The sequence below is a fragment of the Brassica napus genome, chromosome C3 (genome assembly GCF_020379485.1).
Source record: "Brassica napus cultivar Da-Ae chromosome C3, Da-Ae, whole genome shotgun sequence".
In the NCBI taxonomy this organism is placed as follows: domain Eukaryota; kingdom Viridiplantae; phylum Streptophyta; class Magnoliopsida; order Brassicales; family Brassicaceae; genus Brassica; species Brassica napus.
Window position 1 is genome coordinate 43,863,219 of NC_063446.1, and position 71,940 is coordinate 43,935,158.

At 38.2% G+C, this 71,940-nt stretch overlaps 6 protein-coding genes across 9 annotated transcripts in view; 2 read left to right on the forward strand and 4 right to left on the reverse strand.

Moving 5' to 3' along the window:
• The first annotated feature begins 3,816 nt into the window (after positions 1-3,816).
• On the forward strand, positions 3,817-6,055 carry LOC106376603 (pentatricopeptide repeat-containing protein At3g48250, chloroplastic). The gene has a single exon (XM_013816694.3). The coding sequence runs from the start codon at positions 3,957-3,959 to the stop codon at positions 5,778-5,780; it is 1,824 nt and encodes a 607-aa protein (XP_013672148.1). The 5' UTR covers positions 3,817-3,956; the 3' UTR covers positions 5,781-6,055.
• Positions 6,056-11,960: 5,905 nt separating this feature from the next.
• On the reverse strand, positions 11,961-14,351 carry LOC125584413. Its single transcript, XM_048752866.1, has 2 exons — positions 14,111-14,351; positions 11,961-13,823 (listed from the first exon to the last, which is right to left on the reverse strand). Exon 2 carries the CDS (start codon positions 13,689-13,691, stop codon positions 12,153-12,155), a length of 1,539 nt encoding a protein of 512 aa, XP_048608823.1. The 5' UTR covers positions 13,692-13,823; positions 14,111-14,351; the 3' UTR covers positions 11,961-12,152.
• Positions 14,352-24,827: 10,476 nt separating this feature from the next.
• LOC106373596 lies at positions 24,828-30,977 on the reverse strand. 2 transcript variants are annotated; one of them, XM_048752867.1, is made up of 4 exons: positions 26,150-30,977; positions 25,715-25,770; positions 25,585-25,641; positions 24,828-24,908 (listed from the first exon to the last, which is right to left on the reverse strand). In XM_048752867.1, exon 1 carries the CDS (start codon positions 30,405-30,407, stop codon positions 29,097-29,099), a length of 1,311 nt encoding a protein of 436 aa, XP_048608824.1. In that variant the 5' UTR covers positions 30,408-30,977; the 3' UTR covers positions 24,828-24,908; positions 25,585-25,641; positions 25,715-25,770; positions 26,150-29,096. The 2 variants fall into 2 exon arrangements, with proteins under 2 accessions (XP_048608824.1, XP_048608825.1); XM_048752868.1 differs by having other exon boundaries at positions 24,828-25,641.
• Positions 30,978-34,901: 3,924 nt separating this feature from the next.
• LOC111203702 (B3 domain-containing protein REM9-like) lies at positions 34,902-43,548 on the reverse strand. Of its 3 annotated transcripts, XR_007321358.1 has the most exons (6): positions 41,395-43,548; positions 40,885-40,947; positions 40,489-40,798; positions 37,455-40,414; positions 35,689-37,356; positions 34,902-35,621 (listed from the first exon to the last, which is right to left on the reverse strand). XR_007321358.1 is itself a non-coding variant. In XM_022697688.2 (4 exons), the coding sequence occupies exons 2-4, from the start codon at positions 40,945-40,947 to the stop codon at positions 40,383-40,385; spliced, it is 405 nt and encodes a 134-aa protein (XP_022553409.2). In that variant the 5' UTR covers positions 41,395-43,548; the 3' UTR covers positions 40,165-40,382. The 3 variants fall into 3 exon arrangements, 1 of the variants encoding a protein (XP_022553409.2); XR_007321359.1 differs by lacking the exons at positions 40,489-40,798; positions 40,885-40,947; positions 41,395-43,548 and having other exon boundaries at positions 37,455-38,374; positions 38,478-40,481; XM_022697688.2 differs by lacking the exons at positions 34,902-35,621; positions 35,689-37,356 and having other exon boundaries at positions 40,165-40,414.
• A 23,823-nt stretch (positions 43,549-67,371) lies between these two features.
• Positions 67,372-69,427, forward strand: LOC106373594 (uncharacterized abhydrolase domain-containing protein DDB_G0269086-like). The gene is made up of 2 exons (XM_013813746.1): positions 67,372-68,205; positions 68,294-69,427. Exons 1-2 carry the CDS (start codon positions 67,372-67,374, stop codon positions 69,425-69,427), a joined length of 1,968 nt encoding a protein of 655 aa, XP_013669200.1.
• Positions 69,428-71,309: 1,882 nt separating this feature from the next.
• LOC106373592 overlaps positions 71,310-71,940 on the reverse strand; it is a 2,815-nt gene continuing 2,184 nt past the window's right edge. The window contains exon 4 of the mRNA XM_048749664.1: positions 71,310-71,878. Within this exon, the coding sequence (XP_048605621.1) occupies positions 71,310-71,878 (569 nt within the window). The remainder of the gene's footprint in view (positions 71,879-71,940) is intronic.

Genomic DNA, 71,940 nt, shown 5'->3' on the forward strand with positions numbered 1-71,940 from the left:
GATTAATAATACTTCAGATTGGATTTTTCTAGATATTGTATTAAAGTGAACATGATATATAGGTAGTTATCTAGGTTTTAAATATATGTTTTGGATGCTAATTGGCTCTTTGGATAAGGTTTTGGGGATTGTTCGGGGTTTTTTTTCGAATTTTGTAGACAGTTTCAAATTTGGTTTATAATATTTTGGGTCCATACATTTTTATACCACTCTACAAATTCCATTCAGATTTTCTTATTGTCTGAACCGAGTATGCAATTCAGGTTTCTCGGTTAAGATACGGAGGCTGAAAATTCGCAAAAGTGTCGAATCTTGCAAATGAGATTGATATCATCGTATCAAGGTTATATCCATGATGCTTTACATATCCAGTGGTGAAGAATAACGACGACGGGTCGTAAAAATGTCTCCGTGTCGGAAAAGAGAGAGAGGAGATGAAGACGATCTCTATCTAGTGGTGAAAAATAATGACAGTGATTCAAGTGAAGTTGTATCAGCATGTCTAAAAAAAGATTTGAATAAGATGAACTCGCCGTCTATACTATATTCGATGAAAGGAATAATATAATATATATTCTTTAGTGTAGCTTTATAGAAGGGTACCATACTATTTGAGATTTATTTTTATACTATTCCTTAAAAATGTAATATTTTGTCATGGCTTCAATTTTGATAGTTTTCTTCTCTGTCATTTTGTGTGATTGATGTAATATAAAATTTATACTATATTGGTTTATGTGTAATGATTAAAACCAAATTTGGTTAGATAGAAAATAAGCCTTTATATTAGTGTACTATACTATATTTTTATACTGTATTGGTTTATGCGCAATGACCAAAACTAAGCATTTACAAAGTTAATTTGAGACAATAGTTCTATATTATCTGAGACAATAGTTCTATACTATTTCTTAAATATGTAATAATCTGTCATGTTTTTAAATATCATAGTTCTCTTCTCTGTCATTTTGTGTGATTGATTGTAATATGAAATTCATTTTTTGAGTGTTTGACAAATTTGATTATTTGGGACATTCATTATTACCATTTTTTAGTTTATAAATTTAAGTCTATACTGTAAATAATATTTATGTAGTATAGTTTAATATTACGTAATATTATGTATTATTTTTAGATTCTGATATTTGGATTTAAAGTTTATATTTGGGTTTATGATTTAGTTATTAGTGATTTGGATTTATTATTTAAAGTAATAGGGGTGAATTTGAGGTCAACATTAGATTTTGAGATTTGGATTAGAGTTTAGGATTTATATTTGGGTTTAGGGTTTAGTCATTAGGGTTTAGTATCTATAAGTTGGGAGTTGTGGTTAGGATCAATATTAATTTATTCCATGTAATTTTATATATTTTATATTTTCACCAATATGTACTATGCTATTTACTTTGCTCCATTCTGTTTAGATTTAAGATTCATATATTTTTAGATTTAGAGTTTAATGGCTAGGGTTTATGGTTTAGTATTTAGAAGTTGTACAAGTAAATGTGCCTTCAAGTGTCTAATACTGGAAAACAACTTATAGATTGTATTTGAGTTTATAAATTTCTGCTTAGAGTTTAGATTTACTAAGTAAGGGTTTAGATATAGTAGTCAGTGATTTTGGGTGGATTTATTATGTATAGTTCCTACCGCATTTTAGGTGTTGTACTGTCACTGAGATAGAATAGTACACTCGCAACCTATGGTACTATCTCACTTTGGCATTTATTACACTGGCAACCATATGTAGGAATGTCAAACAGGTTGATCCGTCTCGTCTCATCCTGTACCGCAGCGTGTCTTCGAGAGGGTCACGGCGGTCAGGTCCGCGTGGGTTGCGGTCCTTAAAATGGCTGACCAAACCCGTACCACAAAACATGTAGGCCTTTGCGGATCGGCCCGCGGGACATAAAATTACAAACATACATATGGCTCCTGGACGCTTCAAGACATGATTCATGACGCTTTATCAGCTTCATGATGCTTTATCAGCTTCATGACGCTTCAAGACATGATTCATGACGCTTTATCAGCTTCATGGCGCATCAGTAAGTGAGTCTAGTCGAGGATTGAACTGGATAAGACAATACATTTGTTAGTTGAAGATTTTAGTTGGATCAAAACACTAGTTTAGTTACTTTTGTTACACTCCAAACATATTAAAAATAAACAATGCTTTAGTTGTTTAATCCAAATATTATAACTCATAAATTCATAACAAATGCTTTAGTTTTCTGAATCCAAAATTAAATAAAACCAAACACCAAATCAAAGATGCTAATCCCAAAAATAAATAAAAAGAAAATACCAAATCACACTTCTTGTTCTTCAACTTTATCACCAACAAGCGACAAAAAGATGGGGATTTCTCTTTTCCAACATCAATTTCATCTTCTGCAAATAAGAATAATAGAAGTTAGTTAAATATATATTGAAACCTAAAACTCCAAAATGTATGATAATGTGAACAAATACATATAGGCAAAACTATGAAGAACCCATGGCGGAAAATAGATCTTCTTCTTCGGTGGAAAGTGAGTTTTCAAACTTCTTATGATGGCTCGAAGAAGCTCCACCGGTGTAGATCGAAGGCGCTTAGGAGACCGGAAGCATCATCGACCCTGAAACCACCATCATCGGAGCTACGTAACGTCAAATAGCCTTCTCTCTCTCACACTCTCTCTCTATCTCAATATTTTAGGTGAAAACAGAAATGGGGACTTAGGGTTGCGGGTCTTTAAAATTCCGCTGGTTAACCTGTAGCCCATCCCGCTTTCGGCCCGTCCCGCTTTGAGCCCGTCCCGCTTTGAGCCCGTCCCGCGAGGCCCGCAATTTTGCGGGCTTACCAAATGGTGGCCCAATCTCACCCCGCAGCAAGTATTTACGGGTCACGCCCGCGGTCCAGGTCCTTAATTGCCATCCCTAACCATATGCAATAAAAAAGAAAACTACATGGATGTTTTATCAAACTCTAATTCTGCATACTAACCTTATAAAGGTGTCCACTTCATAAACCATCGATGTCACATTTTCCTTCTTTTGGTACCCCTGCAACTTGCAATTACTAAGAGTATAACCAGATGACATAAGACTTAAATTATAACTTTTTAATTCTGTCAAACATTAGTGTCATACACTTAGTTTCACTTATGATTTTGGTTACAGTAAAACTTTTATAAATTAATAATGCTCGAACTTTGAAATTTTATTAATTTATAGAAATATTAATTTACAAAAGTTTTTTTATTTAAATTTTTTATTTTTGGATATATTTATTGTAAGATAAGAAAAATATTTGATTTTCGTATATAGACATTAATTGTTATTTTTTTTGAAATTTGACATTTATATTAATTTTATTATATTATTTGGTGTATATAATATATATTGCATAGAAAATAAATGTGGTTTTAGATATAATTTTACTAAATCTCATCAAAAATATATTAAGTGTTAGTAAAGTATAAAGATAATTCCATTGTGAATATAAAATCAAACAATATAACATTAGGTTTTTACTTATATAAAATATGTATACATAGAAATTATTAATTTATAATTTTAATGGGACCATATATTTACATAAAATTTTCTAAAAAATTATTATCTTATTATTTTATCGATTTGTATCAAATATTGAACCGACTCAAATTGGGACCGATAAAATTTATTAATTTATAAAGATTATTAATTTATCGAGTATTAATTTATAGAAATTCTACTGAGAAAATGTTCTCATAAATAAATAGTTTCTTGCCATACATTTTTATACCACTGTACAAACTACAAAGTCCATTGGGATATTTTGAGTGTCTGAACCGAGTATGCAATTGGGGTTTAAAATTCAACATATCTTCTGAAAAAGGCAAGCGTTTATGAGGCAGTTAAACCCCCAATTGGCAAGAAGGTGCATTTTCGCTTAAACCCTAGTATCACAATTTCTTGACACAGCAGCCATGTACAGGTCAAAAGCAGTTCTGTCTTCTCTCCGAAACGCTTACTCAAAGATCTCCACTCGGTCGTATCTAAGCCGAGCTCAGGTAGGTTTCCCCTCAAACTCGTCTTCCATTCAACTCCCATGGCAAGTCCGCTCCTTTTCTTCGAAACCAGAGTGTATGCTTCAGTTAGTACTCGAAAACGCTTGGTCTAAGAAAGTAGAGGAAGAATTGAAGAATCCAGATACGTCTTTAACCCACGAGACTGCAATCTACCTTCTTAGGAAACTAGATAAGCACCCAGAGAAAGCTTACTCCTTTCTCGATTGGGTCATCAGAGAATCAGGTCTTACTCCAAGCTCTCCCCTTTACAGCACGATGCTGAGGATCTTGGTGCTGCAGCAGAGATCCATGAAACGGTTTTGGATGACTCTTACTGATATGAAGCAAGGAGGGTTTTATATGGACGAGGAAACTTACAAGACTCTTTATAGTTTGCTTACCAAGGCCGACGCTGCTGCTTTGGCTCATTTCTATGAGAGGATGCTTAAGGACAACGCAGTTTCTGATGTTGCGGGTAGTGTTTCCGCTGCTGTTTCGAAAGCTGATTGGAGTTGTGAGGTTGAGAGGGAGCTGCAGGAGATGAAACTCCCTTTCTCGGATAATTTTGTTATCAGGGTGTTGAAGGAGCTGAGGGAACATCCCTTGAAAGCTTTGGCGTTTTTTCATTGGGTTGGTGGTGGTACTTCTTCTGGTTATAGGCACGGTACTGTTACGTATAACGCAGCCTTGAGGGTTTTGGCTAGGCCTAGTTCGGTCGCGGAGTTTTGGAGTGTTGTCCATGAGATGAAGACCGCAGGGCATGAGGTTGATCTTGACACTTATATAAAGGTTTCAAGACAGTTTCAGAAGTCTAGAATGATGGTGGAGGCTGTTCAGCTTTACGAGTTTATGATGGACGGTCCTTTCAAGCCATCTGTTCAAGATTGTAGTCTTCTTTTGAGGTCCTTATCGGCTGGTCCCAGTCCAGATTTGGATTTGGTGTTTCGGGTTTCCAGGAAGTATGAATCAACTGGGAAGTCTCTCTCGAAGGCTGTGTACGATGGAATCCACAGGTCGTTAACTAGCGTAGCGAGGTTTGAAGAAGCTGAAGAAATCATGAAGGCTATGAGAGATGCGGGTTATGAGCCGGATAACATCACTTACAGCCAGCTCGTGTTTGGTCTTTGTAAAGCTAACAGGTTAGAAGAAGCGCGTGGAGTTGTAGATCAAATGGAAGCGCAAGGATGCTTTCCGGACATAAAAACATGGACTATTCTCATCCAAGGGCACTGCAAGAACAACGAAGTTGATAAGGCCTTTGCCTGTTTTGCGAATATGCTAGAGAAAGGGTTTGATATCGACTCTGATCTGCTTGATGTCTTGGTAGGTGGGTTTCTCAGCCAAAACAGGATCGAGGGAGCTTGCAAATTCCTAATGGAGATGGTGAGAAATGCCAATGTAAAGCCTTGGCAAACCACTTACAAGGGTCTTATAGACAAGCTGCTCGAAATCAAGAAGGGCGATGAGGCGCTGGATCTTCTAGAGATGATGAAGAAGCAAAATTACCCTGCGTATGCAGAGCCTTTTGATGGATACCTTGCAAAGTTTGGGACTTTGGAAGATGCTAAGAAGTTCTTGGATGTGCTAAGCTCGAAGGATTCGCCTTCCTTTGCAGCCTATTTTCATGTTGTTGAAGCTTTCTACCGAGGAGGAAGACTCGCTGATGCGAAAAACCTTGTCTTCATATCTCCCCATCACTTTAAAACACACCCTAAAATCACTGCACTCTTTGGCGCAGCTTGAAGTAAAACCTCAAGATGTAGGCTTTGTGATGGAATTGAAGGATGTCTTCGCCCATTCACGAATGGAAAATTCGATTTTTCATTCAGATAATGCAGTTATGGAACTATTTTTTTCACCTTAAATGCGGTTATTTTCATAATTCATTTCACCAATTGTAATAGAAGTGCTGAATATGAATTTATAGACTTTTGAGTGATTGTTATTTTTTTCGTTCCATCATCGATGTGTTTTTGGCAAAACATTTCGAAGATGTGTGAATTTATTGAATCCCCGTAGATTATCCTTCGATTGATTTGATTTTGCCTTGCTGAAATCTAAAATTAAGACTCAGGACAACGGTTAAGGTATCTCTAACTCCATTCTATTTTTTATTCTAAAATGTAACGAAATGAAATATGGAATAAGATATAGTTTAACCCAATTTTATATCTGATTCTATAATGGTGTTTACTCCATAAATAGAGTATTCTATTTTTTTTTTTGTTCATTACTCCATTATAGAGTCAGATATGAAGTTGTGTTGAAGTAATTTTACTCTATTTTCTTTTTTTATTCCTTTTTGGAAAAAAAAATGAAAAATGAAGTTTTACATTGAAGATGCTCTAAGGACTAGAGAGCAATTGATCGTCACTCTCTTTTCTTGAAGATAATAAATAACGTCTAAATATAGGAATTTTGATAGTAGAAATGTGTTTCTCTGATGTATTCTCTTACTTTTTATTCTAAAAAAACTGTTTTAAATTTATTTATTTATTTTGTAATTAACACTTTTTACTTACAAATGATGATAATTAACTTCATACATTTTATTTTTGGAAAATTTTCATAAAACTGCATTATTATTTAAATAAACTTTTTACTAGAAAAAGTTATTATACAAAATAATAAAAAAAAAGACATTATTTAATCAACAAAATTACTATAAGTTTCTCATAAATGATTAATTAATGTATTATAGAGTGAAAGATAAGTTTTTTTTTACTTTACTTTTCTAAATCTACTTAAACATTTTTGAAAGCGGCTATCTTCATCATCAGGTATTTGGAGTTTAGAGGTATTTGGAGTTTAGGAGATGGAGCTTCTCTTCCAAATCTTTCGAACTCTAATTGGTACGTCGAGATCATGTTCATCTTAAATGATCAGTATTATGTAAAATTATTTTTTTTTTTTTTTTTTTTTGACAGCAAAGAATTTACAGACTCATGATGACTCTGTAAACCAAATCGGTAACTCCGCATCCATGTGAACGACAAAGGACGATTGTTTCCTAGCACTGCGTGCTAGACTATCTGCCCGAAGATTCGCTGTCCGAGGTACATGAACTATATCAGAGTTGAGGAAACTTCCTTTGAGAAGCTTTATGTCCTCCAAATAGCTTTCGAATGCTGGCCATTCTTCTGGTTCCGAAACCATCTTCACCAATTGAGAACAATCCGTTGCAAACGTTACCTGAAACTGTCTTAAATTCTTCATACATTCCATTGCCCAAATCAACGCCTCTATCTCCGAATGAAGGGGTGAAAGACATGCCCTTACATTCCTTGCCCCTAGCAGCCCATCAAACCCTGGTAAAGTACTATACCAGCCTTGTCCTGAGAACGTATCCTTATCCTTCCATGAACCATCCATAAAACACCATCGACCTTGTGTCACTAGGGGAACATTGATCGGTACCGAAAGCCCTCTCGTTGGGTCATTTCCCACCTGTGCTTCTGCCCAAAGTGATGATTCTATTTCAGCTAATTGAAGAGTATCCCTCGGATCCATATCCAAATTACTGAAAACTTTGTTATTTCGAGCTTTCCAAATATACCATAGAATCCATGCAAACTGATGATCATCCATCTTTGGCCGGACTCTCCAAAATAGATGATCCATATTAGCAAACAATGAAGAAGTAGGAAAAAAATTCGGAGCTGACGGAATCTTGGATAATGCCCACACTTGGCGTGCCGGTGGACATTCAAAAAATACATGGTTAATTGATTCTTCAGGCTCTCCGCATCGAGCACAAAATGTATCTCCATTTATCCCTCTTGCCTTGAGGTTTTTCATTACCGATATACATCCTGAGAGAAGTTGCCATAAAAAATGCCTTATTTTTGGGGGACACCGAACTTTCCAACAGAAAGCTTTAAGTATATCCACTGTAGGGCCATAAAAAACTGGTGGTTTTTCCTTATCCGGATAAATCCGTTCCACTTGATAGCCTGATTGGACTGAATATTTTCCAGTTTTAGTAAAATGCCATCCATTCCTATCCTCAAACTGATTCCTACTTAAAGGAATACTTTCAATTATTTTCGCATCCGCAGGATCCACAAGAGTCCTAATTACCTGTAAATTCCATGAGCGAGATTCCGAATTTATGAGGGAATCCACTGTAAGGTCCGGATAAAAGTTGGGGAAATTTTTGGTTGCTGGTCTCGGGCGAGTGGCTGGGATCCAAGGATCATTCCATACAGAGATAGACGAACCTGTTCCCACCCGTTTAATTAGTCCTTTACAAACCAGAGATCTAGCAGAAATGATACTCCTCCAGCCATATGACGGAGAAGAAGAACGAATCGGTTCCAGGGGTGAAGCATTCCTGTAATACCGTCCTTTGAAGACTCTTGAGAATAGAGTATTTGGTTTTTCCATCAGTCTCCATAGTTGCTTTCCAAGCATTGCCGTATTAAAATCCATAAGATCCTTGAAACCTAACCCACCGTTATCTTTGGTTTCACATAATTTATCCCATGATTTCCAATGCATACCTTTAGAACTTCCTCCTGGGCTCCACCAAAACCGAGCAACTGCGCTTGTTAATTTTTGAACTGTAGTCTTCGGTAACCGATAAACAGACATAACATGATTGGGCAAAGCCGTCACCACCGATTTAATAATTACCTCTTTTCCTCCTTTAGTAAAAAATCGGAATGTCCATCCATTAACCCTATTATTCAAACGTTCCTGAACAAAACCAAAAACCTGTACCTTAGACCCTCCAAGACTTTCTGGCAACCCCAAATAGGATCCCATGCCTCCTATGTTTTGGATTCCCAGAATATCTCTCAACTCTTGACGAATTGATTCTTCAATCTTATGCCCAAATTGAATTGAGGACTTCTGGAAATTAATTTGTTGCCCTGAGACAGCCTCATATTCCTGTAAAATCCTAAGAATAGTTTGACACTCCTCCTTGTTTGCCTTACAAAAGAATAGACTATCATCTGCAAATAGCAAATGAGAGATTGCTGGACACGCTCGCGCCACCTTTAAACCAGTAAGTTGTTTCTCTCTCTCTGCCCTCTTAATATTCGCTATTAATGCCTCAGTGCACATAATGAATAAATACGGAGACAGAGGATCCCCCTGCCGTAGACCTCGTTGAGGAATAATAAGTCCCTGTGGCTGCCCATTGATAAGTACCCTATATTGGACCGAAGAGATACATTCCAGCATCAAATTAACCCATCGAGGATCAAATCCCATTCTGTGTAAAAGTGCCACAATGAATTTCCACTCAATCCTATCATATGCCTTACTCATATCCGTTTTGATTGCCATAAATTTGTTCTGACATGACTTATTTGTCCTCAGTCCATGAAACATTTCCTGCGCGATAAGTATATTATCCGATATTAACCTACCCGCCACAAATGCCGATTGTGTCTCCGAAATCAGTCTTGGTAGGCAAATTTTCAATCGTTGACATAAAACCTTCGAGATAATCTTATAACCAACATTACAAAGGCTTATCGGCCGTAATTCCGTCATCCTTGTGGGTCTCTCTACTTTCGGAATCATACAAATATTAGTCATATTTAAACGTTGATCCATATTTCCTGTGAGAAGAAAATTGTTCACCAGCTCAACCACATCCCTCTTAATTATATGCCATGAGTGCTGAAAAAAAAGAGCTGTCATCCCGTCCGGTCCTGGCGCTTTCTCTGGATGCATCATAAATAAAGCTTGTCGGACCTCTTCCTCCGTTGCCATTCGCAGCAAATTTTGATTCATTCGGGGAGAAATAGATGGTACTATCTCCTCCAAAAAACTATCAAATTCCGTTGGATCCGTGGTCGTAAACAGACTCTCAAAGTAATCAACCGCCACCTTCTCAACCCCTTTCTCATCTGTTATCCAGTTACCTGTTTCATCATGAAGACCCACTATTTTGTTACGAACCCTACGCTGCTTCGTCAAAGCATGATAAAATTTAGTATTTAGATCTCCAGATGAGTACCACATATTCCTGCTTTTCTGGTGCCAATATTCCTCCTCATCCTTATAAGCCTCCTGCAATTTCCTAGAAACCTCAATAATCTCCTCTTGAGACCGATTATTATCCATTTGCACGTCTTCAAGTGCCTGTTGAAGCTTCTGTATTTTATCTTTTCCATATGGTTGATTATCTTTACGCCAAGTAGATATTTCATGGCGACAATTAGTAATTTTGGTAACAAGATCTCCTAGTTGTCCTTCCTGACTCCCCGTCCAGCCTGTTACAATCGACTCCATAAGACCCTCTTGGCCAATCCATCTTTTGTCAAATCTAAATTGCCCCCTTCTTTTCTTTATAAATTTATCCTCTAAGAAAGCCAACACTGGGCGATGGTCAGATCCCACCATCTTTAGATACTCTGTATAAGAACATGGGAAAAGCGTATGCCATTCCTCATTTGCCAAAGCTCGATCCAAACGACATCTGATCGTCACTGCTCCTTTCCCTTTGCCCCTTCTTCCTTGCCAAGACATTGTATTTCCTCGAGCCGGAAATTCTAGTAAACCACTATTCCTTATCATATTATTGAACGGGATAAATGAAGTAGCACAACGAAGAGAACCCCCATCCTTTTCATGATTCCCAGTAATTTCATTTAGATCCCCAATAATAAACCAAGGTTCTGATCTTGCCAAACCAAATCGGGTTAGTCTCTCCCATACTTGTTCTCTTAGTTTTGGCACCGGATCCCCATAAACAAAAGTAAGAAAGACTTGTTTTCCTTTAACCACCGCCTCAATATCTATCATTCTATTGCTAGAATATAAAATCTTCACCTGATACTCATTATAATAAAAAAGAGCTAAACCACCGCTCCTCCCATTAGGATCCACAGTAATCACACTATCATATCCAAAGTGTGATTGAAACCCTTGTACAAACTCGAACTCCTGTTTCGTTTCAGATAAAAATAAAAAATCCGGTTTGTGTTTATGCCATGTCTCCCGAAGATAACTTATGGTCCAATGACTCCCAAGTCCTCTACAATTCCAGCTTAAAATTTTCATATATATAATAATATCTTGTATTGCTCTCTCGAGCCCAAAATTTGGGTTTAAAGATACCCATCCATTTTATAATCCCAATAAAACAGTACCAAGCACCCATCCCTACCGACGCCCAAACAAACCATCTGGACCCCTTATGCTGATACTTGCATTCCACGCTACATCCGTACAGTCGCTCAAATACAATACTTGACAACTTAATCCTCAAGCTCAGAAATAAGACATTCATAATTATTCCTGCTAATTGATATATTGAGGTGATATATATTAAAAACATACATTTAATTATTTCGTGTAAAGAAATAATAAAACCTCGCATCCTCACATTCCAAATCGCCTTCAGACGAATAAAATTTGAAACCACTCCACTTTCAAGTTTCCAATTGTTCCACGTAGACCAAATTACATGTACCAAAGAAATAGTAACATGCATAATACGTACATAATCAAATGCATTATAGTGATTTCCTAAATGTACGTGGCCTTTGATTTCAACTACCAAATAAACTAATACCCCACAGATAACTCCGCACCACCGAGGACGTAAAGCGTTTTCAACACTCCTGATTACATCTTGAACCCACAAGCTTTGTATACTCACTAGCTCCCACCAAAAGAAAATCATGTTTACTAAACCCTGCCTATGTAAACATATAAATAAACCTAACCACCGATTCAAGATTAGACCGTTAATCCACCATCCTCCGTTAATCCACCAACCTCTGTTCCCATAAAATAATCTACAAACATATATATCAAAGTTCCTGTCTTCAAAAGACTTTAGTACAATAAGAAGGGAATGAGCAAAATAAAACTCATGATATCCACAATTCCAAATCCTCCTCCACAAAACCCTTTTGCCAGAAATCATCAACACGTATTTTTGAATAGAATACCAGGAACTCAATAAACCACTCTTATTCCAATACTCAATAAGAACCAAGAGAAACAGAGCAATGAATACTACCCCCAAACCCATGAAACCAAATAAAACTTCAAAGAAAATTAACTTTAATGATAAAATGAAAGCTTCACCCCCATAAACCCAATCCTTTATTCGTACTCTCATTGTAAATGAGATTTGATCCATAAACCTTAGAACTTTAAGTTAACCGGCTTCGGGATTGAAGGTCCCTTGCTCTCCGGTGGTTTGGTATTGTCTCCATGACGAGTCCCGACCTTAGCTGCTGCTGCTGCAGTTTTCTTCCTTGGTGAAAGAAGCGCAGACGCCATTCTCATTTTAGTACTGCCTGCAGTGCTGTTATTAGGTTTAAATAACCTCTTACGGTGACCCTGTCTCGTCGCCACCTCCCCTGTCCCCAGCTCCTTATTGATGTGCGCATCACCAGCCACCGGTTCTTCGGCATTCTGAAGAAGAACTTTCTCTATCTGAGCCTCAGAATCTTGCTCAAACTCCTCTTCTGAGAGAGTTTGAAACTCTTCCTCTGCCTCCAAATCAACACCACTCGCCATCATCGCCGCATTAATAGCCTCAATTTCCATCTCAATATCGTCAAAAGGCTCATCATGTTTCTCCATCAATCCTTGCACTGCAAGTAAATTCTTCTCCTCCTCCATAGCCTCCACGACCACCTCCGATCCTTCCGCCTGGGTTTTAGCAAGTTCCATTTGAAATTCTGCAGACGGCAATGTGGCATCAGCATCTTCATTCATCGTGATCTCCCCTTCTTCACGTGCCGGATGTACATCCTGATGCTGCCCCTGATCTTCTCTTCGTTGCAGTGGATATGTCTTAGTCGACACCCCTTGAGTACCAGAGCCCACAACTGGAACAGCCTCACGGTATGTAGATTTAACCCGTGAACCTTCCCCATTACCTCTGTAGTTGCCGTGGTGGTTATAAGATCTCCTATTACCCCGCTCAGGTACCTTCACCCACTTAGAATCAGGTGCCTCCCCCATCTTTCCCTTGCCCTTTCCATAATACTCCTTACAATCTCTTTCTCTGTTCTGTTGGGCCGTATTGCCGTTAATGACCACACCCTTATAGCTCCGAGCTCGCTCTTCATGTTTCACGCCATCAGTCCATCCCCCATTACCTTCTCTATGCTCCCTCCTTCTCTCTGGTTCCGCCTTCGTGTTCTTCTCATCAAGAGGGCATATCTCCTCCTTGTGACAAAGACTCCCGCATCCCTTGCAATAACCGAAGAGCTTCTCGTAACGGAGAGATACCGCCACCTCCTCTTCCTCGTAGAATTCTCCTCCTTTGAAATCTATCGACGTTTCAAAGCATAGTTCTTTGAAAGCGTCAATTATAACTTGAACTCGGTTTTGAACCACATCTACATCCACCACTCTCCCCAAAGCACCACCAATACTCTCCAGAGTAGGAGCGGTCCTAAATTCAAGGGGAAGACCAAAAACTCTGATCCAAAACGGGATCTCCGAAGGGAAATCCTTGAGTTGCTTTGGTTGCCACTTCGCCAATGCCAGCATCCAGTAGTCGAAGTGATATGGTTGCTGCCTCAACACAGCGTCAAGCTCCTCTTCCGTCATGAAGTCAAACTGAAACTTGCCAAAGCCCAAGTCACTACCCGTAACCCTTTCTTCCAATTTCCAAATCTTCGGGAGATTTGTAAACAAAGCCTTCATCTCTTGTTCCACGGGATTCATGCACCGTCCAATCAGAGTTTTGGAATAGGTTCTGATAAGCGCAGAGTTGTCGAAATGCGCCACTGAAATCTTCAACCTCTTCCGCTTGCCGTCCCCGTTCCTCTGCTCCTCACCATTACTCAACAAATTACTCTGCGCCATTAAAACACCACAAAGAGAGCCCTTTAGAACTTTACTATAATAAGATGAGATAAGAATGATATTCCAACGAAAGGTGACTTCCATCTTATTATATAGTGCCCAATTTTCCATATTCACCATCCTACAATAAACTCCCACGATCTCGTATCCCTGAAAATTGAAATCTGCCAATCTTACTTTCTCCAAAAACCGTAAACCCCATATCCTCCGTATATAATTGAGATCACTCCCAATTAAATAAAAGCAAAAGACTAAAGGATCGCAATCCATTATACAACCTGTATTGATTGAGCAATCTGTTGTAGTGATAGCCGAAATCCGTCGCCCTTCGATCCCAATCTTTATTTTCCTTAAAATTCCGCCCATCCCCTTTCTAATACCAAAATCGAATCCCCATCGGCCCGAGATGCAGCCCTGATACGCCGTCGCACAACCCTGATCTTTCCTGAACGGACCGATCCAATCTCCGGTACCAATCCCCGGTTCCCATCGTCGCGAAAACATTGAACCCTAGATCTCCCGTTTCTATGTAAAATTATTTATGTTGTCATTATATCATATAACTTTTTTTTTTCAAAAACATACTTATCCTTTCACAATAGCAAAATGTGATTTTAAACCTCTGAATGCATGTTCTAAATTATTTCTACATGTTTTTTGTTTTGGCACAAATTTTTTTATTTGGACATACAATAGAAACACCATAAATTAGTATTCAAATAATTAATAAACATGGTAAATTAATAAATTTAGAAGTCCTGAGTTAAGCCGGAGTAACATATGACTTAATTCGATAAGATAATAAAATAATAATTTTAAAAAATTGTTATATAAATATAAACATTAATTAATAATTAATGTATATAAAGCTTATATAAATATAAAAATATATTGTATAGTTTGTTTTTATTCACATTAAATTTTAACCTTTAATTTTTTCCTAAATGTATTGATGTATTTTTCATGTTATTTTGTCATTTTAAACCTATAAATTCATTTACATTTATGGTGCATATTTTCTATACACCAAATAGTCAAATAAGAATAACATAAAAAATTTATATGTTAATCAATACAATACATATACATAAAATAAACTATTTTCTTAGTTTCTCATAAAAACATAATTCAAAATATATAAATTCCGTAAATTAACAATCCTATAAATTAATAAATTATCAACACTACAAGAAAACAGCGGTATTCTGACGGACATTCCGACGGAAAATGAAATCCTCGGAATATCCCAAGGAATTTCCGAGGAAATTCCGAGGAAACACAAAATTTGGTTTCCTCGGAATTTCCTCGGAATATACCGACGGAATTCCGAGGAAATATCAATCCGTCGGAATATTCCGAGGAAATTCCGAGGAAAAATGTGTTCCTCGGAAAAAACCGATGAATTCCGAGGAAATATTCTAGCCGTTGGAGAGCCGTTGGGGGATTTTACAAAATTCCGAGGAAATTCCGACGAACTAGCCCTTGGTGTCGGAAATCCGTCGGAATTTCCTCGGTCTTTCGGCAGGATTTAAACTATAAATACAAGCACTCCTCTTCCTCTTCATTCACTCCATATCTTCATCCTCCCTCTTACTCTATTTACACATGAATTTGATTCATAAAAAAATATGTCTTCTTCAAATTATTTTCGTTCTTGGATCGATCGACCTCATTTGGATCCGAACACGAGATTGCTTACGGAAGAATACCAACGAGGTATAACCGAATTCATGGGGTTAGTTCACCGACAACCGGAAGCAAAAACATGTATGTTAAGATGTCCTTGCGCTAATTGTAAAAATAGAAAGGTTATTAAAGAGTGGGATGTTTGGACTCATCTATATTTGAGTGGGTTTACACGAAGTTACAAAATTTGGTATCATCATGGGGAAACTGATTATGAACATGGTAGTACTAGCGAACCTCAGCCAGCGGTTAGATTAAAAGAACCAATTAGAACGGATGTAGATTATGGTGTAGGTACTGAGCAGATGGTAAATGATCATTTTAGAGGGGAAGATTTACCCAATGCAGAAGCTAGGAGATTTTATGATATGTTGGATGCTGGAAAGCAACCATTGTACGAAGGTTGCAGAGAAAATGATGGCGAGCCGGTTGATGATCTCGCCCTAATGAGGAGGGCGTATACCAACAAGAAGACCGGCCAGATTGATGATGGTCTTGTGAGGGACGTGGTCGACTTGGTCCAAGCTCAGATGGTAGACGAAGTGTCTCAGCTTCAAACCGAGGATGACGCTTCGACGGCTTCGACCAACTTGTCCCGGTTTCGAATCAACGAAATCGTTGAATCCGTAAGTTTTTTTTTTTAAAAGTTCAATTCATTTATTTCTTGGTTTAAATTTGTAAATTTGGCTATTTTCTATTCAGTCGGTTCCAAAGAAGAAGGGACGTTTGGTCGGTTTGGGTCGTCGCACCCGGTCGGTTCCTCCTTCTTCTGCACCACCGCCCTTTGTTGATCCAGAAGTACTTACGGCTCAGTTGAAGGACAAGGATGATCGCATATCTTTGTTGGAGACCCAGATGACGGCTCAACAGGCGGGCTATGAGGCACAGAAGAGGCTGAACCAGCAAATGATGGAGATGATGCAGAGGATGTACCCGAACGAGGTGTTCCCGGATGTGCCAGACCTGTAGTTTTTTTTTTTTTCTAAAAACTCGGAATGTTTTATTTTTATTTGTGAAACTTTGAATATTAATTAATATGATTTCAATTTTAATTTTAATTTTATATTTTCGAATTTAAATTTCAAAAATTTTATTTTTTTTAAAAAATTAATATTTTTTACATTCCGAGGAAATTAATTAAATTTTTTACTCGATCGATCGATGCGTTTTTGGACATATATCCATCGATCAATCTGTTTATAAAAAAACGTTCGGAATATACCGAGGAACATCTTCCTCGGAATATACCGAGGGACACCTTTCCTCTGAATATACCGAGGGACATGTTCCTCGGAATATTCCGAGGAAGATGTCCCTCGGTATATTCCGAACGTTTTTTTATAAACGGATCGATCGATAGATATATGTCCAAAAACGCATCGATCGATGAACTTCCGAGGAAATATCCCGACGAAGTTCTCCCTCGGTATATTCCGAGGAGATTTCCGACAAACTAGCGATCCTCAGAATTTGCTCGGAAATTTGTTTCCTCGGAATTCCGTCGGAAAATTCCGAGGGATTTCCGAGGAAAGAAGAAATTCCGAGGAATTATTTCCGAGGACTTGTTTCGTCGGTATGTCGTCGGAATAACGTTATTCCGACGAAATTCCGACGATTTTTTCCCTCAGTATCCTTGCTGTTTTCTTGTAGTGCAAAGTCCCAACATTATTAATTAATTGAATTTTTACTGTATTAGCTTGAATAATTTGCAATATAGTTGACCATTCTGGATATATTTCATCAACTAAATAATAACCTATATTATATTTTTTTTCTTTGAATGAAATAAAAAAGAGTAGCAACACCTTTAGAGAGATTGGAGTAAAGGTGAAAATATACATGCTATACTACGACTTGCATGTTGTCCATCCCAAACAGTGGGATAAAGCACCAACATTTTAAAGTTTTATGAATGTGAGTAATCAAGAAATCTAGAACTTTGGTCATATACATTTTAGATAGGTTAGCTGTCCTACCACTAGTTCAAACATGCATTTATTAATTATGACAAGAAAAACTAAAATAAACATGCATTGGTGTAAAATTTCTTGTGTAAACCTTACAAATGTATTTCATTGTCCTATAAATATCATCATAAGCAAAATATTTATATTCACAACACTAAAGAATTCCAAAATATTTACACTTATGAATAAATATGTCATGTTCTTCTAGATATTTTGTGAAGAAAATAAGTTGTATGTCACATTTATATGAAAATTCTGAACAACCATTTCAAGGTGTTTATCAATCTTCCTATCAATTCTTGGCTAGTGTGGTTGAAGCTTATGAATATGAAAAAGATATAATGTGGAGTGACCATTCCAAAAGCTTAGTTCAGTCTGGGTTCAAACAATTCAAAAACCAATGAATAAATTAAATGCATGCATAAAAAATGTGAAAATAGACGTCTAAATGGGTGTTTCAAAATATTATAAGTATTAATTTTATATTTACATATACTAGAAAAATTGTTTTACCCATGAATATTTGAATAGTTTTATTTTAAATAGTACGAAGAGTAACCAAGCCAAATTAATTCTAAGAGAAGATCAAATGTTTAAAGGAAGTTGGAAATTTGAGCATCTTTGGGATATTATTAAAAATTTAAAAAAATTTCAAGAAGGTATTACCCATATAAAAAAATTTCTAACCCATGTGGTGTTCAGTATACATCTTTGTAATCAGATAATATCAATCTTGATTCTCCAACGCAAGCATCACCAAATTTATCTTATTCTTCACTAAAATTAAATGATTAGAATGAGAATAATAGCTGACCGCAACCACTCGGGGTAAAGAAATCCAAAATAAAACAAAAAATTGTTGATCAAAACTTCATCGATTATCAATACATTAGATGACCAATATTTTGGATATATACCATCATCTAAGTGATAACAAATATTATATCCTTATTTTGAATGTCATGGCGAACAGGATGAGCAATACTTTGAGTAAGATTGGAGAAAAGGTAAGAAATTTTCATCACATTGATATCATTATTAGTCTCTGGCAGTCCAAAATATGCATGTCATATACAAAAATTATAATTAGTTACAACTTCGAGAGTTATAATAGGTGATCCACTACGATCTTCACATTATCCAGCCCAAGCCGTGGGAAAAAGCAATAACAACTTTAGGTCAAACAATGCACACAAATCCCCACCTACAACGTTTTAAAAATATAAAGTTATAGTCATCTATGAACTTTGGTCATATACATTTTAGATAGGTTTGCAGTCCTATCACTAGTGCAAACAGGCATTGGTGTAATTAACTATGACAAAACATAACTAAAACAAACATGCATTAATTTGGTAGTTCATCTAACCACCTTACATCTCTCCAAGCAACCAGATCACTACGATTGGCAACTGAGCCTCAGTACAATGCTAACTACTCTACGAGACACTTTCTGTCACAGTGTTCTTCCATTGGTTTTAGAAATTTTTTTCTCTTGTTCTAAGAGGAGAAACGTGTGGTTGACATGGCGAGCTTTGCAGGTATTTGAAGCTCAAATCTCAACCGTGATGGTGCGATTTGGTCAACTCCATCCCAGTTTCGTAGCTTGTTGCTTGACGTGCTTCGTTAGGGGTTTCGTTTTCTTCTTGTTTGCAGGTTCTTTATCACCTCCTCGGAAGACAGCCATTTTCTCAATCCGATTTCTACTGTCCCTTGGAAAGGGCGTTACTGCGTATTAGACACAGAGTGTCCCACATTGGTAGTTAGAAAAGATCCTAAGCAATATATAAGATAGATGAGTCACTCCACTTATCACCATTTGGTTTTAGGTTGGAAGCCCATCTAGCTTAACATGGTATCAGAGCCCGATCCACGCAGCCCAATCAGATCCACATCGATCTGGCCCAAAGTTGGTCCATCGATCCTTTCCCGAATATTCCGAGATTGACGCTCAAAGAGCCATCATCTCGAGGGGGCGTATTAGACACAAAGTGTCTCACATCGGTAGTTGGAAGGGATCCTAAGCAATATATAAGATAGATGGGTCACTCCACTTATCACCAATTGGTTTTAGGTTGGAAGCTCATCTAGCTTAACACTACGTTGGGTCTTGCGATTCAGGTATGGATTTCACGACTTTTTCTCCTCAAGCTCTTAAATGAAAGGATCGCATAATCGACAATGAAGGAGAAGTGGGAGCTGCGCTCCTTTCTCAGATTAACTTTGGTCAACTAATGAGGAAGAATTTTGATCCGGAGCTGTTGCAAAATGGCTTGTCTGTGTCGTCTCTTTGACGCCTTGTTATAAGATTATTAGTTGTACCGAATTTTGCTTCAAGTTCAGTGTTGTGTTATGTTTCCATTGCCCTTTTTGGGTTGAATAATAAAGTAAATATTTATTCAAAAAAAAAAACTACTCTACGAGTCAAGCTGTTTACGAATATCTTAAGAATGAATCAGTACCGGTACAATGGCATAAGACGGTCTAGATCAAATGAGGATTCTGAAACGTTGTTTTCTCACTTGGTTGTTTGTACTCAACAGGTGCCCGACAAAGGACAGAATCATCATCTGTGATCTTCAAGTTGATCCTTTCTGCTTGCTTTGTAACTCTGTGACTGATTGTCCATACAGTTTTTCGGTGTAGATAACTGAATGTTACGAGTGAAGGTTTTGACGATGACTAGAGAACACATAGTGAGCAAGGGGGTGATCAAGTTTACTTAGAGGCGGTCGTATCCGTTTGGAGTATAAGTGGCGGTCTTGCGTTTTTGCTTACAAATGCAAACTAAAAGAAGTATTTGACGTTGCTATAGTTACTTACATGAACATTTGTAACTCGAGTACCAAAATGTTCCAGGCTGGTCAGTTATGTTGGACAAAAGTGGGCGAGAAATGAAATCTCCAGCTAGAAATGATAAAAGAAAATGAAACAGATGAAACCCAAGATCAGTTCCAAAAAGGGATAAAAGTGCATGGAAGCAAGATGCGTGCGGTGGCTTCAGTCGCAAGATGTTCATCAGTTGGTCAATATGAATTTGGGTGGATTTTTTTTTTTTTAAATAGGGAAGAGTTGTAATGACCTGCTCCCAGGTATTTTTTAATCTGAAGAAAAAAGATCGTGAGAGGTTTAATTATGCAAAGAGTTTATTTTCGAAGTGTGGGAACACTTGTAGTCGGGAAATTTGGGGGTGAATAAGTTTCATTTTCGCCTAAGTGTCAGACCTTCAGTTAGCACATGAAATGAATTCAGAACAGACTGAGTGACAGTAAACCAATCATGGAACGATCGGGCATATGTAAGGAAATAAGAAGACCGCTAAAATAATTAAGTAATGTTCAACTATAGGACTTTGCGGGTTCAAATCAAAGAAGGTTTGGTTAATGATTACTGCAGGATTATTGAAGGAAGGTCGGGTATGCTGAAACTTATAAGGAAAATATTGTATAGATCCATCAAGTTATTGATGGTGATCTTTGACGAAGCCAAATAAGGAAACAAACATTAAGTGTCCAACTTGGTGAGGAAGCTTGGGAAGTCCTATATAAGGACCCTTTGAGCTCTCATTTTTTAGACAGCCAAGAAATGTGAGCTTAGATGGAAGTCAGAGCAGGAACAAGTTGGTAGAGAGAGAAGTTTGACAAGAGGGATGAACGAGGAGGAGCTAAGAAGTTCTTCGTCGGAAAACTCTAGGAAGTTCAAAGTCTTTGAATCCTAGAGATTCATCTAAGGTGAGGGCGTAATTCTTGGCTGCTCAATAATCAGTATTTTATCTTAGTTTGGTTCATTAGGATTGAGATTGTGCGTTAAGGGAATTGTTTATGGAAATTTTGTTCTTTGTTCTTCGAGGTTGTTCTCAAGGATCAAAGAACAATCTTGCGTGTTTAAGATATGTGCATGTTAGATTGTGTGATGATGATATTTTAAGTTGATTTGTTTATGTGACCGAACGTAGAATTGATCTCGAAAGGAATTGGCATGTTAAGTAGAAAAGTCATTAAAACAGATTAAGAATGAGAGTAATTCACAAAATTACGAGATTATACAAACAAGGTTAAATAAGGAAAGTGTTTTCGCTTTAGGCCGTAAAATATGTTATGACTATGTTTTGGCTTCAAGTCGTGTAGTTGGCTTTGGCCGTGTAGTTAGCTTTGTTTGTTTTTAACCTTTAGATGTATGTGGGCTTTGGCCATGATGGACCGTCGGTCGTATATGATTTGGATTGTCGGATTGGTGAAGCTAGGATTGCTGGGTCTTATGTGATGTGAATGTGCCCGCTGAAAATACTAATTTAGATAACAATTCTAGTTTTTTGAAAAGTACTTTTAAAGATTAATCAATAAATAAATTATTTTCTTTATTATATGAAAAATATTTATTTCCTTAAGAAATATATATATATATATATATTATATATAAGAAAAATATAGATTTTCTTGAGAAATAGAAGATTAGGGTGCCAAGTAGATTGTTTGAAACTGGATTTGAGCCATCTGGTACTTATATTCTCATTTATATGTAATGATGCAATGTGTATATAAGTGGAATAGATCGTGTCTACGTAAAATGGGAAGACCATTCATGTGAAATGGAATATTTGATCTTTACTATTTGTTGTATTCTATTATAATTGCAGGACATAGACATTTCATGATATCATAGACATTTCATGATACTATTTGGGGTTAGCATTAACTTTTTCCATGATATCATAGACATTTCATAATTTCACCAATATGTACTATACTATTTATTTAGTTCCATTCTATTTAGGGTTTATATTTGGGTTTATGGTTTATATATGAGTTTGGGGTTTATTGATTATGGTTTAAGGTTAAGTATATAGGGGTTTATGGTAGGATTGTTATATGGTTAATTATTGAGGGGTTTAGGGTTTAGTGATTAGAGTTTAGGATGTATTACTTCCTCTCAAGTCTATTTTCCTTTCCATTTTATATAGTATAGGTGATAGTACAAAATATTATATATTATTTTCATATTTTAATTCAATCTAAAATATTTTACATTTAGATTTGGGTTTAGGAATTCAAGTTTAGGGTTTAATATTTCAGTTTTGGAGGTGTGTTGGGTTTAGGGTTGGTGTTGGGTTTAGGGTTGGATTACAAGAGTAATATTCATACCATGTTAGATAGTATAGAATAATTGTTCAAAATTTAAATATTTATTATTTTTGTTGTTTTCTTTAAAATATTATAACTTTAAATTAAATTTAACATTTGGGTTTGGGTTTAGAGACTCGAGTTTATGGTTTAGTATTTAGGCGTGCAGGTTAGGTTTAGAGTTTATGATTCTTTTTCGTATGAAGATGTTCTGTTTGTTCTATCTGACGTAGTACTTTTATAAATGGAATAGAACACTTACTTATAATAGTTAACCCGTACGTGGACTATATTAAATCTCAATTTCTTTTGGACATGTGCTCTCATCGACGTTAATCTTTGGTCCCATTGTCACCGGTAACTTAGAACAGATAAGGACATAACCGGATAAAAAGTGTATAAAATGTTATCAATTTAATAACGTCAAAATCAAAGCTATTTACTTAATTTTAACTCCAATCTTGGCTAGATAGCAAATTCACCTATTTTTTAATATGACATATTTGATTAGTTACATTAATAATAAACCAACAATAAATTTGATTTTTTTTTAATTATAACAAAGTCTGTTGAAAAAGAATCTAACAAAATCTTACTTAAACTTTTTAATATTTTCATAAATAACACATTAATTAATTTTGTACATGATAATGTAATAATATTATAAATCAATATTAACATAAATTTTATTATAAAACAAGAAAATAACAATTATTTTTTATAAATTCTATAATTATATTAAGTATTATATAAAAATAGAAATATGAGAAAATTATATTAAATATCTAAATTAAAAAAAATTATTTTTAAATTATTTCATTTAAATAAAATTATATAATATTTATACAAAAATAATTTTTTTAACGTAGGTTAAACATTTAATATCTACAAGTAATTATTATCTTTTTATTTAGTTGGAGACTCTTAACAATATATTGTTTAAAAATGTTTATATAAAAAATATAATAGTATATAATAACTTTAAGTTCATTTACTATTTAAAAAATATGCTATTAGAAAACTATGAAATTTTAATAATTCATTTAAAATATTAATGACAAATCGATTTTAATGATAATTTTTTTATTATAACAAAATCAATTTAATAATTTTTTAATGTTATTAAAAACAAATTCAAAATTCATGTAAAACACAAATGTATTAAACAAATCACTATATATTAATAATGCCAAATATGAAATATAAATAATAATATTATAAAGTTACACAATATATAACACTAAAATGTAAATTATATATTTAAAACATTTATAATAATATTAAATATATTTATAAACAAAAAATATCCGCACGGACATGCGGATTAAAATCTAGTTACTAATTAAATGTTACTTATGAGCTTATAAATTGTGTCATATGACCAATAAAATTTATTAATACTTCTGGTAATTAATTTATCTACTATTAGTTAAGAGAATCTCTTTTGTATTTCCATTATATATACTAGAGATTTTTCCGGGCTACGCCCGGGGTATTCGTATAGTTTTTAGTTAATTTAAAAAGTTGACACTTATATATGACCATATTTCTTGAATATATAATACAACCGATTTTAAACTATTAAATTGGTAGAAATTTTAAAAAAATGTTTGTATTTATTCATCGATTTGTGTCTAACAAATTTAAAATAATTTGAACTCACAATTTGTTGTTTCTTATTACTGGAAATCATATATAGGATGATAAGTAGGATGAGTAAAAACTTACTAAACCTAGTTATGATTTAAATACATTTTTTTTAGTTATGTATAAAACAATTGTAAGATTTACAATTAGTTTAAACTTTATTTTGACTTTAAAATCACTGAGTTACTTCTTTTTGTCATCAACTTAACAGACTCAACTTTTTTTATGAACACAACTTAACAGACTCAACTAATCATTGAATTATAATACCAACTTGAACAATTTTATAATAGAAATAAAATTGAATCAAAAATTGATCTACACATACAATAATATCATTGTCCACACCAAACCAAACTATAGAACAAAGTTTTTACACAAATCTACCGAACTTGATATTTAAATCATACAAATCAACAATGACTCTAAAGTAAGAGTTTTGGCCTCTTCTCAAAGATCTTAGTCTTTTCTTTTATGGAATCTAATTGAATACATAAAATAATCTTCCAATTGCATTTTTGGTCATTACTCATCACAAATTTTTTTTATTGAATATCAGTGCATATGAAAACAGATAAAGAAAACAAAATTATTCATCCGCATGTGTCAGGTAGTTCCAAATACACAAAATTCTAGAACATAAACTTTCTAGAAACCTACAAGATAATGTGATATCAGTTCTCAGTCATAAAATAAAGGTAAGAACTATAAAAGCAACAAATATGCTGCTACTCCACAAAATTAATGATACCAAATGGTCTAAAGTTGTCTTTCAATCACTACAACTAAGCTGCATGGGAGCACAATCAAATGCTTGAAATTACCATGGTTCTATTTAAGATGCAGATCAACAAACTTTACTCTCTCAAATCTTTGAGCTAGTTCTTTCTGATTCAAAATAAAAAACATACATTGAATCACTAAAAACAGTGAAAACCATAGTGAATGATCTAAAAAAAATCTCCAAAATACAACATGGATATAGTAAAACAATACCTTGATCTCAAGTCTGATCGTGGTTTTGCGGATTATATTCTAAATATTTTTTTTTCAAATTTTAAAAAGTAAAAGCTATTATAATTTAATATATATTTTGAAACATAAGCTTATGAAAAAATAAAACTTAATTTTTGTACTATTATTTTCCCATATTTTGAGAAAATATAAACTGTAAAATCCCTTTGTTCTTCTCCGACATTAGCTGACAATATAAACTGATCAAAACATGTAATAAATATTTCTTATTCTTCAAGTGCAGCATTCACCAGACGTTTTCTTGTCTCTATATAACAATTGTTCAAAAAACTACAAAGTGAATGTCTATATAATTACCTATCCAAGCCTTGGGTGAATGTTTTCTTCTTGCCATGTCATGTTCTCCACAATCACCTACACGTTTCAGATTCTAAATTAGAACATAATGCTCAATTTAAAGTTAAATCAAGAGAGTGAATTCACGTACAGAGACTCTGTCAGGGTACTTCTCTCTGATTCGAGTCGCTTCATTCATCCTTGTCTCTGATAATCATCAACAAACCAAAAAAAACAGCAATCAACATCATGATCATCTCAAGGATTAAGACATTAATTAAATTCGGTTAAGTGTATGTGTATCCCTAAGAAGATAGAACCAACACGAAACAGAGATACAAAGAATCAAGATCATAAGAATTCTACAAGATCTGAAGCTATTTAGATGTGTATACACAGCTAAGAGAGGATCTAAGAAACTAACCAAGCGGATTAGAAAGCTGGAATGAGCTCTTAGCCATGGCGACTCAATCCGACTCTGCATATTTCAAGCACGCGAAGATCATGATTTCGAAATTGTAAACACGATCGGTGAATCAATTCGAAGCAGAATAACCCTAGATACTTGAATTGAGAAGAAACGTACCCGAAGAAGAAAGTGTACGCGATTCGTCGAAGCTAGGGTTTTGCTGAGAGAGAAAAAAAGAATCGATTTTGATGGAAACTGGAGAAGGAAAGAGAGAAGTCAATATCAAGTATTTAAATTTGATAATCATATAAAGCGCTAAGAAAAAACCCCAGTAATTAGTCGCCAGAAATCCAAGAAACTCAACGATGGAAAGATGAAGTTGACAGGGTATCTGAATCTTGATCAATCAATAAGCATCCACTCTTCTGCTTGTGTTTTAATTGATAGATCATTATGAACCACAACTCGGACCAAAATATGCAATCGCGAAGATCAAGTCGCAAGGATTTGCCTACAAAAACATAAGCCCCAGCAAAATATAAGACCAATTCCGTTTGAAAACGATTTCGAGATGCGTTTCTACAGCCAACTCGATTTTGGGTGGAGGTGAAACGAAACAATCAAGAAGAGTTTATAGATAATCATTGATTGATCAATATTGTCTCAAGGTAACTGAAAATTCTGAGTTTGGAGACGAACACGAAGTGGAAAAGCCACGGCATAACACCGACTTTACTCTTCTTTAGTAAAAAAAACAAAGGTGACGTGGCGAAAACAAACTTTCTCATTGGATAATTATTTTAAACGACGTGGCATAGCTTAGAGAGCTTCATATTGCCCTTTACTATTGTGACTAGAGGCGGTCCCGGGCTACGCCCGGGTTATTTTTTATGAAATTTATTTGCAACGCATGACATTTAATGAAACAGTTGATGTTAAATTGTGGAAAAAAGTCAGTTTACACATTAGTATGTTTGAATAATATAATGATTTGAGCAATCAATTTTTGTAGGGGAATAGAGTACATGAGTGTGCTTTTTTAATAGACATAGAAAGCTGTTATGTAAATTTAAAAATAGTTGAATGGTGTCATTTGCTGTCTTGATATCAATTTTGAGTTATGCAAATGTTTTAGTTGTTATTTAATTGATTCGTTAAACTTTTTTGGTTGTTCAAGGTATAGTCAATCAGCTATATGTATTTGTTGTAGAAACACAACTCTTGCATATATGAACCAGAAATACAACCCACAAATCAAACAAAGATAATAGCCTTGATCTCTTGAAAATTTATGTTTGTTATAAATTATGTTTAGAAGCAAAATTGTCATTATCATTATTAAGAGCAAATGTCAAAGTCTTAGAACATAGATGAAAAAATTATAAGTAAGATGGTGGACTTTCGATAAAGAGGGTGATGGATGTGAAGGAGTTTTCCGCGTTGGGGACCCTGAAATTTTTTTAAAATAAATCAGTGAACATAGATTAGTGTTACGAATCAAATAATTAGTTAGTAGCGTAGGGAGACGTACTTGTAAGTAGTCAGGTGTCCATCATCAGGGTATGAGTTTTAGTTGTGATTTGCTTCTTGTGGTACCTCGAGTACTGCATAGCAGGTAAATGTGAATTATTAGATAGATAACCACTTTAGAAACCGTCAATGAGATTCTGAGTTTTCAATTTTACTTACACTCTTGGGAACGTAGGCGGTTGAAGATTTCTTTGTAGACTATGTTCTTCACTTTTTGTTTGTGTGAGTCTTCGTCTTTGATGATTTTTAGTCCTGCTTTGCTTGTTACACGTGAGAGGGCCACATACAGTTGACCATGTGCGAAGACGGGTCTAGGAAGATATAGGATGACATCTTTTAAGCTTTGGCCCTGGCTTTTGTTGATTGTCATTGCATAACACAATCTGATAGGGAATTGTCGTCGACGTTAAGTGAACGGTAGCTTTGTATCTCCATGCAAGAGGACTATTCTTGGGATCAAAACTTCATTTCCAATGTGTGAGCCAGTAATTATATCTGCCTTAAGCACTCTTTCACCTATGTGGGTTAGGATCATACGGGTACAATTACATAATCCTTTTGTTTGATTTATGTTTCGCAGAAGCATAATCGGGGCCCCAACTTTGAGAGTGAGTTTATGGGAAGGCAATCCTGGAAACTCCATGGAGTTGAGATACTCAATGGCGTATAGTGTATCATTTTGGTTAGATTGAGTTTCCGAAACCTCAAAGCTATCGTAACTGTAGTAGTCTTTTGACTCTCCGTCGGTTTGCGAGATTGTATACGCATTCATTTCATCGACTGTATCATTTTGGGGTGTAAGGATAGCTTTATCGGTGTAGGAACTTTGGGAGGCCTCTATTTGGTTGACATCACCATACGCAGCATCGACAACTTGCTTTAATGACTCATCCTTAGTTTCTTGGACCAATGAGGGGTCGACGGTTAAGATTTGGTCTTGGTAGCCATCGTCCTCATCTTCTTGTTCTGATTGTGGACGACCTTCACCGACTTTGAGAAGCCAATCAGAGAACTCTTTCTCGTCCTGGTTGACTCGCATATTTGTCTTCAGAGGGAACTTGTGGCAGGTATTCCATAGATATGAATGACTTATCGAAGCTAAGACAGTATCAGCTCTACTCCCTTGTGGAACTACCGGAAGGACCTGTCTAAAATCACCACCTAACAAAACAGTTTTTCCGCCAAAAGTTTGATCCTTTGCGTGTGGATTTTTCATAGACATTATGTCCTTCAAAGTTTTGTCTAATGCTTCGAAGGCATGATTGTGCGTCATAGGTGCCTCATCCCAAATTATGAGGTCCGTTTTCTCAATGAGTTCAGCAAGCATCGTACCTGGTTTGATGTTGCAGAGCTTATCTTCATCGAGTTTCAAAGGAATATTAAAGCGAGAATGAGCTGTTCTTCCGTTTTGTAGGAGCAATGCGGCTATTCCTGAAGAATCTACCGGGAGAACGATTTGTTTCCTCGAGCGTAGTCTGGATATAATGGTTTGATAGAGGAATGTTTTTCCTGTGCCCCCTGCGCCATGTACAAAGAATAGTTTGCCATCCTTTTTATCGACAGAGTCTAATACTGATTCGTAAATCGCACGCTGCTAGGCGTTAAGTAAGTGGTACTGACTGACATGTCTGAGTGTTTCCTCGGCAACATCGTAATCCATTTCTTGGTTCCACAAACTGTTCCCCAATTCTTTTAGAAAAACAGGTTTGATCTTTGGCATCTCTTTAATATCATTTAAAGAACGGTCTTGCATGCGCATCAACTTTTCCACTTCGATTAACGTGTATTGCTCTAGGGTCTCATCATCCAGTTCCAGATTTGTGTGGCCTAAGATCCTTTGTCTCTTGTGAAGTATGTCCTCGCTCATTGATTTCCATGAGTGCTCCCATAGTCCTTTGGGGCTTGCAACGAAGCAAGTGTTTAGGAATGTGACAAACATATCGCAGAGTTGGTATGGGGTGGCTGTTCTAGCACCCTCCGACATACTCTCGAGCCATTCAACATCATCTTCCAAATAGCCTCGTGCGTGGCAAACTGATTTGAAGTCAGGGTATTTCACATCGTTGAAAGTTTTCAGCTCGTCATAACTTCTAGGACCCTTAATCTTATTAATGAGGATCCTCAGATAGTATCGATCACCTGCTGATGGATGGACAGCCACATTTCGCCCAATGGTTTTTCCTTTCTTACGTTCAGTCCAGACTTTGGAATTGTTGTTCCATACGAAATATTCTGGTATTTGCACATAAGTTAATGTGCGTGCAAATTCTGACCTTCTGCATAATACCATCCATTCAGTAAACATTGTCTTCTCAATACCTGGTTTGTGGATTACGCGGCCGAGGTTGTCAGTTTCTTTAATTGTGATGTTATGTTCGCCTTCTAAGTGAATGATAAGCTTCTCAACGGATGGCTTTCTTTTGTGTATGTGAAATGCGAAAGTTCGCCACATGGACTCACAAGCTGATAAATACCGAGCTTCGATGTATTCTTGGATCTCATTTCGTTGCTTAATCACTTTTTCCTTTGGTTCTCCAGAAGCCATTGTGTCAGAGGTAGTAGCCGTATTTCCTTTTTCAATAACTGCGGATGCTCTGTTAACACCCTTGGCTATGTACTTGAATAAGTACTTCACTGCAGTTGTACGATTACACCATTCCACATTAATATGAGCCTCGTACTTCTTTAGGATATTAATGTTATGAGGTACAACAAACGTGTTGTTTAAATTTGCCCCACTTTTAACCACATACTCATTTTCATTCCGGCTGCGATGATATAATACATACCCTGATTTGTCAATCGAAGTGTTTTCATTATACGGCCGAGGATACTTCTTTGTGCACACATTATTTTCCATACACAGTGACTTCGGATTAATGACACCACATGGACCATGGATCATGTGTTTTGTCACTAAATTATAAGCTTCTGGGTCTTCTTCTTTGTTTGGGAGCTCGGCTGAAATAATCTCATCTACTTCTTCCGAACTTAGTGTTCTGGAAGACTTTCAAAACCACAATAATATATGTGCATGAGTGAGGCCCCTTTTTTGAAACTCTATTCTGTGGAGAGCTGCTGTGTATGGCTTGAAGAAAGTTTCTTTTTTGAAATCCTTCAGTAGCTGATCTAACTTCATTTTAAAGACCTGACATTCGATGTCTGGTCTATCATTGGGAGAGTCTCCACTGTATATCTCAAGATGTTCCTTAATCTCTCTCCAGTTAGGATTGGCCGTCATTGTGATAAACAAATCCGGGTTCCCATATTCTCTGCAGATAGCCATAGCATCATGGTATTTCTCAACTAAGTATCGAGGCCCGCCAGTGAAACTTGGCGGCAGTATGAACCTTTGTCCAATGATTTTAGCATCAGTGTCACCCTTGCTAACAGCATCGAGTACATTACTATAGAGCTCGGCTCGCAGAACATCTTGATTATTCCTGGCCCACCTTAGCCAGTCTTCTTCGATTACCGTAAAAACGTCCACAACATATTGATGGAGGAGACGACCCCCTTTAACCAATGTCATCCCCTGGTTAAGACGTGTTTGTATCTGAGCAGCGTAGTACTGGCGTATCGTCAGGAATTGCCTTGTTCTCGAGGTGCCTGTTTCGAGATGTAATGAGATCTCGGGGTGAAATCCATACTCACCATATGGAAAGAGAAGAGGATATTGGAGGCTCATGTACAGAGGGTGGTCGTCACGTATCTGCTGCAAAGTGTCAGATTGGAATTGAACGACTATATCTCGTACTCCAATTGTTGATGACATATCCCCTACGATAAGGCCTGCGACCTCACTTGTACTTGGAAGATCATATTGTTTACCTTTTCCTTTATCTGAGAGCAACCTTATATTAAACTCTTGCCTGCTGCCTTCGTAGTAGTCACGTGCCCGTCGGAAAAGCTTAGCTAAACAGTTATTCTCGTCAATCATCTCGATGAGGCGCGCCAAGGTTGTATTGTCAAGATTACCTTCTGTTGAGGTTTGGCCCATCGCGTTTAAACGGTTTCTGACTTCGTTGCCCGTATCAGATATATAAAGCTGGAGATATTCGGGGGGTCGGCCTTGTCTCGGTATTAGCGAGCCAATTCTATGGTGGGTTTGACCTTGAATCCGTACAGTGTAAGGTCCGGGAGCATTCACCACACTATAATCCATCTTCATTCCAATGGAGGTGAAAGCCAGTACTGAATTATAGACTCGAATAGCGTCTCGAAACCACCTATACTGAAGAAGTTCTTCTAACAGGGGTGGGGGTTGATTGATCGGTGGAAGCTTTATTTGGCCATGGTTACAGCAAATTGTGAAGGTTAGTTCACCTGTTCTGGAGTCTTTACCAGTACTCTCTGAAGTCCACATTAATGCACCACATTTTGTGCATTCTAAGATGGGGTTATCTTCGGATTTAGATGTGGAGCCTTTATCTGTGGTTAAACGTGTTTCAATTTGTTAAGACATATTGTGGTTAATATTTTATAAAGAGATATAATATATATATGATTTCCTGTATTTTGTAGGCTCAGAAGCCATTTTGAAAAACACAAAGTAAAAATTCTTTTATGATCCGCATTGAAGGTTATTGGCAACCAAAGTTTTCCATCAGAATTATCTAACATTGATCGGATTTGGTTTCTTAAATATTGTGATCATTCTCGACACTGATTTTAAATAGTATTTTTAAATATGTACCTTTCTTCCCAGTTCTTGTTGGGTGTAAGCGATGGGATTCTCGTGGAGCATGTAGACCTATGCATATTACACATGCAGATGAATAAATAAGGCTTTGTAATCGTTTCTTTAGTGTTTTGTGGTTGACAGAGATAGTTACCTTGCGGTAGGGGTAACGTTCGTTTGGATAGCAAGATGGCTTTTCTCATCCCTCATGCGTTTTTGTGTCTCACTGGTTAAATGGTAAGCGATCCATTTAAGACAATATAAGCATAAGACATTGAGGAACAATAATACTTATAGGTTTATCAGATTTTACACCGTAAAGGTCACATTTATCACAGCCACCTGTACGATTAAATTAGATAACTCAATTAGTTTATCAATAGATAATGATGAAGAATATATTATTATAATTCTTTTAAACTTACAATCATAATATTTGGGTTTGAACGTCGGTGGATTGCATATCTGATTGACTACAAAATATAATCATAATTTAAAATAATATGTTTGTGGAGTACAAAATAATATATCTTGAGAGTAGTGACAGACCTTTGGGTTTGTTGCGTGCTCTGAGTGGGCGACCTCTTTTTCTTTTTTTGTGTGATTCCGGTAGAAGTTTCTGGACGAATACAATTTAGGAAGGTGTTATAATATATCTATGTACTATTTTCTGTAAAGTTATGGGAAAACAACATATCACAAATAAATTTTAAGGTATATTTTATACTCATCGTTATAAAAAATTATTTAGAAGAATGTCATGGTTCAGATCATTATGCAAGCCTCGGTGGGGGCAACAAATAATAAAAAGAGTAACATGAAACTAATACTCTAGATATATGAAAAACTTCTAAAACTAAAAAAAAAATTAGAAAATAAAAAAATATAAAAAAATTTAAAAATTGTAAAAAATAAAAATAGGTAAGAAAACTGAGGCAAAATATGATAATTAAGACGGTAATAGATCGTGCAGATAGTTAGATAGTGCAGATAATGCAATAATAGATAGGGCAGAAAATTATTTTAAGAAGTTCATCTTGTATTAGAAATTAATATTTAGCTAATTATTTAATATTTTATAAAAATAAAAATTATTTATTCGAATGGTTTTTTAATTGATTATATATCTATAAGTTTGAAAATTATTAGCCTCGCGAGTGCAAGCAAAACACATATTATTCATACAAAGAAGAAGAAATTCATTGACTATATACATACATATTATTACTTTTCTTACCACGTTTTTACTAAAAGAGTTTTATCTTATGTTTATCAAACCATATACATGCTTTCCCCCTTATTAACACTTACTCTTATTAAAATGGAATAATATATGCGAACTCCGGCTTCTATTATATGTATAAAATAAAAAATAACAAAAAATTGAGTGAGTTTGTATAAAATATAAGACAGTAATAATACAGAAAATGTTAGTTTTAGTTTATTTACTATATAGAGAGTTTTTTTATTTTTCTTACTATGCTATTATTTCAAAAAGAATTATCCTATGTTTATCACACCATATACATGTTCTTTTCTTATTAATATTAACTCTTATAAAAAAAAAATAGTCATATATGAGAATTCGATGTTCTGTTATATGTCGCTAATAAAATGATATTAAAATACAGTGCTTTCTATAGTATACAAATAAGTCCACGAATATAATAGAATTCGAAAATTACCAAAATGTTTCATTTAATAGGTAAATGACATTAATACCGTAGACATATTTTAAAAATTTATAAAATTTGAAAAATAAAAAAATATATAAATATTAAAGAAACATAATAAAAACTTTAAAAAAAAAAATTAAAAATAACAGAAAGAATTAAGGAGGAAAAAATACTTTTAAAAACATTTTTGGATTATATGTTTTCAAATATGAAGCTCTTGCGAGGGTACAAAGTTATTAGCCTACCTTTTATAAATAAAGATTGAAATGTTATTATTTAATAAAAATAATTTGCAATGTAAAAGAATATAAAATTTCAGATACCTGTTATCTCCATATTAATATATCTAGCTTAAGTATATTGGGGACATGCTAAACCAAGAGTTGTGGTTTTGTTTTATACGTATTCTGTTTTAAAGCTATATGAACTATTGTCAATTCCGTTTGGTAAATACAATACTATATGCAAAAGTGTTTATTTTTGTACCTGCAGTTTCCAAAGGGGGTGTTCGAGGTGTGTTCTCCATTTTTGTGTAACTTTATCCTGAGAAGCAAATAGATTGTTAACCATAGGGGTGGATTAATATTCGTATACCGTTTGTTTGTAAAAATTTGTTACACTTACAGAGTCGTTTGGCGAGCTTTGTAGACAACTGTAAAAGGACCTAAGGAAGAACAGAGAAGGGGAAGAAAAATGTTACAGAATATGGGGATGGGAGTAGAAAGCGTTTTGTTTAATTCTTTAGAAGAAAGGATAGGAAAGATATTAAAGTGATTGAGATATGGGAATATTTTTTACGTTAGTGAAGGAAAACACATTTAATAATTGTGTTTGACAATAACGTTATTTTCTCTTTTTGGTAAGTAAATCCTATTGTATTTACGGACCAGTTGGGTTTGTCATAAACGTTATGGATTTGCGATATGGGCCTAGAATAAGGTTAATTGGTTAATTGGTTAAAACCTTATGGATTTGCGATATTCGTTGGATTTAAGTCAATCAAATGGAAATAAGTACAAAATAACATGTTGACCCTCTGATATTTGATAACAAATGATTCTTAAAAAAACTCTGATAATTCAAAATGAGAGAAACCATAGTCAAGGAAAAAACTCTCATAATTCAAAGACATAATGAAAAAACCATGCATGCAATTGTAAAGGAGACAAACACGTAAACTGAACAGAAGTTGCAATCTCTGAGAAGTGTCACGAGAACCCTAGTTCCCACACTTAGGGCGTTTAGCTCTCTCCAGCTCAGAACTGTCACAGGTTCTCTTACTCCCATCTGCTGAATCCACACGGTTTTCGGATGTCTCCTCAGACGTCGCAGTAGCCTGGTTATCTTCCGAAGACACTGTGGCTGGTGAAGTGTCTAGTGGGAGGATCTTGGTCACGGTAAGAGCTCGGGTCTTACCAGAAAATTTATGCTCTGTAACTTTCACACAAAACTTATGCTTCTGACCGATGGTGCTGATTAGAGCTTCCAGAACAGGCGCCTCAAGGTTAACTCCTTCGTTCCCATTAGCCTGAAATTCAATCAAAACAGGGCCAGGCTTATACGTTTAATAGCTTAGCATGATGAAAAGAAAACAACATCTACCCAAAATGTTTCAGAGCTTATATACCTATATAAAGTTACCTCAAAATAGCTTCTGACTAACTCTGATGCTGGCTTCCCAGTCAGCTCACGACCAGCTTCACCAAGTAGCACAAACACAGCTTGCTCACTGTTGTCATAAACGGATATCTTTGACAGGTACCTGTTATGGAAGAATGAGAACCTAATACCAATAAAAACTTAATTGAAGTCCAGGTTAGAGTTCTTACTGTGGAACACCAGATACGTTAACCTTTCCACACTTCTTGTTTGTACAGATCAACGAAGTTGGACCTTTGCTAACCTTAGAATGGCACCCACTGCAGGCAATATAGTACCAATAAGAACCATGTACTACGTCATCGATCGTAGCCGTGCACTCAAAGAAGGCGCCCTGCGAATTTGCATAGGAATATAAATTTGTCTTAGTGATTGAAGTTATATAGATTGAGTTTACCTTTGCAGATTCCTGCTCGATGTAGGAGAATATTTTCCCTATAGTCATTGTCTCACGTTTGGGGACTACCTCTGCATTAACCTGCTCAGCAATACCGGGATTAGAGGCCAACCTGGGACAGAGTAAAAATAATTGATTTAGTCAGTCAACGCAGCGAGGTAACGCGAGCACTTCATTGAGTAAGAGAGTAAAAGCAAAACACATATAAGCTTACAAACTGAAGTAATCTATGGTAGGTTGGACATCATAGTCCATAAACACACGCGAAGAGGACATTGAGGTAAAGGCCAGAGTACCTGTTGCCAAATGAAAAAATCCGTTAAAGAACACAAAATGGTGATATATAAACTGTAAGAGACCTATAGTATAGATAAAAATCAGAACCTCCGAGAGTCTTTGTGTTAACAGTCGTGACCAGTAACACAGTGGGTGTGACCTCGTACGACTTGAACATTTTGCAGAAGTCTCTTGCAGCCTGATCCCAAAGGTAGAGCTTCATGACCGGTCCACTGAAAAAAACGATACTAAATAGTTAATAGGAGTAAAGAGAAGTAGTTTCGAAAAAATAATGTACACCTACTCATGTGATTGGAAATGAATCAGAACACGCCTAGCTTTTGCTATCTCCACTTCGTCAAGAACTGGTGCCTCAACAATACTCTGACCATTAACCAACTTCATGTGGCCAACAACATCCAGATAAACATCACAATAGTTACATCTAAATTAAAATTCATCAACTTAATGAATCAAAGGAAAAAGTATTTAAATATTGGCAACATTTTTTGTCTTACACATTCTATAAACTTTAAGTTTAAAAGAATCTAAGCAATTCTAATAATCCAAGTTTTTACGTACTCACAGATATCTTTATTTATAAAAGGTAGGCTAATAACTCTGTACCCTCGCAAGAGCTTCACATGTCTCTCAATATACAAAGCTAAATATACTAATATGAAAACAACAGGTATTTATAATTTTATTTTTTTTAAGCATATATTTCTTCTACGGATATAAAAAAACTAATAAAATCCGAGGACCGAGTTCAGAGAATACTGAACAAACCCAAAAAATTGAATCAACCAATTTCAGATCTACGTATCTAAGCAACATTCTAATTATCAAGAAACTCAACTAAAAAAGAACGTTGGGAATCACAGAGCTTACCGTAGAGGTCTCCTTTGAGGTCGCAGTTAGCTTGAAACTCTTCATATGAATGGAACCGGAAACTGTCCGCATCAAAATGAGTGGGACAGTCTAGAAGAACCGTCAACTCCGAGTTCCATGAGAACGACACTGTAACGGTATGATCAGCAACCCGAAACAACGATTTGTTTCTGGATCCGTAGAAGTTGTTGAGTTTGTAAACAGATCCTCGCTTCATCTCAGGCCGATATTTTTCGATACGCCCTGGGGAAATGAATCCTTGAATAACAGTTCCCTGCGAATAACAATATAAGAGAAACCAATATACGTAAGTGAAGAACGATAAGCATAAACTTCTTTCGAAATGATAAAAAAACGGGTAATTACTATAACCTGTTCGTCGATGAGTAGCATCTCCATGCCAATAAGCGTCTTCTTTAGCGGATTCCAAGCCTCCAAGAAATGGATGAGCCGAAACCGCAACTGAGCTTCGTGGGGACCCAGCGAGAGATCTTTGAAGAAGATGACTTTTTCGTCGTTATCGGAGGACACAATCGACTTCCCATGTGGTTTCATCGCCCTCGATTGAGTTTCTAGGGTTTTGATTTGTACACGAGGGAAGAAACAATATATAAAGAAGGAGGAAAGAGGGAAGATGAAAAGAAACCATAAAGAAGAAATTGATGGCGGAATTGATTGAAAGAAACCGATCGTGAAGAATGGGATGATCAATACACAGAGGAGAAGACGAAGAGAAAAGGGGAAGAGAAGGAGAGACTCGCGACTTGCCTCCGTAGATCTAGGTTTAAGTGAAGGAGTAAGCCGTAACACAAACCAGACGAAGCCCATTAGCCCAGACCGAGAAACGAAACAAACCCATACGTAAAAAATTGAAGCCCAAACCGAGAATGAAATGTTCTGATTGGCCAATTATTTCTGATGATGTGGCATGCTTAAGAGGAGAGGAAATGTCCCTTTTAGTATTGTGATATTATTATTATCAATTTTATTCAATAAACCAATACTTTACATCATTAAATACAGTTAAACAGACTAAATTTTTTTATTCTTTTTTTTTCTATAAAATTTAAACTTCTTAAATTTTAGAAATACGAAAATCTTTAGAACATAATAATTGGAAATATTTAAATTTATATAACTATAGAATTTTTCCAGAAAACTTCAACGGCCGTTGATACAGACCTTCTGACATTCCAATTTGGAACTTCGGCATTGTTTATTTGAGCTGCAGCACCAAATATTATGTGGTGATTTAGAGCATGTCAGTTTGGAAGCTCTTTCCAGGTTGACACCTGCATAAAATTAAACGAATAAAAAAATTAAAAATGATGATGGAGGATTTTTTTATGATTTTAATGGCAATGGTGATACATGATTGGACGAAAACCGCCGTACATTCATGAAAACTAGCAAAAGAAACGAGGATAATACAAAATATAGCAACTTTAGATGTAGACATTATAACTCTTCTCTGCAAATAAATGTTTTGTGTGTTTATTATAGAAACCCATGAATGTGAACATATACATATATATATAATAAGTCTTTTGAAAACTATTTGTATGATGATCCGAAAAAACTGTTTTAAATTGACTGGTTAGTTTTATTTTCTTTCTATTCAAAAATATTATGTTTTATTCCAAATATTCATTTTAGTTTTTGATACGATATGTCACCACGTAAAAAACAAAATTAATGCCAACAACATATATTAAAGTTGAATGATTAAATATGTGGATAAATATTTTAGCGATGAATTACCTACCAATTTTAGCATTTACTATTTTCTCAACAATAACCTTAAATGTATATATATATATATATATAACATATATTTGATTTTAAAAATTGTTACAAGATGATCCAAAAGAACTGAAATTAGATTGATTGGTTAGTTTTACGTTCCTTATATCCTAAAATATTTATGTTAAAAAATTATTCCTAGCTTTCTTTTTTTGTCATCTATTAGATTAGTTTAAAAACATGAAAGATTTAAACTTAGCCGGCAAGAAACACACTCCTTCCAGAGCCATAAGCCGACAAGGATCGCAATCCTTCCGGAGCCAGAAGACATTACAAGGACATGAACCAAACAAAAGATGGAATACTAAAACTTAAGCCTAAGAACTTATTGAGAGAACCGAAGCGGATGTCCTGATGATTGCGACCAATGGAGAAGAGTGCACCAATCTTCAAACTATGGATAAAAACAAGTCTAGAAATCTTGTTTGTGGACTTGAAACTTTTCTATCCAAAGAACCAAAGAACCAATTTGGCAGAGACCTCAAAGCTCGCACAACCATAAGCCGGTACTTCCATTAGCTCCAGCCATATCGTAACACAATTAAAACCATTTGGATCTTTAAATGAGAACTGGAGAAAACACTCTCGTCACGAACCAAAGCATCTCGTCACGAACCAAAGCAGAGACCCTCCACATTTATTGAAATAAGATACAAGGCTTAAGCATAAACCATAATCATTCATCCATATCCAACGAAACCACATAGCTATAGAGGGAATACGGATATGAAAACCGTAAGAGCTCTAACTTCTCAAGACGCCAATAACTGAATTGATCCGCAAAACTTAGAGCATGTGCAATGGTGAGACCAACCCATGAATCCTTAGCATTTTTTTAATAATTTTTTTTTCTTTTTGGTTGTTGTTTGAATAGTTAAGGATTCGAATCAAAATTGCTCGTCCAATGGTGTTACCGAAGATGGAGTCCTTAGGAATAAATTTTTTCTTTTTAAATTTAAATTGAAATTTTATTAATTGCATGATTAAAAATGAAGATACAAAAAAAGAGAAGTTTAAAAATGTATAAGTTTAAAAACTATAAGTTTTACAATGTCAATTTTTTTTTAAAAAAAATTATAAGCTATAAGGTAAAGAATTTCTATTAGTTTTTCTTATCTTATGTATAAGTTTATCTTCTTAAAACTATAAGTTTCATTTAGTATGGTTTCTATAAGTGTGATAGAAGTTTAAAAATATCTACGTTTGATACAAGTTTAAAAATGTTTACAAGCCAAATTCAAGCCAAATTCAAGTTTAACACAGTAGCCTTAGCCGAAAATAACATAAGAGAAGCATATAAGATAAGAAACAAGATTACACTTGTGGCAACTTCGAGTTGTAGCAACAAGATTTTACAGTAGTACCAAAAGGAAAGAAAAGGAAACAAGTTCTGATAGAGACGAAACAAACCGAAAGAGATAACTAGCAAGAGAGGAAACAAGTTTGATAGAGAGGAAACACAGCAAAAGAGATATCTATTTCCGGTCACAATCACTCCTAAATCATCCGTGAGCTAGAAGCAATGTGAGCTGCAGAACAAGACAAAACAAGTTAAAGCAGAAGCAATGTAGTAAAAGAGGAAACAAGTTTGATTGAAACTTACTAATCTCATTCTCATCAGCATCACCCGCGTCGGCTTCTTCCTTGTTGATGTCAGGATCTGTATACTGAATCTCACAACAGCTAGGACCAAAAGGAGTGACATGAAACACCATGTCTCCTTCGTGTTTGAAGATGACAATGTCACCGATTCGAAGGTCATTTGCTGTGGCGAAATCTTTCCAACCTCCGGTGAGTCTCATGCCTTCTTGTATCACTTCCCAAATTTTATCTGAAGCGTCTGATCTTAGTTTCCATGTTTTCTGGTTCGTCTTCCTTTCTATGTGCTTTGAGAAGAAGCCAAGTGGTATTGTCTGCAAGAAAAGGCAAAGTTAATCAAACAAGAAATACATCTAATCAATAAACGAATGTAAACAAATAGAGAGAGTGAGGTTCTTACGATGCCACTGTGGAAACCAGGAAGCAGAGGCTTTAAGAAATGAGGTTCATGTGGATTCGCCATCTTCAAACAAGAAACGAATGTAAACAATATCAACACTGAGTTTCCAAGCAAACTAAATCAGAGTAAAGGGATAAAAGAACAAACGAGAAGATTATCAAATCAATTAAAAACCCGAGTAAGAACAAAGGACAACAAATCATCACCAAAGATTATCAAATCAGAGGGATCGAGTTAAGAACAAACGAAAACACTTGAGCAGAAAACACAAAACTCTAACTACAAACGACTTAAACCCCAAATCGTTTGAAACCAAAATGCTTTTCAAACCCTAACTACAAACGACTTAAACCCCAAATCGATTGAAAACCTAGTTTTTCGAAAACCTAATTTCAAACGTAAATGACCCCAAATCGATTGAAAACACAAAACCGAACACTAAATTGACAGGAAAACAACATCGAACCTAATCTAAATCCCTAAATCGGCAAGAGAAGGGTTCGATTTTACCTTTGTAGCGGGACGGTTCCAATTCGCCTTTCCTCGAGAGCTTTTTTTTTCTCCGCTTCGATCGAAAATGATTTTTTTTTTTGGTATACGAAAGACGAAAGCCGACCAACGAATCACCCGCTGCCACGTCTCTAAGGATCAAATCCTTTAAATCCTTATGTAAGGATTAATCCTTAGCTTATTTAGCTCAAATAATATTATTATAATCCCAAAAGCATATGATTATGCGCTAAGGACCATCAACGATCTCCCGTTGCAGCTGCTCTTATAACCACATATCTGAACCGGAAATTACACCCACCGCGAACCAGATCAAATGTGCTAACCGAAATCAGTTGCGCCAAAGAAACAAAGCTCACAAGTAATCCCATCCTCAACCCTAGACAAGACCTAAAACCAGACAACACTAACCGCTTATGGAGGACCACAAACTGGAGAGCTTCAGACGAACAGACACCATAGCTCTTCACTGGTGACAGGCCCAACCAAACAGCCCAGAAACACCACAAATCCAGAGCAAAAGACAGCGTCTTTTGCCACTCCAGACCATCTCAATCAATGAAGGAACACAAACTCGGATCCAGACAGAATCACTACGACGAGACGCCGCCGTACACCACCAGACCCGTTTCAAAATCATCTCTTTGGCATCAGAACCTCCGCTTGACCAGATCTACGACCACCAAAGCACAAGACACAACAAACTATTCTAGAAGACGAAAGACAACTATTAGGACCGGCGGTGGCACTATCGGAGCCACCACGCGCCGGTCAGACGAAATTTCAGATCCGCCGCTCTAAGGGAGATGAGGAGGAGACGAGAGAGATATTAGGGTTTGAAAAAAAAATAAAAACTATTTCCTAGCTTTCATTTTAGGTTTCTCTTCATTAAAAATTTATAAATAGTTCCATATACCAAACCGTTGGGGTAAAGCAGAGTATCAAAATAAGATAATAACATACATAGACAGCTAGTAGGTTGTGGAAGTATCATTGGTTTAACTAAGGGTTCATTAATAATTCTATACTAGAAGGTCTGAGTTTCGATTCCCAGTGAAAACAGAAATATGAGAATTAATGGAGAAAAAGGCTTACAAGAAATTAGCAGCATGGCGCAAAGAGTATCGTAAAGCGTGGATCCCATAGGACGGCTCAGGTGATGCAGTCAAGCGTGAATCCTCATAAGATAGATAGATGTTGGGGTCAAAATCGGTCACGATGGAATCAATGCCGGAAAGTTCCCGAAAAATCTTTCTAAAAGGAGAATCTCCTCGGAAGATTAAAACTTTGTATTTTTAAGAGTATTACAAGACAATCTCCTCGGAAGGGATCACTCAATCCCTCGAATGGACTATTTCCACGCATCAGAACAACCAAACCAGCATCGTCCGACCCGCCATCAGACAAGTTGGATAAGCCACGTCCAACTCGCCCAATGGCGAGTTGGATCGACTAATTCAACTCACCATTGGGCAAGTTGGATGAACCACTTCCAACTCGCCCAATGGCGAGTTGAATCAGTCTTGTCCAATTCACCATCAGGCGAGTTGGATCAGTCCAACACAATGCATTCTCGTCTCTGGAACTCCCCCCTTTGGGTCTCGGTCAAACAGTCTCTTGTTTCGTCTCGATCGGAGTTAACGTTGAAACTATACAATTAAAACAACGAAAACTTATTTTCTCGTATAAGTTGGGGTTGATCTTATAAAATGATAACAGTTAACTTAACACCATGGTTATCTTGGCTTTACGATTGATTTCCGCTATTCCATAAAGCTGACGTCGTACTAAGGGAAAATCCTCCGAAACAAATCGTATAAACATTTTAGTCGAAAAACTTCCCAAGGAGTCTAAAGCGCGGCAAAAGTCCACTTACGATTTTTTTTTGAATCAGCTCAAATTCACTATGATGGTTTATCAAATATTCGCGAGAAAAGATAAATGTCAAGTTTGAAGATAAATGTCAAGTTCCAAGGGATATTGATGAAGATCGGGAAAATGGAATATTTCTGCGAAAAGATAAATTTGACCCAAGGCCAGAAAAAAAAGCCCAAACCGACTTAGGAGGAGTATATAAGGAATGCGAAGGCGAGAGGCGCAAGGGGGATTCCTTTAGACTCTAAAAACTCTCTGCACTTAGAAACTTTAGACATTATTCTCGACATGTTCTGTTTCTATGACTGGCACTCGATTACAAGACGAACTCGCACAAGCAGTTCGATTTCTTAGTACACTCTTTCAATTGAACTGCGTTTGGCTTGATCCTCGAATGGGGTACGTAGACAGTCTTTCATAAAGTTCAGTCCGAAATCAATCAAAAAAAAAATTTGTATCTATTTCGTCTTTTGTTATCAAGCTGCGACTGAACTATGTTCAAGATTTTAGGTGGCTAGAACTAGGTAACTCGCTGACAGATCTTGCGGCCAAAGCTTTTATAATCTAATTTTTGCAACGCTCTTACATGGATTCGAAATAAGTTCTACTTTTCTATAAATTCGTTTTGATGTCTTTTCATATTTTTCCGCATTTATTTGTCACTCGTCGTTGGCTCTCACAGTGAATCTGGGACCTTTGGGAAAGTTAGAATTTCTTGACTTTCCGCCGATTACGGAAATCGACGGTGTGAATTTCGGTTCACACAGTTTGGCGCTAGAAGGAGTGGGGAGGGTACGGATTACTCTAACTCATGGCCACAAAACGCTTGATCGAAACGGTGTTTGGAAATACGAAAGGCAAAATGGCAGATCCCAACAACGTTGGTAAAACAACTCCAGGAGCGACTGCGCCTATGGCCAACGCTTACGCTAACGCCACAGTTCTTGAGAAAATCAAAAATCTAGTCGCAAATTTTTACCACAGGAAGAGCATTGAAACGAGCTTGCGATTTCTCTGTCTAAACAAAAAGGTAGGGATGGCAACTGATGTACTGGACCGCAGACCTGGGCTTGTAAGGGTTTGGTGTGGGGCGGGTTTGGGCCGAGATATTCATAACCTGCAAAATAGCGGGCCTTGCGGGCGTGGGCTTGTGCGGTGCCGGGTTTAAAGCGGGACGGCCCATATCACCCGCAGGAAGGCCCAGTTGAACCGCATCTAGATGCTTCTTCGGCTTCCTCACCTGAAAAGAAAAAAAATAGAGAGAGTGAAAAGCGATGGAGCTTCGTCGATGACCATGTGACATTGTGACGAAATGGAGCTCCGGCGAAGGCCGTTCGATGTCCGACCGGCTAGGCGGCGACAGTGCTTCAGGTGACCAAATTGTGTTCGAGCTGCAGGAGAGGAGCTTCTCTTCCTTGTCGTTCCACCACCGAAGCCTCTCTTTGTCTTCGTTCCATCACCTGAGCTCAGACGATGGCGGTTCTTCCTCATGAGCTTCCAAACTCCACACATCGAACATGCAAGTACAGAGTTATGTATTTCAGACAAAAAATTTAGCTTTTTTTTTACTGAAATCTTTGCAGTAACTCTTGTTTTTTTTTCAGGTTGTTAGCTAAATTAGTAAAGCGTTCTGTTAAATCCATGTAATAAGAAAACCAACAAGATCCGAAAGGTACTTATCTAGCTTAGCGATATGTAGTTTGTGTTATGTCTTTGATTAATTTTCTGTTTGTGTCTTTAGCGATATGTACGTTGTGTTTTTTTGCTTGAGACATTGGAGTTTAGCGATATGTAGGTTGTGGTTTGTGCTTGAGACATTGGAGTTTAGCGATATGTAGTTTGTGCTTTGTGCTTGAGACAATTCACTAATTCATAGTCGTGTTGTCTTTGTTTTGTGGTCTGTTTTGAGGCGTTGGAGTGTTGGTGAACAAGGAGGCGACTGGTTCATCTTCTTCTCCTCTTTGAAGTTAAGACATGACTTGTTTGCATATTCTACTGCTGATATGTCTCATGAATTGTCTCTGATCTGTCTTTTCTTTTCTGTTTGTGTTTTGTGAATAAATATGTGTTGTCTCGAGCGGTTGGAGTGATGGTGAACTAGGAGGCGTCAGCATGTCAGCTTACCAGCCTTTCATTCCGATATAACAGCTTAAGGACCTTAGGTTAGTCACTTCTTACGCAGAACTAGTAAGCATTGATAGGACTCACGGTTTAGATAAGGGAACTCACTGTTTAGATAGGACTCACGGTTTAGATAGGAGAACTCATTGTCTTGCTTAGAACTCGATGTATTGATGTGAGAACTCGCTGTCTTTCTTAGAACTAGTAAGAATTGATAGGAATGCCTTGATATGTTGTTAGATGCTTGTTGTCTTGCCTTGATCTGTTGTTAGATGCTTGTTGTTTGAGAATGTTAATGTTGCTTGTCCTCAAGCACATTTAAATTTTTTAATTTTTAAGTATCATAATTTTACAAAATTTAATTAAAAATATTAACAAATTTAAAAAACTTAGAAGAGCAGTTCACTTTGAATACTGACTACTTGCCACCAGCTACCTGTGACTTGGGGACTCAACAACTCATAGCCAGACTTGCTGCAGAAGATGAGATTGGTGATCTGAGAGCCGATGGTGCTAATGATGGAAAGAAGCAAGCAAGGAAAAGAAAGCTCATCAGTCTTGTCGATTCAGAAGAAGAATCTGATGTTGAAATCACACCCCCAACGCGATCGAGCAAGCCTCGCCGACAAACAACTTTTGGAACATCCACGTGGAAGCCCATGTTACAATCCACTCTGGATGCTGGTAGTGGCTCGTCCGCACGGGCTTGTAGACAGAAGAATGTTCCTTTGAAAGCCGTGATTAGGGGAGGAAGAAGAAATGCATCAACTCAGGGCTTGTCTAGTGAGGCACGAAAAAACAAGGGATCCTCTAGTTAGTCGCAGAAGAAGAAGAACAAGATTCAAGAGGACATACCGGAGTTTGATGATGATTTGGAAGAAGTTGAGTTGGGCGAGGCTGAAATCGATTTGCAAGAAATAGAGAATAGGCAAAGATCAGGCGTGTGGACTGATTTCAAGGTGGTTGAAAAACCCAGTGGAGATTTGAAAGCTGTATGCAATCATTGCAAGAATGAGTATGCGTGGTATTCTCACTCGCATGGAACAAGTGGGTGGAGGAGGCATCGAATGAGATGTAAAATGTTTCCAAGGAATCAAGGAAGGCATCAACAACTCAATACCGAGGGAAAAGTAGTATCTCGCAAGTATGATCATACTGTGTTTAAGCAGTTGGTAGCTAAGACAATTGTCCAGCATGATCTACCATACTCTTACGTGGAGTATGAAAGAGTGAGAGAGACATGGAAGTATTTGAATGTTGATGTCCAATTCATCTGTCGAGACACGGCGAAATCAGATGTGTATCAATTGTATGAAAGCGAGAGAGAGATACACTGAACCGGGAATTAGCGAGTCTTCCTGGACGAGTCTCCTTCACGTCCGACTTGTGGACGTCACTGAAACGTGAAGGATACATGTGTGTGACAGGACATTACATTGATCGGAATTGGAAGTTGAACAACAAGATCTTGTCATTTAGTGCTCTACCACCACCACATAACGGTATGAGTGTTGCGCTTCACCTTCTTGATTCGCTGAAAGAGTGGGGTCTCAAGAAGAAGGTGTTCTCTATCACATTAGATAATGCTACAAGTAATGACTCGATGCAAGACATAGTCAAATCGCAGCTGTTGTTAAGTGATGATTTATTATGTGGAGAAGAATTTTTCCATGTCAGATGTGCTGCTCACATACTTAACCTGTTAGTGCAAGATTGTTTGAAGGTTATTGGAGGCACTTTGTACAAAGTAAGAGAGAGTATTAAGTATGTGCTAGTATCAGAAATGCGGGAAGAGTTGTTTGAAAAATGCGTGAATGCTGCAGGTATAACTGAAAACGCGGGTCAGATATTGGATGTGCTGACAAGATGGAACTCGACTTACTATATGCTTGAAAGAGCCATCAAGTACCGTAAAGCATTTGTTAAGTTGGAGAAATTTGATAAGAGAGGATATAAAGTGGCGCATACAGCTGAGGAATGGACGTGAGCTGAGAAGATATGCCAATTTTTGTGCCCTTTCGCAGAGATCACAAAACTGATGTCAAGTTCTAATTACCCCACCTCAAACTTGTATTTTTATCAGGTTTGGTCCATCCATTAGTGTCTTCAAATAAATGAGTACAGCCATGATGAGATTCTCAGAAAAATGATGCCACCGATGAAAGAGAAGTTTGATAAGTATTTGGATGAAGTTAGTTGTGTTTTTGCAATGACAGCAGTCTTTGATCCATGTTTCAAGCTTTCAATTGTCGAGTGTTGCTTAGGGAAGCTTAACATGAGTACACGTGATGTAAAGTTGAAGAACTTGCGCCAGAAGCTGAGTATTTTGTTCGAGTCTTACGACAAAAAATCCAAGGCTAACTCACCTTCTACAGAGCCACGTGAGACGGGTCTACAAAATGTCAGTTCTGCTGGATCAATGGGACTGTGTTGGGAACTACCAAGTGAGTCTTTTTAAAATTTTCAACTTTCTGTTTTTTGTTTTTTTTAAATTGTTTCTTTTTTTTTTCGAAAACTTCATAGGAATTCTTTAAATTTCGCAAAGTCAACGGTGCTGCTACTGGAAAGACAGCTCTAGAAGCTTATCTTGATGAACCTCCTTTGGACATTGATAGTTTAGAGAGCTTGGACATTCTTCAATTCTGGAAAACTAACACTCATCGTTATGGTGATTTGGCTGCAATGGCTTGTGATCTGCTTAGCATTCCTATCACAACAGTGGCTTCAGAGTCCTCCTTTAGTATTGGGTCGCGAGTTCTTAACAAATACAGGAGCCGTTTACTCCAAAAAAATATGCAAGCTCTTATATGCACTAGGAATTGGATCAAAGGATATGAGGCTTATGAACATGGTAAATAACTCACATTATAATTAGTTGTATAGTACCATTATCTTTAACACTAATTCGCTGCAATTTTTTAAATTTATAGAAGATGAACTCGATCCTGAAGAGGAGACATTACCATCTTTTGACTCCATTGCCAATGCTGAAAATGATGATGAAGAAGTTTGATATCTTTCTTGATTTGGTGTTTTGTTTTATTACAAGTTGGGATTTCATGTTTAAGTTTCTTGGATATGTTTCAGTACTATGATTGGGTTTTTTTGCTTTATTACATTGGTGTTTTGGTTAAGACAATATGAAAGTGACTTTGCTTTTTTTTTTTTGTCAACAATGTCACTTTGCTATGATCAAGTCAGCAACCATCGAGTATAAATGTATAATAACTCAGAAATAATGATAAGTAATCTTATAAAATGATATAAGCGTAAAACAACAAGCTGTAACTTGTAAGCAAGAGACTATGCTATGGTCGATCATGTTTATGTTTTGTATAAAATGATATAAGCTGAAACGACAATGATTGTAAGAGTTTGGTCGATCATGTTTATGTTTGGTGGTTCAGCTGAAGTAATGACTGGATGTTGGTAAGTTTGTTTGTGCAGGTAGAATCAGATTGGGCAGCTCCCAGCTAGTATCCGTGCAGGTAGAAGCATAAGCAACTTGAAGCAGCTAGTATCCGTGCAGGTAGAAGCAGAAGCATCTTGAAGCAGCTAGTATCATGTTTTTATGTGACGTACCGCGGAACGGCCCGCGAAGGCCTACACATTTCGCGGTACGGGATTGGGCAGCTAGTTTGAGGACCGCATCCCGCGCGGGACGGTCCCATTGTGTACCGCCAGAAGACTAACCTGCAGCGGTTCGGGACGGGAGAGCCCAATTGCCATCCCTACAGAAAGGGCAACAATATTTTTTATCAAACCCCGTAAGATTTGTCTCATTACCGAATTAAAAAAATATTCTCAACAATATAAGGGCTTGACCAAAAAACATTTTCCGAAAACCTTTCGGAAAAAGAAAAGTTGCTCTCCCCGAAACAGCAGAAAAAGGAAGAACAACAAATCGGGTTGACAATCCCCCACAGCTGTATTTCTTCCGAATAACTTTCGGAGAAACGAAAAATGATTTCTATAAAATCACTCAAAACCTAAAACGGCTGACGAAGACTGAACAAAGCAAAACGGGAGATCATATCCCCACTGCTAAAACATTTTCTGAAACCTAAGATTTTGTAAAAATTCAAGTGTCGCCTCAGTAGTAACATATTCCGCGAATTGTCGATGATTTTCGCCTAATCCTTACTTCGAAAAAACCTACTCAAAACTTCCACAGATCAATCCCACGGAAACGAGAAAAAAATTCTGATTAATTTTGGTCCCAATAATTAATATCGTCACGGCTCTCGTCACGGCTCTCGTACAGAAAAACACGAAAACATCTTTACGGAACAAATTTCGTAAAATTATGCTCGACAACATTTCACGAAACATATTTTGTAGAATTGAAATGTATAACATTTCGCAAAAGAAATTTCATAAAATTAACAGCTGTTGTAGAATTAAACTCGACGACATTTCACAAATTACCTTCGTAAAATTAAACTCAACAACATTTTACGAAACAACTTTCGTAAAGTTAAAACTCGATAACGCTTTAGGGAATAACCTTTGTAGGATCAAACTTGAAAATATTTTATGAAACATCATTCGTAAGTCAAACAAGATCGTACAAAAAGAATTTCGGATTAGGAAATAGATGGAGCGAGAGCTGAAAAGTGAACTTCGCCTATTGGCCTCCCTCCACGGTCTCACCATCCTCTCTCTTTTGCCTCATCTCCCGTGACCTCTCACCGATGCCTCAACGTCCAACGAGTCTTCCCGATAGCCCAACGAATCTTCCTGATCGCCCTTGGCATCTCTTGGTCACGTTGGCTACTCGTAAACGCCAAAAGACTTTCAAGGAGATACTTATTCATTTTTCACAAAACCAATGATACGAAGAATGAAGCCTAGATTGGAAAAATATGGATTGATATTCTTACTAGTCATAAGGGGTGGATAGACACGAGAAGAGGAAGGGGAAACGAGTAAGCAAAACGAAGAAGAGGCAGACCCGAAAAAACTAAGGTATGTCCGACTTGAAATTTTCTGAAATCAGACTTTGAATTTTCGTAGGAAGGTACTACGAAATAAAAACACTTTGAAGATTGCCATAAACTTTAGGGAACTTAGAATATAGGTGGATAGTCTAGCGAACTAGGTCTTAGGAGATTTGTCCTATCGCGATCTATTGTTCTGTGACTGTTTAGGCAGGTCTTGCAAACCGATCTAAATTCTCGCAAAATGAGAAACGATCGCCACGTATACTCAGTGCACTTCCTATTGAAAGAAAGTACTAGAGACGCGAACGTCGTCTTAAAACCGACTCGTTCCTAGAAATTTTCTTAAAACCGACATATTCCAAGTCGTCAATCTGAAACCCACCAAATCACAGTCCCATCGTCGTCTTTAAATCGACCCAAATTATCGATCATCCCAATTTACAAAAAATAAAATGTACACAACCATTCAAAATATCGGTTCAGCCGTTTTCTTTTTTAAAAAAAGAGGGAGTATGTACGTATACTATACTCGTATGCTCCCATACTTCAAAAGTTTTTTTGCCTCGGCAACAAAAAATGCTTTTGAGAAAGAAAAGTCTCACAGAAACAGACATAAAAACAATTAGGCAATGCGATGCCTCATTAAAATCGTCCCAAAAAGGCAAACGACAATCTAAGATTCATCTAAATGCTAGCAACATATCCAAATCATCACGAACATAATCTCGAGGACTTTACAGCATTTCTTGTCGCAATCATGCATTTAGAAAACCTATACCAGTATCAAACTGAAACTCGACGATTAGCTAAAGTCTTGAATACCTTTTCAACTTAATAAAGCGAGTTTCGTATAAAAATAAAAAATTATACGAGAAATCTTCAAGCATCAAAGCATTGATTTTAGTTTCCATTGAACCAATTGAGTCACAGAAAAGCATCAAAAACATTTGCGAGAAGGAAAAATCGAGAATAAAAGTAGCAGCGAGCACAACAAAGAAAACGCTTTCTCCCCACTCGTTGACTAGATCTACCGCTGGTTGACCAATTATTTCCGCTCGAAAAATGAATATGCATGAGAATCCTCTCAAAAGCCTACGAAAAACGTTCTGCGACTAGATCGTAGTGAAATAAATTTTTGGTAACCTTCCATGAGTAACTCCAAGCAACTTTCACCAAAGATTGAAATCAAAGCAGAAACGCTTCTCGTAAAATCTGTGGAAACAACACTACTTTGACATGTCCATACATAGGACAGATTTACTACCTTCATAAAACCGGTCGCCCGTTACTCACGCGAAAAATCTTTCGTACAATCAGATCAAGTTATACAAAGCAACTTTCGCAAGTAAACATAACAGATTTTACGAAAAATACTTTCGTATAGCAAAAACAAAGCTGCATAATCCGACATTGGACGACCAATCTAAAGTTTATCTCTTCGTACTACGATCTTATAGATCTCATTTTTAGCCATGCGGCTTGCTGTCTTCTGCCTTTCATTCCCCTCGGTCACATCCGAGCATGCAATCATCCCGCAACTGACTCCGCACTGGTTATGTATCAAACCTCTTAGGCTTCATCTTCCTCAGACAAGAATGAAAGAATTTTCATACGACTATAGGAAACATTATACGTAACATTCATCGTATAACTGAAACCTGAAGCGGAAAATTGTTTTCTAAAACCATCGGCCATCTTAACATAGAAAACTACGACTTTGCCTATCAATCTCGACAAACGCTCCTTGGCCCTTGGCCAATTACGCCTTCCAGTAAAAGTCTGAACTAGAATTCGGCGTCCCATTTAGGACAATTCTAAACTAACATGACCTTCATGTTAATAAGAAAGTTCCATGGTCTAATCCTTGACCAGCTACGTCCTCGGCTATGCGTCTGAACACATCCTTCATGCCAAGCCAAAACATTCGAGCAACCACCGCACCATCTGATAACTTAACAGCTAAATGACAATCCACAATTTGTCAAAAATACCATGTGACGATTACACAAATTATTATCGTATAACCCAAAAACAGAAATCATATGATAAAGACTTTACAACGAGACTCAGTCCTAACAACTAAACGGTTAACGAAAAACTTGAACTTGTCAAAAATCGATCAAGTTCCATTTACTCTACGATTCAGTTTAAGCCCACAATGTTTTACCCATAAAACACGGGAAGTAAGGAAAAATTTGTAACAAAGCTCCTAGAGCTATACGAAACATCCTTAAAAATACACGAAATAAATCTCCGGGTGCCAACTCTTCACAAAGAACAGTGAAGGAAAACACTTCTTCCCAGGGACAAATCTACACGACCCCTTGGTCCTAATTCCTCTATCATAAATCAAACTCCTTAACATCCAAACAGGAACAACAATTTTGGTTGTGAACATCCGTAGACATACCAAAATGCTTCTCCAATGCAGGGTCAAGACTAAACCCTTGCAATATCGCGAAACATCTTCAAACCCGCGAACAATACTAAAGAAAAACTAATTTTCAACATTGCGAGACGTCACAGACGCCTGAAGAACCGTTTATTCGACCAAATTACCTTTCTCGATAAAGACACCTTCTTGGAAGACCAACCAATTATACGCACTAACATCTCCTCAAACATGTATTCTTCGCGAAGACTCAAAAATGACATTATCTACCATTATGTTTGTTGTTGATCACAACAAACTCTTAACGTTCGAAACAAACTTAGCCATCTTGATAGGCCATGGATTTGACCCACTTTTACCCATGGTTTAAAGGTGTTTTAATAACTATTTACTATATTCTAGAGTCTATTTAGTATATTTATAGGTCCAGGAGTGATTTGGAAGAAAGTTATGATTTTGGAGCATTTTGGAGATAAAAGGAGAAGGCATCCGAGCTGACCATCGAGCACGACTATCGGTTGACATTGAGAAGGAATAATCGATCGATGTTCACATCAGGACATCGATCGACAGCGAACGCGCAAAAGCATGTTTGGTCCAAGCCAATTTAAAACCCAAGATTTCTCCAAATTACAAGATTACCCCTGAAGAGTTTTTAACATAATACTTATAGTTTGCCAAAGTGTTAGAGGCAAAGTGTGCTTTCTTGTTCCCTTGTTTTAACAGCAAAAGTTTTTAAGGTTTTATAGGATTTTTAGAGAGTTGGAGAGAAGATTCAGAGAGATTTGTGATTGGAGCTCCATTGATTCTTACTAATTCTATGCAGTTTTCTTACCTATTCTTGGTTATTATGAATTACTTAGCTATGTCTGAGTAGTTCCATTGTTAGGTTTAGGGTTCAAATAGGTTATGAGGGATTAGGCACAACAATAGATTGCTAAGTTGTGATATTCATCATTGTTGTAAATAGAGAGTTTAGAGACTGAATATTTCTGTGTTATTAATGATCAATAGAGATTCCTTTATATAAGGATTACAAGATAAAGATAAATGAAAAGTATCCAAAACCTAAACTCACTAGGATTAGGAAAACTACTAATACATAATAATGGAAAGATTACATCTACTAGGAAAAGGAAAGGGTTTCCTTTTCTCCAAGTTTTGTGGCCATCTCTCTCTCTCTCTCCTAAAGTCGGCTCTCTCTCTCTCCTCTCACTAGGGCTTCGACCGTCTCTCCATCTTCTGGTTAATGGCAATCCACTCCATGATTTATAACACTCCCCCTTGGATGCCATAACCATACAGGATCTGTAGTACGCTTCATGTTGCCTCATTAAAACCTTATTAGAAAAACCTAGTGGGACAAAACCATGATGAAGGAAAAAGAGTACAACACGCATTATTCCCCCTGATGTGAACCTCACTGTAGGTTTCTACATTCTACGCATCTGGTGCGTGATCTTTCATGTATATGTAGGAAGGGAGTAATCGGCCAAGTTCATTACTGAGCCGTATCTAGACCACTTTGATCTCTTAGGTCGTTTCTCATGTCTCTTGACATTGAGTGTCCCGGTAAAGCATGTGTGCTAAACAATGTGAACCATATTGTTCTCGGGGATCATTATTGGGTCTTTGCAAATCGTGTTTGCATGTGTCCATAGTCTAGACGTGATCGTCTACTCTTAACTCTTTACTATGGTCGGATAAACCAAGTACTTATGGACAGTGTACTAGACATGGTTATCATGAACCTATGTCTCGATCTGGCCGATCCATGTCTGGGTCATAAACCTCGTCTATACATGTCCACTACTATACATGTCCACTACTTGTCTCATGAGTGTTCAAGATCAATGATCATTGCTGTGAGTTTATAATCTGTTATTATGGCTCTGCGGCCGAACACTCTCATGGATGTGGACATCGATTTCTTTGCCTTAGGTAATGCCGTACTCATTTTGCATTCCTATCTTAATGATGGCGTCTCATGACCTTAGTTGCTGTGTATCATGTCACACGCTAAGTATATATTATTAGGTCATGAATCTCGGCTTTCACAAGCTTATGGACTACAATACATTTGTATCCGGTTGATCCTTTGTCTCTACTAGCCCGTGATCAAGAAGAAGGGTTAGACGCCTTTTAGTCTTAAAAGCCGGACGCGTCTAGTAGGATAGCCAGACGTTCTTTGCTGAAGAGTCGGACGCCCTTAGACGGACAGAGTCAGACATCTTTAGTTTGAAGGGCCGGGGCCGGACGCTTTTGATCGGACACCCACATAGATTTATTCTATACCTACTAACCTATTTTAGGTTTAGTATAATCACAAGGAATTTCAAATATATGGACTGTATTGGATTGTCTTTTATACAACTCCAAGATCAATGATAATGCGTGATCAATTTCTTTTACATACTATATGCAGCTGCTTTATGTTTCAGTCCATGAATCAGCTTAGGAACGAAGCTGTTCTTTCATCTTATCCAGTGATCCATATGCTGCTTACTACATCATTTGTATCTAATTTCTTTCTTATGACCAGACCATTGTCAATTTCGAAAATCTGTAGCAGCATCCACCACATAGGAGTTTATCTCCTTATAATCTGTTCCTTTGATCTCTATGAGTACCTTGTGCAATAAGCTATAATCGAATGCTGTTAGTAGGAAAACATTAACACCTTTACATCATGTACATCTCTCACGGTTTCTTTACTTCTCACAAGATCCATCTATTTCACTGGTTGATCAGATGGCGTTTCTGTATATGTATATGGCCAATACGCTCATCTCTCCTTTAGATACTTTGAACCTCCACGTTTATCTTTCAATATAATCTTTTATGATCTTTATGATTGTATGAGTACTCTTTCGTGGGTTCATGATCCTCGTTCATCTCTTTATGCTCAAGTGCTATATTTTTATGTATCTTTATACAAATGTGTGTGTGTGTCGACACTTTCATGTGGTTCCATTATGTTCCAGACATGATCTATAGATTTGAGATCTTATTATCCAGGACCTTTATTACCTAGTAGCTTGGCGTCCCAAGACTACATGGTTTGGTACCTTAGATGTGTAGCTGCGCAGCCTTTTCTCAATGTCTGGTATGGTTTCTCTTATAATCTCGGATCTGTATTCTATGCACCATTCTTTTCTATCCGAGATTCCTTTATCTTATGGAACACTTGGTCTATCTTGTATAGACTCTATAACAACTTGATTATGTCTCTTCTAGGACATTCATTTGGTGCTAAGCTGGTTAGTCATTTCTCGGGTCAGTGTCTAGCATTTCGATTAGCTTCTCAATTAGCTAGCTTTATATAATCTTTCTTTGGACGTCTTAAATTATAATCTCTAGTCCGAGGATCTTTGCCAAGACAATGATGGTTAAAACTATTCTTATCATTCTTTTACTTTTTAATCTTTCTTTGTCCAGCTTATAATCTTTCTCCTTTAATATTGAATATCCGGATTCATTTGTTTCATGCAATCCGTACCTGGCCACTATTTTAATCACCCATGTTTTGGCTCTCGGTCCTTTTGATTTCGTGGAGAAGATCTTATTCTTATATATTCCCAATCCTCTTCTGAGGTTCCATCTTAGACGGCACACATATATTTGTGGTGGTGTATTTAAAATCTCTTAAGATGGTGTATGTCTGGTTTTATGACCCGTTATTCAATATGAGATGGGAATATATCTATGCTCACTTATATGGCATGATGCATATGATCATATTATCATTCTATACATGTAAAACATAATGTCCCCAAGCTTATAGACTTTAGAATCTTAGTCTTATAGATAATGTCTTACATGGCCGAACCTTTTATAGGTAATAGCATACTTGGCCGAATCTTTATAGGTAATGGAACGTGTGCGGCCAAGCCTACACTATGCGGCCAAGTCACGACCAAGTCACGGCCGAGCCGTTCATTCTCATGGTCTCTTTAGCCGGGTAATGGCCTCTTTGGTTTGGCCGTTTGTATAATGGCCTCTACGGCCGAGGAATGGTCCTTTATGGCCGAGTAATGGCCGAGCCATATAACATAACATGGTCTTAGACCATAGTGGTACACGAACTTGTAGTATTGATCATGGGTTTATCCTCTCTCCCCCTCATGACCATACTATAAGGTCGTGGTGCTTGGGACAATTAAGCCTAATGAGTTTCCCTTTGTGTACATGTTTCACAACGTGAGATCTTTTACGGGATAACTCAGTGCCTTTTCAATCTTTGCATCAAGTTTAGACTTTAGGATGACTAATCCTATCATGCCATATAGTGTAAAATTTCGTGGTGTTATCTTAATATGGTGACCACATCTCTTGCCTCTTTATCATACTGATCTGTAGCATAGTTTTGATCAGTAGAGATCATAGGTATAGTCTCGACCACTTTCTTTCAAGGCCTTAGGCGTTTTTCTTCTTAAAATCTAAAGGAACTTGTTTCCTTCCTTACCCATTGTTTCTACTTGGAAACCATACATTATAACTTCAATGGGTCACATGTTCTTTTGGGTGTGTATAATGCCTTTTAAGGCAATGCCTTAGCCATAGTTTCTTTACTATGCTTACTATACTCATTCATGATTTCTTACTTGGTTTTATGCCCTTTAGACAACTCTTTAAAATCATTTATATGTTCAAGTAAGATCAGGCAAGACAATGAATTCAAAACCAAATTCATTGTATATATAAAATCGTGAACCATCAAGTAGGTTAAAAGCAAATCACAAAACAAGGACTTTAAAATAAAATGTCGAGATCCCTCTTAGTTAAATAGATAAGCCGGCCTATCCATCTATTGCATTGGACACGGCTGCCTTGGATTCATCTTGATCCATTTCCTCAGGATATTTCATCTCACTGTTTTTCTTTAGTACCTTGTCATTCTCAATCACCGTTAGGCAAGAGATCAGGTCATTGTAAGTGGTAGAACCTCTTTCTATGTAGATATGTTTTGACAACAAATCTTCTGGATGGAATGTGGAGTATGTATTGAATAGACAATCATTATATGTTATCTCTTCTCCACATAATCGCAGTTGGTACACGACCCTGGACAAGGCAAAGTGAAACTCGGCCACTGTCTCAAAGTCTTGGAATCTGAGACTCATCCATTCATGTTTGACCTTTGGTAATAATACCATAGTGTATCTGGACTTTAATTATGTCCAAAGGTCACGAGGATTCTCAATATGTAGATACTGATTTCTCAGTTCCTCAGTGAGATGATGGCGCATTATTGTAATGGCTCTTAACTTTTCACTTCTAGTTGCATAATCACCCTGGATGATACTCCTTACGAGTCCTCTTGATTTCAGGGTAACTGAAGTGTTCATTGCCCATTCTAGATAATTATCTCCAGACAGATTTAAAATGGCATAATCCATGGGTTCAAATCTCGGCATCTGAAATCATCAATCAATTCATGATCTAGAATTCTTGCAACCAATTTAACTAGTCAGTGCACATGATTTCATAAGTCTTTCTATGATGCTTAGGCCATACGGCTTTGCATTGTGATGCTTATACCTCACGACCATTATAAGATACAACGATCTTAAGGATCGGATCATGATGCAATCCGGTTTATATAACCATCCGGATACTAGGCCACACGGTCACTTTGATATGCACTAAGCCACACGGCTTTTAATCAATCAAGGGCACAAGGCCGCAAGTATGAACAATGTATTAGGCCACACGGCCATATACAAAACGGGATCTAGATGCATTCAATCCTATTTCTTAGTTGCATATCTATTAGGTTTTAGAATTAAATAATCTAGCAACCTAACTCTCATTCAATATGTAAATTCTTTAAATCAATCTTTCAAGCTTTAAGTAATGAGATATTTAAGGTTTCAAGGCCTTTAGGAATTTTAAAATTCGAGATTAGGGTTTTAGTTTAAACAAGATTCAGATTCAAGTTTTAAAACAATCCTAATCATAGCTCTAGGCGATCAATCAAACACTCAAGTTTCAAATCAAAATTAAAACCGATTTTCCAAAATTAGGTTTTTAGGGGATTTCGAAAACTTTGATCTTTGATCAAGGGGATTTGATTTGAGATTCAAAAACCTTTAAGGTTCTGATTTTAATTGATCAATGGATCAATCTCGTTCTTAGGTTTAGATCGAACTTATAGAGCTTCGATTTACTCATAGGGGATTGATCTATTTAACCTATGGCTTTTAGTTTTAGAGATTATCTTTTACGGTTTCAATCTTTACAAAACAACCAGGTTCGATTCATGTTCTCAGAATTAAGATTACCTTTGTTTTGCAGATTGTAGAAACCGGACCTCCAAGATGAACGGATGAACCTCGGACGCGAGCTGCGACGCGGACGCGAGCTGTCTACTTCCTATCGGGTCTCGAGTCGAGACGGACGCTTGCAGTCAGGGTCGCGTTGCTGAGAGCTATCGCGAGCTTGTTTCTTCTCGCGGACTGTTGCGTCTGGTCGGGGATTTGGTCTGAGCTGGACGCAAGCTGAGCTGAGGCTGAGGACGTTGATCACGGTCAGGGAACGTCTGAAGCTGAGCTTGATCGGAGTTGAGCTTGATCGGAGTTTGCAAGCCGGAACGCAAGCAAGAACAATTTAGGGTTCTTTGGGATTAGGGTTCCAAAGGATCAAGACGGCACCGTGTATTGTTTCTGCGAGTGTGGGTGCGTCTTAGATCGGATCGACAAAAGGTTTGCGCTGATAGATTCGTCTCGTCAACAGCTTCAATTGGATATGTGGCTCGTCGTCTGGTTCCTCAGGGTTTGAGATATAGATAGATTTTAAGTTGCGCCTGATTTAGGGTTTATGTGTGACGGATTTTAGGTTAGGTTTTGTCTCAGGGTTTTGGAGTCTATCGTGCTGATAACGTGTTGTAAATAGAGAGTTTAGAGACTGAATATTTCTGTGTTATTAATGATCAATAGAGATTCCTTTATAGAAGGATTACAAGATAAAGATAAATGGAAAGTATCCAAAACCTAAACTCACTAGGATTAGGATAACTACTAATACATAATAATGGAAAGATTACATCTACTAGAAAAAGGAAAGGGTTTCCTTTTCTCCAAGTTTTGTGGCCGTCTCTCTCTCTCCTAAAGTCGGCTCTCTCTCTCCTCTCTCTAGGGCTTCGACCGTCTCTCCATCTTCTAGGTATTGGGCCGGTCTTGGACCGGGTCTGGTTAATGGAAATCCAGTCCATGATTTATAACAATCATTAGGATTTTCATTAATACATGTTTCTAGATTAGCTACCTAGAACTTGCCCTAGGAGTTGAAGACACAAGTGATAACTTGTATCTCATCATGAATCCGTCCTAATTGAGCTAGAATTGTTAGAGTAAGGCAAAAGCTGATATAGGAAGCCTAGTGAGCATAATTAAGCCCGTGTGTAAAGCTTGACTTAACGCTCGTCGATCGATATTCCTATAGAATAATCGATCGACAGTGAGATAGGTGTATCAATCGAAATTCCTCTAGACTCATCGATCGACACTGAGTCGTGTCAATAGACAAACCTAGAAAGCGAACGCCGATCGGTTTGTTGTCTAAGAGCTTGAGCTCTATAATATCATGCATATAACTAATAAGCACCTATAGGATTATAATCCTGAATACCTGAATAGAAAGCCTAAGTCTAACTACTTTAATTAATAGTCTTAAACCTAAATCAATCAACCGAGCAACTACCTTGCTCACAACCTGCTTGCTTACATTCAATCATAATCAACCTAGCTTAATCATCCTGATTAGATTTATTAGGATCCCTAGCTCCTTGTGGATTCGATCCCTAAGTACTACAGCTGAACCTCTTATTTGAGAGAGGAATTCACTCCTTAGGGTAATTTGAGTGAGATCACATCTCATAGAGATAGCTCTCAGACATCTGACACAAGGATAATAGCGCTATAAAAGCAATCTGAAATTTTGGTCATCACTTCCTCGACTTAGAAATTGTCATTGGAGGAGATGCTCGATTCCTACCAGATAAGTCATATAAGCCGAGAACCTATCGCAGACTTTCATGGCTACTTCTGCTTACGTATCGCATATGAGATAGGTAAGCCGAAGTAGTCATCACACACCCTAAAACCGACGGTAAACCTAAGTCTTACCCTAAACCCAGCACGCTGGTCTCTAACATCTCAAGGCATGGTATCTAAAGATACGAGATCCCAAAATTTGTCTATTCGTATATTCCAACATTCATGAATCTTTGCAAGATTATATTTTTTGAATTTCTTCGCCTAAAACGAACAACGAATATGACAATCTAGAAAAGAGTTAGAATATGAGATGACAACTCATAATCTCCCCTCTACATTCACACGAATACAAACATGCTATTAAAACGCGAAACTCAATTCATTAAACGGGAAGCGGCAGGGGTTCAAAGCCACATGCAGCTAATCCCAAAAACATAAATACGGCCACACTCATCCAAAGCAAACAGCCAGCAAGGCTACTCTCGAGGCCGACAAAGGTCCAATAAAAAATACCATCGGCAGCAAAATGTCCGATAATCTCTACATGACACACAACTAGACCGTAAAGGTCTCACTGGGAAACAGATCATAAGAACCTTAACTCCAGGAAGTATTACGAAAGGCTTGATCCCTTCGACAAGGGTACGTAGGCAACCTTTACAAGGCTCAACCCCAATCTTATCGAATTCCACTTTTAGTAGAATGAGCAGACCACTTTCAACCATTAATTCCGCTTAACTTGCCTGACCTACTTAACCACTCGCAAGAACATTGCAAAAATTTGAGCGAGTTGGGGGGCTAACTGTTAGGGTCAAAATCGGTCACGACGGAATCAATGCCGAAAAGTCCCCGAGAAACCTTTCTAAAAGGAGAATAAAAATATGGAAAACTAAAACTTCGTATTTTTAAGAATATTACACGACAAACACTTCAGAAGGGATCATTCAATCCCTCGAACGGACAATTTCCAAGCATCAGAACAACCAAACCAGCATCGTCCGACCCACCATCGGGCAAGTTGGATAACCCACGTCCAACTCGCCATTGGCCGAGTTGGACGACCCACATCTAACTCACCCAATGGCAAGCTAGGTCGACCAATCCAACTCGCCATTGGGCGAGTTGGATGAACCACTTCCAACTCACCCAATAGTGAGTTGGATCAGTCTTTTCTAATTCGCCATCAGGCGAGTTGGATCACTCCAACAACATGCATTCTCGTCTCCAGAACTCCCCCCTTTTGGTGTCGGTCAAACTATCTCTTTTTTGTCTCGATCGGAGTTACCGTTGAAACTATACGAATAAAACATCGAAGACTTATTTCCTCGTATAAGTTCCGATCGATCGTATAAAATGATAACGGTTAACTTAACACCATGATAACTTGGCTATACGATTGATTTCTGCTATTCCCTAAATCCAACGTCGTACTAAGGGAAAATCTCTCAAAAGAAATCGTAAAAACTTTTTAGTCGAAAAACGTCCCAAGGGGTCTAAAGCCCGGCAAAATCCCAGTTACGATTTTTTTACGAGAATCGGCCCAAAATCACTATGACGGTTTATCGAATATTCGAAAGAAAAGATAAATGTCAAGTTCGAAAATAAATATCAAGTTTCAAGGGATAATTATGAAGGTCGGGAAAATTGAATATTTCCATGAGAAGATAAATTCAACCCTAGGGCAGAAAAGGAAAGCCTAAACCGACCTAGGAGAGTATATAAGGGACGCGAAGGTGAGAGACGCAAGGGAGATTCCTTCAGACTCTTAAAACTCTCTGCACTTAGAAACTTAAGACATTATTTCCTACATGTTCTGTTTCTATGAGTGGCACTCTATCACTAGACGAAATCGCACAAGCAGTTCGATCTCTTGGTATACTCTTTCAATTGAACTATGTTCCGCTTGATCCTCTAAAGGGGTACGTAGGCAGCCTTTAATAAGGTTCAGCCCAAAATGAATCAAAACCTTTTTTGTATCTTTTTCGTCTTTTGTTGTCTGGCTGCGACTCAACTAGGTTTAAGGTTTTAGGTGGCTAGAACTAGGTAACTCGCTGACAGCATTTGTGACCAAACCTTTTATAATATTTTGTAATGTTCGCAACACTTTTACGCTGATTCGAAATAAGATCTTCCTTTTCTATAAATTCGTTTTGATGTCTTTTCATATTTTTCTGCATTTATTTGTCACTTATCATTGATTCTCGCAGAGATTCCGGGACCTCAGAGAAAGTTAGGGTTTCTTGATTTTTCTTCGAATACGGAAATCGACGGTGTGAATTTCGGTTCCCACAGTAGAATTGTCGGCTCTAGAATCATCTGTAATATTTCTCATAGTTTGTAATAGCATAATTATTCAGTGTTAAAAAAAATAGCCAGTAGGCGTCATAAGAGTACACCCAAACAGTCGGGTAAAACATAACAGAAAGATTCTCATATTTAAAGCATAAATCTAGTGCTTTGGGAAACATGAATAAGATTGATGATGATGTTGTTAAATGATGATATACCATGGATTTTACTCATTTTAGCCATGGTATATAGGTGTTTTTAAATACATATTAGTTGTTTTGGAGTCTTTTTAGTATGTTTTCAGGCTTTGGAGTGATTTGGAGGAAATTGGTGATGTTGGTGCATTTTGGATATAAAATGACAAAGACCCGTAGCTGCCCATCGACCAGACTATCGATCGATGGGCAAAGGCAATAATCGATCGACACACACTCTGTGTTGGGTTCCAACCAACTTTAAGCCCAAGTCCCACAAGAATTACCAGATTTCCCCTGACGAGTTTTAACCTAATATTTATGTGTTCTGCCATTGTTCTAAGCAACACACGCTTTCTTATTTTCATACAGCAAAATACTTAGATTCTTAGGTTTGGAGAGAAGATCCAAGAGCTCCTTCAGAGATTTGCGATTGGAACTCCAGTTTTTCTACTCTATTCCATTTATGCAGTTTTCATATTTTATTGTTATGAATTGCTTAGCTATGTCGGAGTAGTTCGTCTTTGTTAGATTTAGGGTTCAGATATTCATGAGGTATTAGCCCAAAATGTAGAATTGCTAAGTGTTAGGATATGAATCAATTAAACTGCTTAATGTATGTGTTCTAGAGTAGCTAACTAGGACATTCCCATATATATTAGGGCGCAAGCAGAAGCTTGGTTCTCTGTCTGAATTAGTTTGGATTGTGCTAGGATTGCTAAAAACAAGCAGAAGCTGATTTAGTTAAACCTAGTGAACACGTCAAACCCGGACCTCTCGGAAGCGAGAAAGCGAGCAGCAAGCTGAAAAAAGGGAAAAGTGATAACGCTCCCTAGAAGGTTCATCGATCGACAACTCATTAGTTGTATCGATCGACGGGCTGAAAGGTGTATCGATTAACACCCTGTTGTTAGAATCGATCAACACATTCTCAGGACCAACAAGCGACAGCTGAGGTCCTAGATCCGACGATAGATAGTCTAAAAATACGAAAGTTGATCAACTATTCTTGTTGTTTGAGTTCTAGAATATCCATTATATGCTTAGTATCTATATTTTTATAATCCTGATTGTCTGCATAGAAACCCTAAGTCTAACACTTTCCATATCTGTCTTAAAACACCAATCAATCAATCGAACAATTACTTTTTTACCCCTGATATTTACCGCTTTAAACCTACTTGCCTAACTTAACTACATAACTAGATAGATCTATTGTGTGTCTTAGCTCCCTGTGAATTTGATTCCTAAGCGCTACAACTCGACCTCTTATTTGAGAGAGTACTTCACTCCTTAGGATAATTTGAGTGATATCAAATGACACTTACAAATGATGTCCAATCTATTTTCAGTGGTTAACCATAAATGACCAAGATCCCTGGTAATCTCTGGCCACTTTGGGTTTCATGTAAATGTAATAAATATGTCATGAAATCTATAATTCCTACATATAGACATTGCACCAAGGTAGTGTTGATGAATATACGGTGGTCCTCCGGTAAAACTTAATGGAATATAAATTCTTGTACCTTGATCATTTAGAATTTCAAAGTAAGCCCAGAGGCTCGATAATACTTTCATAGTTATTGCAACGAAGTTTCTTTTGATTGAACCAAAGGTAATGTAAACAATTGATTCAATCATTGTGTACCCGTCAACAACAAACTGCTGGAACAACCTCCATGATCTGGTTATGGTTGGAGATTCACCATACCTCTAAAGAATTTTATACGAAAAAAATCTCTCGCGTTGTGGTAGATGTTTGAACGGGATTCAGTCGACTAAGATGGAAGAAGTCAGAAATGGGATGGCTAAAGACGTTTTATTTAGATCTGGTTTGAAGGGTTACAAGAATGACAAGAAGATTCAAGAGCAACGAGATCGAAGAGTAACAAGATCAAAGAGATAACCTAAAACCCTAGATCTAGCCGCTCAGTGTGTTCAATGGTCCAAAAGTCCTCTTCTTGTTGCTTTCCTCTCACTTTTTATAGGACTCCTGCCCCTGATGCCCTAATTTTGTACCTCTTTGGGCCTTGATGCGAGAGGCCGAGTATACGGGTCTGGACAAAGCTCCCTCCAAGCCGGGGACTTTTGGTCGGCTTACTCGACCGGCTAAAATTTCTCTAAGGTCGAGCCGATAGATTTAGCCGCCGAGCCGACCAAATCGATCCGACTTGCTGGATTATGGCCTTTTATTCGATGGGCCTTGTGGAGGGGTGTAATCCATCTCCTACAATAAGTCCCCCCCCCAGTTCACTTGTGAGCGACATGGCGGTCTCAGTGAATTTGTGGGTCAGGTTTATTTGGATAACAGGCTCTAGTACGAGGGATAACCCTTCCCGTTTAGTCGTCGGTATGTGCTTTTACTCGCTTCGAGTGACGTCAAGTCGTTAATGCGCGCTTTCGCCTCTCAATCTTTACGGCGAGATGCAGTTTACTCGGGCGGCACATCGTTTTTTTTTGTGAGAAGGCAGAGGTCGGTTTTGTTGGTTAACCGGAGACCGGTTTGAACGAAGATCAAGAATTGATGCCGGTCTGACGACCCGGTCGAAGACTGGTTTCAGCGAGAAGCCGAACCGTCGCGAGTAAGTTTTTGGGCATTCAGGCGGCCCTTGAGGCCCATTTAGGCCTTCATAGACCTAATGATTGCACTCGCAAAAACGTGCCCTTGTCTTTACTATAAATAGGTCTCTCTCCTTTGCCTTCGTCATTCCTTTCTGCAGATTCAGGTATCCGTTTTCTCTCCCTTCTCTCTACTTTTACTTTCTCTCTCTAGATAGGTTTCTCCTTACATAGGCTCGTCGGTATCGTCTGGCGGTTGTAGTCGTCCCCTAGATCCAGGATCATGCCTCTGAGAAGTCGATTGTCGCGAGAAAAAAAAGGGAAGGGCGTCGCAGATTCTCCGAGTCCGATCAGAGATGCACGGGTAACCGACAGTCCACCGGATGATTTCGACATGATTCATCGTGACGCTCTTCGGGATTCAGATAATATGACCCTATCTCAACGCCTTTTGGTCGCTGATGCTCATAAGATGATCCGTGATAAATGTGTGGATCGCGTTGAAGTCGGGAGCAGTGATGTGAGCGGTAGCGGCTCTGAAGCGTCTAGTCAAGCCTCAAGACCTTTGAGACGAGCTAGTCGGGAGGTTCCTTTCGACCAGATAGACTGCCGTCCCACGATCTATCATCCTGGCGGGATCTTCGAAGAACTCTGTCCACTCCCGTGTGAATTGCTTCGTGACCCGCGGGCTCAGTCATGGGGGAATGTCTTCGATTCTTGCTCCTCTCACAAGACGGTGAGGGATTTATTGAGGCGAAGTGGAGGTGCCGGCGTTACATACATCATTGCTTCCAAGGGACAGCGTCCTTGGTCGCCTCCGATTGGCTATCAGTGTGTCTACGAGTCCTATTTTGGAGACCATACGAAGCTCTGGTTTCCAATTCCCCGACTGATCACGTCTTACGCATTTCGTTGGGACATCGCAATCTGTCAGTTGCTTAACGAGTCGCTGCGCATCGCGGTTATGCTGATGGTGATGGCAGCGAAGATAGACGTTTCGATGAGTGTGAGAGTATTCGAAGAGTTAACTTTTACGAAGGCGGAGCCACATGGAATATTTTCAGTGAAGATGCGCTCGAGCTACAACGTCTTGGCTGGGCATCCGAACAAGACGAAGGACTGGCAGCGCTCATATTTTTATATCAAGTCTGACAAGCATGCCTTCTCGGAGCCACCTGGGGACGACTACCGCGTTCTATGGAACAAAACGCTTGGTAGATAGTGTTTGTTTTCATCATGCCTTATTCGAGTATTCTAACAGCGTGTTTCTTATTGTTGCAGTTGGCCACCCGAATACGATCGCATACCCAGAGAAATTTTTGAGAGTGCTCAGGCGATCGCAGCTCACAGCCATCTCTGTTGGCCTGATCTTAGTCGAGAGTGGATAAGACGTCAAGAAGCTCGGATAGCTAGAGGTGAGTTCATCGGTCTTTCTCCAAGAAGTTCTATCAACAACTTAGTCTCTCTTTATATATATATATATATATATTTATTTTTTTACAGTTGATTGGGAGTCGAGACTTCCTGTTGTACTCGGGCCCTGTAAGTCGCGTCTGTCCCTTTTTACTCGGAAACAGCAGAAGCTTCTAGACGAAGCTAGAAAGATGGACGAAGTGCCGGATTTGAGTGCGTTGTTGAAGGGGAAGCTGCAATTGCTCTCGAAGAAGTTAATTCCTGCCGATGTGCAAGGGTCGACCAGTTCTGACGCAGGCCGAGCTTCCAAGGAAGGAGCTTCTTGTTTGGTCAACAAAGACGTTGGGGCGGAGCCTCCTGCCTCGAGTCCCAAAAAGAAGAAGAAGATCAAGAAATCCAGGAGGAAAGCGACCGAAGAGCTTCCTCTTGAAGAGATCGCTTCTCTCGACGAAAACTCTGAGGGTTTGGAAGCAAGGAAGGAAGAGAGAGGAAGGAAGAGACCTTACGAAGGGGCTACTTCCTCCGTTGATCACGGAGAGGCGCCGGCAGTAGGGCGAGAAGGCTCTACAGGGGGTTCCGTCGAGTCGGACCGTTCCAAAGCGGCGCTTAAAGATCGTCCCAGAAAGAAGAAGACGAAGGGGTCCATCGAGGCGGAGCCGCGTCCTTCTGATGTGGAGACGGGCCTGGTCGAGGTTGTCGCGGGAGGCGGCGTTTCTCTTGAAACTCCTCCTGAGGAAAGAGAGGTCTCATCGCGGGGCAGTGATCCTATTGCAAGTGAGAGATCTGTTCATGATCCGTCTGCGAGGAAAGGGTCTCGTTCAGAAGGTTCTACTGTGAGGAGGAGGAAAATCGAGTTCCCCGATCGCGTCGAGTTTTCCTACAACGAGACGACTCCCCTGATCCTTAATCCTCCTAGGTGCGCGGAGCTGACGCGCGAAATTCGTGGTGGGACGAAGGAGATGCCACAATTGGACGACCTTTACTTCAAGACTAAATACATAGACGCTGCTTCCTCGAGAGCTCGGGTAACTGCGCTACCCTTCACACTTTATCTAGTTATTTGATTTGTCGGGTTCATTCGTCTCACGTGGTTTGTGTTTGTCGTTTCTGCAGAGTGACGGGAGTATGAACTTTCTCGTTGAGAAATACGACAGTACTCTGAAACAGACAATGATCCAGTTGGGATCTTCGGAGAAGCTTGCCCAAACGAGGTTGAAGGTCATCGAGAGAGTAAGGGCGGAGCATAAGAAGGCCAACGAGAAGGCCGCGGAGGAGAAAGAGATTCTTCGAGTGAAGTTCGAAGAGCTGGAGGGCAAGCTTAAATCTTCCAGCGCGGCGAGGAAAGAGCTCGTCCGAGAGAAAAGTCATTTGGAGCAAACGGCTGCGAACCTGGAGAAGGAGAAGACCGAGCCAGTCGAAGAGAGAGACGCCGCGGTAGACAAACTAATCAGAGAGAGGCAACGTTTGAGGGACTCCCGGGGTTTGGAGGTTACTCGTGAGAGAGAAAGAGTCGAGGCTGCTATGGCTGAGAAGGCAAGTCGCCGTTTTGATCGCGTGCGCGACCATTTTACTCGTCTAGAGGCTTTTGAGAAGGCGAAGAACCTGTATGGTCAAGCTTCGGGAACGAAAAAGTGCCTCGAGGTTATGAAGGCGAGTGGGACGGAGATTCCCCAAGAAATGATCGATGTCTTCGCTGAGCAGGAGAAACTTTACGAGGTGGAGGTTATGAAACTCCGAGTAGAGCCGCTGTCTGATAGCGACCTTACTCTTTCTCCGCTGGTCCTTCCTTCTCGTTTCGTCGCGGACCGGTTCAGAACGTCATTCGATCCCCATGGGTCGAACGTAAATTTGATTGGGCCAGAGACGGCTTCTCGGCTCGTTACCTCGCTCGAAGTTGTTGAGGAGCCATCAGAGGAGCCACTGGTTGACGTCACGTCTATCCCTACTGAACATGTCAAGCCCCCGGTGGGAAGTGGTCTTGACGAGCGCCCAGAGAATGAGAATCTGGAGGGGTTTCCTGGAAAGGACGACCTCGAGATGGGCGACACTCTGTTTCGAGAAGAAGAGACCGAGAACGTGGGCATCGAGGATCTTGTGCTTGTCTCGGATTCTTCCTCCGAAGGACAAGAGGATGAAGAGAAGGAAGACGATGGAATCGAGGAGACGTCGCTGCCACGTTCTGCTGAGGAGGAAGACCCTACTGCTGCCGCTACCAATGGTCCTGACGATCAAGATTCTGTGCCTTGATGTTTCACTTATGTCCTTTTCTCCTCTTCTTTTTTGTTTGTGGTCTTGATAGACCCTGTTGTTGTACGATTAGACATACTTTTATTTATCGGCAAGTCGCTGTTTTAAGCGGACTTTAAATTTGTGGGTTGTTGTGTTTCTTATATGTACTTGCAAACTTGTTAAAGTAAATGTCAGTATCTTTAGAGTCTCGCGATGTGTTCGCTTAGAAACAATAGATTCCTGACCTTTGGCTTTTGCAAATAGATAAGGAAACGAACCGCTAGGGGGCTTTATTAAGCTCTTGTCGTGTTTCGATCGAGACGACGTCTAGGCGCATCGTTCTATCTCGAAAACAAGGGACTGAATCTAAGAGTGGAAGGTTCTTTCGTTCGTTTCCTCATTGACAATCAAGTAATCGGGTAGCTAGTCCGTTACGCGTTTAGTCGAGGAAAGGTTAAAGATTCACTCTGTTTAGTCGGTCAATGCTCCTTGGGCATAGGTGACTAGCGACTGTTGGGTCCTCAGGCTAAGTGTCTGATCAGGACATAGCTAGGAAATGGAACGATAGTGTCCGCGTATCTCCTGCGGGAGACACGGGAGCCGTTGGGTTTGATAACAGGTATCTACTCAGTAGAAGTTGAGACAAAGAACAAGATTTTGACTTTGGTTTTGTTACAGCTGGACCGGTTAAGGCTGCCTACGTACCTCGGTTGAGGATCAAGCCATTCGTAGTTCATTTTTCCCAAGTGAAAGTGGCCGTTGGAAGCGCATTTACTCGGTCGAGTAGAAGTGACCGCGTACTCGGTTTTTTTTTTTTTTTTTTTTTTTAGGGGTAGAAGCGTCTTAGATGCATTGAGTTCCATGCTCTGGCCACTTATTCTCCGCTTGACGTTTGAAGTCGGTAGACTCCTGGTTTCACCACTTTGATGATTTTGTAAGGTCCTTCCCACCTAGCGCCGAGCTTGCCGGCGTTCAGCTCCTTAGTGTTCTCGAACACTTTGCGCATGACGAAGTCGCCGAGTTCAAGGGGTCTGGCTCGGACCTTTTTGTTGTAGTAACTCTCTATCTGATGTTGATAATTTTGGATTAGCAGCAAAGCTTGGTCCCGTCGTTCTTCAATTTCGTCGAGGGCATCAAGCAGCATCTCCTTGTTGAGTTCGACATACTGGGGCATTTTCGAGCTTCGGAGGCTTGAAACGTTAACTTCTGCGGGAGCCATAGCCTCGACACCGTATGCGAGAGAGAAAGGTGTCGATTTGGTCAACCCTCGTGGTGTTGTGCGGTGGCTCCATAGAACTCCGTCGAGTTCGTCGGCCCAGTGACCCTTTTTTAGGTCTAATCATTTCTTAATGCCGTCGATGATGAGCTTGTTGGAGGACTCCGCTTGGCCGTTTCCCTGTGGGTAACGAGGGGTAGAGGGGCTCAAACGAATGTTCCATCTGCTGCAAAACTCCTTGAAGTTTCCCGACATGAACTGTGATCCATTATCGGTAACGATTTCGTACGGTAGACCGTGGCGGCAGATGATGTTTTTCCAGACGAACCCGCGGACTTCTTTGTCGGTGACTTGAGCGTAGGCTTCAGCTTCGATCCATTTGGTGAAGTAATCAGTGAGGACGAGAATGAAACGCCACTGGCGGGAGCATGGAAGAGGTCCTATGATATCCATTGCCCATCGCATGAACGGGTACGGTGCGACTGTCGTTCGTAACATTTCAGTTGGACAATGGATGCTTGGTGCGTGCCGTTGACACTTGTCGCAGCTTCTGGCGTAGGACTCGCAATCTGCGTTCATCGTCGGCCAGAAGAAGCCCAGGCTTCTCACTTTGATTGCTAATGCGCGTCCGCCCGAATGGTTACCTCCAGTGCCTTCGTGTGTTTCGGCCATAATCCTAACCGTTTATTTGCCGTGGATACATTTGAGTAGTACTTTACTCGCAGTCCATCGATGGAGTTCGTTGTCTAGGACGACATAATGGGTACTGCGCATTTTTAGTCGGCGGGCTGCCCATTTCTCGGTTGGAAGTTCCCCCTTTGAGAGGTAGTCGATAAACTCAGTTCGCCAGTCGGGGCCGAACTCATCAGTAACGAGAGTGTCGGTTTTGGTGACTGGGGCTATGATGGCGGTTTGGTCCGTCGAGATATCGATGCTTGGCTTCTCAATGCGGTGTATTGAAATAGTTCGTTTAACTTGGTCATGAAGCTTGCTTCCAAGGGCTGCAAGGGCGTCGGCGCAGACGTTTTCTCCTCTGGGAACTTTGACGAGTTCGAAGAATTCGAACTCTGCGGCTAATCCATGTACTATCTTGAGGTAGGCATCCATCCGATCGTTGCGGGCGTCGTAGTCGCTGCTAAACTGACTGGCGACTAACTGCGAGTCACAGTAGGCGCTTAAACGTTTGGCCTTGACATCTTTTGCTAAGCGGAGTCCAGCGATCAAAGATTCGTATTCAGCTTCGTTGTTCGAGGCTGGAAAGCCGAAACTAAAAGACTACCTGATCAGTTCGCCGGTCGGGGATTGCAGTTGAACT

Bases quoted from the DNA above. Each gene is read 5' to 3' on its own strand.
- LOC111203702 (XM_022697688.2), bottom strand. From the start codon at position 40,947: ATGGCGAATCCACATGAACCTCATTTCTTAAAGCCTCTGCTTCCTGGT. The intron at 40,799-40,884 runs GTAAGAACCTCA...CTTTTCTTGCAG, and splicing joins CTGGTTTCCACAGTGGCATC to ACAATACCACTTGGCTTCTT. The intron at 40,415-40,488 runs GTAAGTTTCAAT...CTTGTTCTGCAG, and splicing joins TGCTGATGAGAATGAGATTA to CTCACATTGCTTCTAGCTCA.
- LOC125584413 (XM_048752866.1), bottom strand. From the start codon at position 13,691: ATGAATCCCGTGGAACAAGAGATGAAGGCTTTGTTTACAAATCTCCCG.
- LOC106376603 (XM_013816694.3), top strand. From the start codon at position 3,957: ATGTACAGGTCAAAAGCAGTTCTGTCTTCTCTCCGAAACGCTTACTCA.
- LOC106373594 (XM_013813746.1), top strand. From the start codon at position 67,372: ATGGACGAAGTGCCGGATTTGAGTGCGTTGTTGAAGGGGAAGCTGCAA. The intron at 68,206-68,293 runs GTAACTGCGCTA...TCGTTTCTGCAG, and splicing joins CTGCTTCCTCGAGAGCTCGG to AGTGACGGGAGTATGAACTT.
- LOC106373596 (XM_048752867.1), bottom strand. From the start codon at position 30,407: ATGATCCATGGTCCATGTGGTGTCATTAATCCGAAGTCACTGTGTATG.